The sequence below is a fragment of the Puma concolor genome, chromosome D2 (assembly GCF_028749965.1).
Source record: "Puma concolor isolate L17-30 chromosome D2, mPumCon1.1.hap2, whole genome shotgun sequence".
NCBI lineage: Eukaryota > Metazoa > Chordata > Mammalia > Carnivora > Felidae > Puma > Puma concolor.
Genome location: NC_141677.1, coordinates 23997942 through 24057853, shown reverse-complemented (window position 1 = coordinate 24057853; position 59912 = coordinate 23997942). Strand labels below are relative to the sequence as shown.

At 37.0% G+C, this 59912-nt stretch overlaps 1 protein-coding gene across 2 annotated transcripts; it reads left to right on the top strand.

The window, feature by feature from the left end:
* The first annotated feature begins 4209 nt into the window (after positions 1 to 4209).
* Positions 4210 to 52575, top strand: TMEM26 (transmembrane protein 26). 2 transcript variants are annotated; one of them, XM_086679797.1, is made up of 6 exons: positions 4210 to 5013; positions 20509 to 20587; positions 26324 to 26437; positions 28353 to 28573; positions 45664 to 45740; positions 48486 to 52575. In XM_086679797.1, exons 1-6 carry the CDS (start codon positions 4823 to 4825, stop codon positions 48788 to 48790), a joined length of 987 nt encoding a protein of 328 aa, XP_086535923.1. In that variant the 5' UTR covers positions 4210 to 4822; the 3' UTR covers positions 48791 to 52575. The 2 variants fall into 2 exon arrangements, with proteins under 2 accessions (XP_086535923.1, XP_025774148.1); XM_025918363.2 differs by having other exon boundaries at positions 4225 to 5013; positions 48481 to 52575.
* Positions 52576 to 59912: the final 7337 nt, after the last annotated feature.

Below are 59912 nucleotides of genomic sequence, written 5' to 3'. Positions count from 1 at the left end.
ATAGATGTTCTCGAAGTTCTGAGGAAAACATACATTGCATATGAAAATTACATTGAATGCTAACTACATATTTTAAATATTTTGTGCTGATTTTCAGTTTTTAAGACCAATGCAATATATTTAATTATACCTAGGGAGCAGTATGTTGTTTTCATAGACAACATCATCTCTAACAAAATTTGGGAAGTAGAGGTGGAGTGAAGAAGAAAGAAGATATTGTGGGAGTATCAGACTCCCCAGCTTTCAAATTTTGTGAGTTGGTAAATTAAGAAACAGAGAAATATAAGGTATACTTTAAAAGATATCATTGTAACTGCCAAGAAAAATGCAAATGGAAGGTGTTAATTGTGAACAATTTCTCTGGGGAGTGGAAGTGTACTTTCCTACAGTGTATGATTTTTACCATGCATCATGTCATATACATACATACATATATACATACGTATGTATGTATGTGTGTATGTATATGAATGATGTCTAAAGACCAAAATGGAGTCAAGGGAGGAATGAACATTAATAGGAAGCTGTGGCTTTTGAGACCCAACTGCAGCTTTGGTGGCTTCTGGAGGCAGATGTGATTTTGGATTGCATCGCTGTTTGGAGGCCATAATTGTGCCTACAATGTTTAAATAGTATCAGACAGGGTCATCTCTAACACTGTAGAAATAGGATGTGTACATATCAGCCAAGGGACGGATGGTCCTAGATGCATCAGTCAATATGCCTGCTGTGGCCCTTCCTCCTCTGCTCAAACTGTCCTACCCAGAATCCCATGGTGAAGGATGATGAAAGCAGCATCAACACCGGGCTTTGCATTGGAATGGCCAGTGATTGAATTACAGTCCATCAATAGCCTACTCACTGGTGCAATGTGTGGCCTGGTAACTAGAATTGAAAAAATTCAGTGAATTCCTTTTCTCAGGAGTTTGAACTCAGAATGTGGAGAGATTGCTTGTAAGTGGACAGTGGCAGAGAGTTGCTGTGAAAAGGTCTATAAACTGCAACTAGGAAATCCCAGAGCCCCTTCAGTCCACAGCTATCCTACAATTCCAGTTGCTCAAGCCTCTATTGTACTTTGTGCTTGATTTCCAAGGGGTTTCATCTCCTTGTTAGACCTGGTTAGACCTGGTTAGACCTTCCAGTAACTACTCCTTTTACTTGAGTTAGCATGAAAGAGACTCTTCCATACGAGCAAAATCACTCTAATTGGCAGAGAAGCCTGACAACGGTTTCACTTTGCATTCAGAAGGCAAGAGAAGTGTGGCGACTGCTGTCCCCTGGGACAATAGGGTGAGCTGGTTCCACTACATGCAATCCAACTCTATATCACAAGAACTGGGTGTATGAGGCTAAGATTGCTTTTTCAAGAAGAGACATTTTGGGCGTGCTGGGTGGCTCAGTCGGTTAAGTGTCCAACTTCGGCTCAGGTCATGATCTCACAGTTTGTGGGTTCCAGTCCCACGCTGGGCTCTGTGCTAATAGCTCAGAGCCTGGAACCTGCTTCGGATTCTGTCTCCTTATCTCTCTGCCCCTCCCCTGCTGGCACTCTGTCTCTTTCTCAAAAAGAAATAAAAACCTTAAAACAATTTTTTTAAAAAAGCATCAGACTCTTGACTTCTGCTTAGGTCCTGATCTCATGTTTTGTGGGATCGAACCCCTCATCAGGCTCTGTGCTGACAGTGTTGAGCCTGCTTGGGGTTTTCTCTCTCTTCTCTCTCTGCCTCTCCCCTGCTCATGCTCTTTCTCTCTCAAATAAATAAGTACACTTTTTTTTTTAATAAAAAGAAAGAAGAGTAGGATTTTTTTAAATTGCTTAATTTTTTTCTTTTTAAAAGATGTGTGATCTATTTGGATTGGAGATCTCAAGATAGTTCTCAAAGCCTCCAGTCTTCTAAAATGAGCCTAGGAACAATATTTTTTTAAATAACCTTAAAGTTATATTTAATGACAATTTTGTTTTTCAGACCCCCAGGTAATGGAACTTAGACTGAATCTAAACCTTCAAATCAAGAAGCAATATAGATGTTTGGAAGCTAGCAGAGCAACTCCCTTCCTTGTTAAACCCTTCTCCTGGAGCCCTTCCCAGGAGGCTTGAGAAAGAGGAGAGAGGCAGCCAGGCCCTTCCATCCTCCCGTGAAGACAAAAATTTCACAGAACATGAACATCAAGCAGGGCCACTCTGTGAGGCTGATGGAGTGAGACAGAAGTAGGATCACTGGGCAATTTTGTCTGAACTCAGACAAAATATGAACATTGCCCAAACCATGGAACTGACCTAACTGACCCCTAACTAAATAAGCTTTATTAAGACACCCCATCATAGAATTAACCCCACTTCCTGGGAGCAACCAAATAGAGTAGTGCCCCACTTTCTTAGCTGTCCTCAAATCACTGAACAGAAGTTCAAGCGCTTCTTAGTGAGTCCTTTCTAATGCCTTCTTCCTGAGATGCCCTCAGTTCTCCCCAGACTGTGCTCTCTTTCCTTCAAAGAGCAGTAAACCTCATTTGTTCAGCAACAGATGTGTTCCTGGTGGCATTCGGCCGGGATTTGACAGGCCTTGCGAGGGTCACATTCGTTGCTCCACTCTGAGTATTAATTGTCTCAGATCGTCAAAGAGCAACTCCCAGAACTAACTTTCTTGGTCCAGGCAAGAATCATCAGTGATTACCAAGCACGTCTTAGCTGCCAGGTTCTTTATATGGATTGACTCATTTGATCCCCACAATGGCCCTATGAATTGATGAGTTTAGTACCCCATATACAGATGAGGAAACTGAGGTACAAAGTTTATAGCACTACTAAGTGACCGAGCCAGGAGTCTAAGACAGCCTGCTGGCCTGGCTGTAGGGCACCGGGGTCCACACCCTGCCCCCCACTGCCCTAGTGCACAGTGCTCTTGTGTGCCACTGAAGAGTGTGAGGTCACTGGTCACTGTGCTATCCGCCTACAATGAAAAGCACTATAATAAGCGATCCCAGAGATTTCACTGCTGGGTTCCCTGGAAGATATGGAAGAATGCACATCCACAGGATGAAGAAAATCTTCCTAATAACAGTTAATCAGAAATAACTGAGCTTCTAAGCAACTGGATTTTTTTTTCACCTAATGAACACATGGATCATAGAATTCAGAATTTGCAACCTAATTTTAAGAAAAGTATGGGATGATTCTAAGTTGAATAAACCTAACCAAGAAAAATATTCCTTTTGTGTTTTTCTCTCAATTTTACTAATGCAGTTGAGAGAACATTCCTGCTTGGTAGTAACATGACTACCATTTATTTCTCTCCCCAGAAAGAGGGGTGCTGAGGTACAAGAGCCTTAGAAGGCAGTGGTTAATACTTAGTGAGATTTCAATAACTTAGTTTCATTTTATTTTAGTTTTGTAATTACCTTCCATCTATGGCCTACTATACTGTTTTTTTTTCCATTTATGAGTGATATAAAGTTTCATTTAAAATTATTTCAGTATAAATTTGAGTTCATATAAATAAAAATGTAAAATAAATAGTGATACAGGTGGTAGGAAACCAAACAGGAAAACAAAAATCATGGGGCACCTGGGTGGCTCAATCCCTTAAGCATCTGACTCTTGATTTCTACTCAGGTCATGTTTCCTGGGATCCAGCCCTGTGTTGGGCTCTGTGCTGGCAGTGTGGGGCCTGCGTGGGATTCTCTGTCTCTGTCTCTGTCTTTCTCTCTGCCCCTCCCCTGCTCACACTGTCTGTTTTTCTCAAAATAAATACATAAATAAATAAATAAACTAACAAACTTAAAAAACTTTTTTTTTTTTTTTTTAAATCATGAAGGTGTTTTGGGAAACCCTGACTTCAGTGTGCTCTTCGCCTTGGATGCTGGAACACCAGAGTTTAATTCATTGGTCATTGATCTCCAGGGCGCAGTTCCCAGCTGCATGAATTTCTCCCTCCAGTCCAACTCCTGTCTTTATCTTCTACCTCCTCCCTCACTTTCCCCTCTGTCTTCCTGTCTTACTACCCTCCCTCTTTCAGATGAAATTAGTGGAGGCGGGGGGGGGGAGGGGGGGAGAGTAGGGACGACTTAATAAAGAACATCCCTTTGCTTTGGTAACACCGTGCCCAAAGACTGCAAGTGACCTGGACCACCTGCCCCCTAAATGCGGTGCGGGGAGCTCTCAGAAAGCCCCGGCGGATTCCCTCCCGTCCCGTGAAGTTTTCATTCTCCAAGCGGCGCAGGAAGAGCGTTTCTAAAACTGCTTGGACAGCGGATTCTTTGGCCCCCCTGGGTTCCATCTCAGAGTCACTGTGAGAGCGTGTTCCTGTAAGAAGAGTGAGTGAATTAAACCACTTCGGCGGAAGAGCCAGGGAGCAGATGCCGCAGATGTGGCCCCCTTCCCTTTCCAGACTCCGTAGCACCTGGACCTTCACTCCCCTCCAGCCCTCGGAGAGTTTGGGGGAAGCCCCTGCGGGTGGGATGGGCTTGAGGGCCGGGATGGGCTTGAGGGCCGGGATGGAGCCTGACTCCCGGCATTGGGAGGGCAGTGGGCAGCGCTGGGGAATAACGCCCCGGAGCCCCGGCGGCACAGCCCCAGACTTCCTGGAAAGCCCAACAGTCTAGACGTGCTGGGTTTAGATTCTCCCCTCTCCGAGAGTTCTCAGGAAGTTTGGGGGAGGGGCGAGCCGCTGTCTCCCCTTCGGGCGCGGGAGGCTGAGCCGGGACTGCGGCAGCGGCGGGTCTCCAGCTGTCACGTCCCCGCCCACGGGCGGGCTCCGGGGCTCCCGAGAGGGGCGGCCGGGCGCGGGCGCGGGCGGGGGGCGGCGGCGGGCAGAGCGCGCGGGCCGGCATGGAGGGACTGGTCCTGCTCAACGCCCTGGCCACCCGGCTGCTGTTCCTGCTGCACTCGCTGGTTGGGGTCTGGCGAGTGACCGAGGTGAAGAAGGAGCCGCTGTACTGGCTGCTCGCGCTGCTCAACCTCTTGCTCTTTCTGGAGACTGGGCTCACCCTCAAGTTCAAGCGCGGCAGAGGCTACAAATGGTGAGCGCACCCCGGGAAAGGGCGGGCGCGCGGAGTCCCTGGGCGCTGTGCCCTACAGCTCGCGGGCAGCCCAAGAACCCATCTCCCCGCAGCCCGCCGATTCCTTACTCGGGTACGGACCCTCTTTGTCCTCGCCCGGAGCTTCCAAAGAGCGCGAGACCTTGCGCATCTCTGGGACCCGCCGGAGTACCTCGCGGTCCCAGGGCTACACAGGGAAGGCTCAGTCGCTGCCCGGTGTCACCCAGTCCCAGGTTTGGTAACTTGGAAGATATGAAAAAAGAAAGGAGGCGCTTGCCTGCTCTACAGAAGGTGCTCCAGAGAGGGGGAGTCGTGCGGCAAGGGGGTGTCCATGTGCTCTGCTCCCTGGGGTGTGTGAGTGTGCATTCGCCTGCAGGTGTGGGGATGGCTCCAGAGAGGGGGAGGTGTGGGGCAAGAGGGTGTCCACGGGCCCTGCTCCCTGGGCTGTGTGCGTGTTCACTGGGGAGTCGTGGGGCAAGGGGGTGTCCATGGGCCCTGCTCCCTGGGGTGTGTGCGTGTGCATTCGCATGCAGGTGTGGGGATACGTTTCGCTGGGCACCAGCGACTTTTGTGAGAGCTTGTGTGCATAGAACAATCTCCCAGGGTGAGAAGTCCCTAGAAGCACTTCTGTGCCTCTTTGCTTCCTTTAGCCGGGGGCCCTGGCATGGCACCCTCTTCAGGTGTCCTGGTTCCTTCGGAGCTTGGTTAATGGTAAGTTCATCTTGTCAAAGAAGGGTTGCTATGCAACCTCAACCTGCAAGAACTGCCTGACGTTTTATTTGCTCCCTGAAGATTTGAATGGCAATAGAAGAATTGAGAAAAAGATTATTTTGCCATTTACAAAGAGTTTCCACCTCCATCCCTCCACTCCCAGGAGGTTTTCATCCCAAAGTTCTCCAAGTTAGGCCTCTTCCTATATTAATTTTTAAAAACTAAAATTATGGTCACATAAAAATTCAGTAAAATGTTTGCTATACATTAGTAAAAACAAAACAAAAACAAAACAAAACAACAAAAACCACCAGTAAGTCTGTGTTTTCATATGTCGATACTTTTAAAAATACCTAATCTACAAGAAAATATTATTAGTCAATTCAAATGTTACATACACGATGGCATTATAGTTAGCCACCAAATTAAGGGGGAAGAAAACCCCTCTCTATAGTTTTATAGATTAAGCTGCAAAAGGCTGTGTATTTCGTGACAGTTCAAGGATGAGATCCTGTTGTCTCTTAAGATGATGTGAATCTTGCTTAAATTTTCCACTGTTGAAAAATTTCTGGAATTATCAATGAGAAAATTATTCAAGTAGAATCCTAATATAACAAAATAAGGATTGGAATGTTACTATCCCTCCCTCTCACTATGAACAGCTTATTAAGCAGGAGAGATTTGAGGTACTTTCCGATGTACCTTTTAAGAACCTCAAAAAAAAAATGGCATTAGCTTCCCCCAATAAGCCTTAGGGTTAAAGAAACAGAAGTGGAGAAAAGTGTTCACACAGCAGGTCATGTGAGATTTATTTAGTTTTTTACTCATCAGTTTTAAGATGCTAGGGTAGAAAATACCTTCTGTAACAAGAGCATGAGGTCTGAGGCTGAAAAGTGTTCCATGAAAGATAATCTTGTCACCAACTATCACAGCTTCTGGGAGAAATGTCAACCTTAGAGGAAGGACCAACTCAACCAGCCCTAAAATATCCTCCCTCAATATACTCCCTCCAAATATACTCCCTCCAAGAGTAAACCAGAAGCCTTAGCTCATGTGAAGTCAAAATTCCTCTTCAGTTGTATAGAAATACTGTAGCCAGTTGAAACTTTACCTCCATGTCTATACCATCATTGGCAGCTGATTCAGACTGGTATGTAACTTACCACTAAGAGAGGAAAGAGATTGGGGCAAAAATGGGTGATCAATGTGTAGAGTTAAATAGGGAACTGGGGACGTAGTCATGTGTGGTCTCAAGATCAGAAGAAAAATGGAGTAATCTGGGCTTTCCCACTTACTTGCTTTGAGGCGTTGAGCAAGTTACTTAACCTCTCTCACCCTTAGTTTCCTCATCTATAAATACATGTAGGTTGTTATAAATCAAATGAAATAATATATTTGATAGTCAATGAATAAAAAAGGAGTGTTTTTTTCTAGATCCTAGGGTTTTTCTTCTTTTTCTTCTTATTATTAAAAAACACTTTGTGTCAACTGGACACATTTTCTGTCTGTACAAGTCCAACAACTTTACTTGAGGGACTGGCCAACAAACCATTGATTCAGAATCAAAAAGTAAAAAAAAAAACATTCTCACCTTTATTTCAGAACAGTCCAATGATGTATACTGTGTATTATAGCACTAATTCAGAAAAATTGTGCTGGCTCCATATCCAGACTAATATTTTAAAATAAGCAAAGAAAACAGTAGATTTGGCTTATAAAATTTCAGGAACAAATGAGTCCTTATAAATAATGTAAATAGAAATGTGATTGATAATGCTTTGTTCTACTGATCTTACCAAATGCTTTGTTCTATGAGTCTGCAAATGTGGTCATTTTTTGTGATGGACAAAGTTCACACACTATTCTGTCAAAAGGAAAAAAAGTCAGAAGATGGGATGCTTAAAAAATATAGAAAAATATAGAAAATTATCCCTGATATAACATGGTAACAATGAAAAAGGATTTGATTTGGGACATATTTCTTTTCTGGGCTGAAGTTTTCTGAGTAAGGCAAGGCATAGTTTTTGTTATATTTGATTGTTAAAAACAGTTTCAATCAGAAAATCAAGACTGATGAAATAAAAAAAGAGATAAGTACATGTTATGACAGTGTCTATATCTGTATACAGGAAGATGCAGATCTATCCATCTATCCATCTATCTACATGCAGATCTATATGTTATATGCTTTTTGATTCATTGGCCTTACATTTTAGAATCTACCCTATAGATCCAAAAGTACTCATATGTAAAGGCATATGTACAAAATATTAATTTCCATTTTGTACGTAGAAAATAAAGCTAAAAACAACCGATTATCTATCATGACTGTTTGAAAAATTGTAATATACTCACACTATATATAGTTTACTGGTATTAAAAATAATGAGCTAGAGTTTAGCTATTGACCTAGATGGATGTCTATGGTATGTTGTCAGGAGAATAAAGTTACAGAATTATGTGTATTATAGGCTAAATTTTTAAAAAACTTGTTAAAGAATTATCCTTTGTATCAATTGAATACATTATCCATTTATAAGTCAAGAAGAAGAATAAGAAGATGAATCCTTCCCATACTTAAACTCAATCAACCAATAAAATAATGCCTGAATGGTAGATTAAGGTCTGTATACACAAGAGGTGAATGATTCTTTTCTGGAACATCGGATCCATGAACCTCCATTAGACTACTCAGAGCTACTTTGAACATTGTTCTTTTTACTAAAATCTGCACGTGGCCCCAAGTAAATCAAACTTACAGAAATCATGGAATGATACATTGAGCTATAGAGGAAAATGTGAACAAAGTTTCCTAAAACATAGCAAACATATTACACTTGTCCAAAGAATGTTTCTTTAGCTATCCTTTGGAAAGGAAACATGGCACTAGCACTGCTGAGCTCAGCTGTCGGGGGACAGCAACATTACATCAACACTAATAACTTACAGTTGGACAAGTTTAATGTGTTGGAATCCTATAGAATAGAGAGGGCAAGCCAACGGACACATCCCCTGTTAAGCTCAATAAATGTGTGCTAGTAGAATTCGCTCCTTTTCACCTGGTATTTATTGATTTCATGTGCATGTTCACTTATATTTCTTTAAGACGGAGACTAGTATCACTTGCTGTATTGTTTCTTGATTTTATTCTCTATGGTCCAGTTAACAATTCAATAGATCCATGAATTACCATTTAGGTAAAGTCAAGCACAAGACGATGTTTCTGTTGATTTTTTGCCACTACCGATCAGGTATTTTTCAAGGGTTAGAGAAATGACCAAGACTGTGACAAGTTTGAAGCCTGTTCACATGAAAGCAGGAGGTATCTAAGAATAAATAGAAATCTAAGTTGAATTTATTGGTAAAAGTACAGAATTTTAAGCACTGAGCTTTCTTCCTCAGAATCCTAAGCATATAAGGTAAATATAATTGAGTTAATAAAATACCTCACTTATTTGGTCACCTTTCTTCATTATCTCTCTTTCCTTTTTCCTTTACTGAGTTTAATCAGATGTCTGTTTGTTGAATCACCTAATAAGTACATGCAATACTATGCTAGACACTGTGTGAATAGGCAAAAGAAACAGAAAACAAACACACTTGAGATTTTAAAATAAAGGGTAGTATTTTGATTAAGTGCTCAAATGTGTGGGAATAAGAATAATTATGAATATTTAGCATTTGTTGACGTGCAGGCTCTTTTAAGTGTCTTACACAGATTAGCCCACATGACCCTAACAGCAACTGCAACGATTTTCTGTTTCTCTGTCTTCCCCCATTTTTAGATGAGGAGACTGAGGCACAGAGCTGTGAAATCAACTGAAGGAGCAGAGGTATTAAGAGTCCAACAGTTTAGAGGAGAAAAGATGTGACGAAGTGTACTGGGGATGGGGTGGGTAGAGACAAGCGATGTCATGGCATTTGAGCTGGATCAGGAAAAATGGGTAAGAGACAGGAGTGCAAAGGCTGTGTAGGTAAAGGATATCCTGAGGGAGGTGAGTGTAGGGAGACTTGAGCAGATTTCTCCGGAGGAAGCACACAGCCTTATCATTCTCGATTCAACAAAAATATCTGAAACAGCCAATATGTGTTAGACATTGAGTGTCAGGAATATGGAAGTGAATAAAATGGGTGAAATCCTGCCTGGAGGGAACTCACATTTGGTCAGGGGACTCAGAAAATAAAGAAGTAAATAATAAACAAGTGAGCTAGTAAGTAACAAATGAGTGATCAGAACTCTGGAGGCTTGAGTGGCAGGGTTCCAGATGGATGAAGCAGAAGGGGAAGATTCCAGTGGGTGGTCAGAGCCTCACTGGGGAGGCAGCATCTGAGCTGAGTCTGTTAGGAGGAAAAGCCAGTGTGGGAAGAGCCAGGGAAACACAAAAGAGAGAGGGAAGAGTTAAGTGTGCCCTGGGACATTTCTGACACACCCCCAGAAGACAAATAAAACTGGCTTTCTTTTCTACTCTTCCTTATCTCTACTCTTCCCCATGTCCTTTGCCAACACAGAAAAATTCCTTCTGGATTTTATACTGTTACCATATCTTATTTGAAGCATCATGTGTTAGCAAATATCTGGGTATCTCCGAACTCAAAATAGGAAAGACGAATTAAGAATCAGAAGGGATTCTATCCTAAACTGATTTCAAATTCAAACCCATTTTGTAAAAAACAAAAACAAAAAACAAAAAAACAAGAGCTGAATGAAATCTGTTTTGAATACTCAATTGTATTTGGAAGGTTCAACAGCAGAGATGGAAACCAAGACTTGACAGATGCCACATGAAGCCTGATCTTGAAGGAGTCTTGGGTAGTGTAGGAGAAATTCTTTGTCTGATGTAATTATGTAGTGTTCGACAAATTGTTTACAAAAATGCCAGCGAGAAAGTTGGGAAATAAAAGCATTCTTCTCCTGCTCATCGTTTTGGCTATCAGAGAGGATGAAATAAAAGGGTTTAGAAGCAGACCCTGTGATTTCCATATGGCCAACTTGCACACTGGACATTCTCCCTGCAGATAGACTATTTCTTTTATTGTTTGCACTTGCTGTCCCGATTTCCTGAAACCTCTCTTTAGCTTTTCAGTTATTCTAGTAACACTTCTGACAGTGCACTGGGTTTATCAGCCCTGTCCGCAGTGTGTGTACAGTTTTATAATACTTGTCTTCACATGTGTTTGTGTGTATGTGTTTTATATCCTGAACCTTGAGCCCAATGCACGAGGATGACTTAAATTTGCATGTTTTTGGAGGCACACATTGAATGTTACCAGCAAATGACTTTGTTTTTAGTGATCTGAGTCATAGCTTAAGAAGAGTCTTACCCTCACTTGAATTAGTACTCTGCTTCACTCCCAAGAAAAAGTCGTATTTTCTTCTTTTATTTCACAATGGACTTGGGATGAAAGCAATAATTGTGTCTGCATAATTAATAATAATTCTAAAAGAATGGGACCCCCAGGAAACTGAACCATTAAGTGATGTCCATGCTTTTTCCATGAGTATGTTCAACTGAGACATTTAGAACTGAAAATTACGGTTATCATGTTTTGTAACTTCGTGTACTTGACAGGAAGAGAAGCAAAGTGCAAATTGGTGTGGGCAGCTCTCGTGAGTCAGTATAAATATATCTTTACTTCTAAATTCCATGCACTTCCCTTTCTCATGGTAGTGCCATTATTTGCATTCAGCATCAGGACCAATCTGAATAGTTTAATTTCTTTTCCAACAGTGGAACATTCACTTTTCCATCAAGGTTTATCCGCCTCACGTGCACATCCCTCACTACTCCAGAAGGTCCTCTGAAGGACTGTTATCAGAAGAGTTAGATCTAGGGTATCTACATTATTCTGTTAAAAAAATCAGTGTTTTGTTTTGAAATAAAATAGGGTTTTTATATGCAAGTATCAAAAAGTGTTCTTTGAAAGTCACATGGAAATAATATTAAGGACATACAGATTGTTGGTATAAAATGCTAATGTGGGGACTGATTTTATAAATTTTTTTAAATGTTTATTTATTTTTGAGAGGCAGAAACGAGCGGGAGAGGGGCAGAAAGAGAGAGGGAGACACAAAATCCCAAGCAGGCTCCAGGCTCTGAGCTGTCAGCACAGATCCTCATACGAGGCTCGAACTCATGGACTGTGAGATCATGACCTGAGCTGAAGTCTGATGCGTAACGGACAAAAGCCACTCAGGCGCCGCCTGATTTTGTTTCTTTTCTCTGAGTATGAATCCACAGTAGTTGTTTAGGAAGGGGTATTATATTTTATCCTCGATTTGTCTGACCTTACAGAGCCAGCTGGCATACAGCTAACAATGTTGTGCACTTATCAGAATAACAATTAATATTCCTTAGGGGGGAAAAAGTCCTCTCTACCATCAGTGCAGCTGCCAGCCCTTGTTGGGTCCTTCAGTATTCCTTTGCTTTCTTATTTCCCTGAATTAGCCTCCTATCTCACACACCTGTTTTAATCCACCTCGAATAGCTTCCTGATAAATTGGCTGTGCCATTTTCTGACAGTGCGTTAACAGTAGTGATGAGTATGATGATGAAGGGGACGGTGATGGTGATAATGGGGGTGGAAACAGTTATCAATTACTGAGTACTAACAATACTGCAAGCCTGCTTTACATCCATTATCTCCGGGAATCCTCACAATAACACTATGAGTTAGTTTTTATCTTTTTTTTTCAAGTTTCTTAAGGTTTATTTATTTTTGAGAGGTAGAGAGCGCAAGTGGGACAGAGGCAGAGGGAGGGGGGACAGAGGATCCAAACCGGGCTCTGCGCTGACAGCAGCGAGCCCGATCCTGGTCTTGAACTTATAAACTGTGACATCATGACCTGAGTTGAGGTCCCTCACCATCTGAGCCATCCAGGTGCCCCATGAGTTAGTTTTAATCTTCATTCCCATTTTATGATGAGGATACTGCTGCACAGCAAGACTCCATCACTTATGTAAGGTCGCAACTAGTTATAAAAAAAATCACAAAAACAATTCCTAGCATCCACTGAGTCCTCACATTTACTGAGCCAAGAATTCACATTGTCCACATTACCTGATTTGGTCCTCACCATAACCCCAGAGGTATTATTCTTGCTTCTCCTGGCAAAGGAGGAAGCAAAACCTCAGAGAAGGAGTCTCCATCCCAGCACTGAACTCCATCAGCCTATTTCTTGTGCTCTGCATTCAACATCTGATTGGGTTTTCTCTGTGGAAAATACAACTACATAAATTTTTAGGATCAAGGATTCCCGATAGCAAAGAAAGGGTCAAAGTATTTTTCTATTTTTCAAACTTGGGTTGGCAAAATTCTGGGGGACCTGAAAATGAGCACTGGGATGATTTTGCCTAGTGCAGACTTTGGGAAAGTCCAGACTACACATGGACGTGTCTCAGAGACATACTTGCACAAGCAGACATACTTGTAAAACCAAAATAGGATGTAAAACAAAACAGAAGAGGAGGAAAAATCTCGAGTGCCTTTATTTTGGGTCCCAAAGTAAAGAAACAATCTCTTCTACAGACCAGAAATAAAAACCACTGTCTTTTATAGAATGAAATAAGTTAAAGCATTACATAAATACCATCCATCATGCATTTTATCCTCTCAGAGACCATTAAAATTCCTGTAGTCATTAACATTTAAGTTCACTTAATCATTAAACAATCATTTATTGTACTAAGTGCTATAATGATGTTTTTGAAGGAATATAAAATAGAGGCAGTTCTATGGGAACAGGAGAAAACAACACTCTGAGAACAAAATAATTTCCACGAATTAAGCCCAAGACTGCAGAATGTCTGCAGAATAAAGATACGATCAGTACAGTAGGCTTGTTAGACAAGGAAAATTTCTCAGGTAAGTGATTTATGTACGAGCTTCTGTAGTAGCTGGGGTTTTACAAGAGTGTAGAGAAGAGAGAAGGGCTTTTCAGGTGGAGGCAATATCATGATGGCAGGGTTTTAGTTGGAACCAATTCATTTAAGAAGATGCCATGATTTTCTTTGCCTCGGAAATTTTCCATGAGAAAAATAATACATAGAGCCTAAAATTGATGCAGATTTTGGTTAGTCGTCCTAAAGCACACGGCTGAGTTTTGAACGTGAGCGACTCCAATTTTAATAAAGCTTGTTCTTGCTTTAGGTATCCTTTTGGAAAATTTTAAGTGAAGTATATAGTACTAATTTTGCTGCCAGCTTATATCATAATTTGGGAATATGACTTTATTTAAAAAAAAAAAACAACCGGCAGCAGCAATCAATGAAAATTACAATTAAGAGCCCTAATATTCACCTTTGGAGGTATTCTCTTTGCAAAGTCTAAAAGTGGGCATTTTTTAAAGGGCTTTTGAGGTATGAAGAATGGTTCCACTGCAGGGGGTATTTCCAGCCCTTAATGAAATTCCTCCCAGGCTCTCTGTTCTTGTGCTTAGTCCGCTCTCTCATAAGATCAGACAGACAAACCCATCATCTGATTTTGGCACCTATTAAAACACGCACACTCCTTGTTAAATTTTTCCTTTTAGGAGCAGGTCTCATGAGTAAATGCCCAGTTAGTTTTGGCCTCCTCCCCTCCCTAGTGGGCGGGCACAGGCAAAGGGCTCTGGGAGGGAAGTGATTGTGAGGTTATGGTAAGCTAGTTAAGAAGGCCACCAAAAGGGTGGGGGCTGGAATTGAACTAGTGACTTCCCAAGTGTTCAGAGGTTCAGTGGTCTGCAAGAGCATTGGGCACATTTGGAGGTGTATGCTGAGGCTGTCATATTGGCCACTCTTTCCTGCTCTGTATTGACACAAAGCCCTTGATGAGCAGCCCAGAGGGAAATCGTGGATGTTAAGGCCCACTTGGAGAAAGCAGTCTGCGTGAAAGAGGGCAGACAATCCTTAAACTGTGAGATACCCTTTGGGGGCTTGTGAAAGGGTATCTTGACCCAGTTTCTTGATTTCCATGAAATTAGGCCTATTATTATAAAATGCCCTGGAAATTTTATTGAGGATACTCAAGGCAGTTGAACGTGAGATTGTGAAACTAGTATCCTTACAACTCCAATCCACCTTTGTAGAGTAGGGAATACTGAAGAATGAGATACAAGTAAAATCATGATCCACATTGAAGTAATCTTGGAACATTATTTTGCTTCACTTAAATATTATCTATTTTCTGATTCATGCGTATGATTAGAAGACTAGAATCCTCATTGTTTGCAGAGAGGAAAGCTAAACAGGGTCGTAGGCAATAGGATAGTTAATTTTTCTATTTGCTTATTTATATTGTGATATGCTTCTGAGATGAATGAATCTTACTTTCTCAATAAGGAAGCACTAACTCATTTTTAGAAAAACTAAAATGGAATCCTGATTTTAGACTAATGGTGAACTAAGATAAATAAGATCCCTTTGTAGGGCCAAATTGTTAAATGTCATGAAATAATCATTTTGTGAAAAATACTTTGTTGAAATGACAACTTTTTATGATAAATAATATTTTTGGATGAAACAAACTGAAAAAAAAATGAGGATAGACCTTTAACAGCTCAGGGAAGTGTCTAGCATGTAGGAAATAAACATCTGTACTTGGTAAACAAATGAGTACATAAACAAATATAGGGAAAAAAAAAAACCCTTCAAGATAGGTGATACTCCTGCCATGTACTTTAATGAGAACTGATAGGGTGAATAAACCCTGAAGTTTCAAAACCAAAACTAAAATACCAAACTTCTGTGGAGAGAAAGAATATCTTTAGGAAGATATTAATTTAAAAAATAGCTAATTCAAATAATTTGTCACTAAAGTATTAATGTTGCACACATTCTGTATTCTGACAGAGTAGTAGGAATTGGTATTATAGTAAAGCTGAGTCTCTAAGGGCAGATAGTGGATTAGTAATGGGGTAGTATACATTTTATAAAAATTTCCCACGTGGACATATCTTCTGAATTTGATCATAAGTTTATCAGTTTTTGTCAGCTTGTGAATAAATAGTGTATCTTATATTTAAAAACAAGTATCCAGAAACCTGATTTAAGTTATTTCTGGGTTGGCTAGATCCTTCTATGGTATTAGACTTCGTACAAAATACTTGGCATTGACTTACTTCTGATGCCATTAAGACATAAAGACTGGAGTAAAATTATTTGGTAGCTCCTAAGAAAAGGCACACAATTTGATTAATTACATAGAAAAAGGTGGGGTCGGGTCTAGTTTTTAATTTTTAGAGTTCAGAGTCTCCTTGGTTCCAAAGGTGAATTACACTGACAATGCATGATCAAGAATATAGCAAACCTTCTAACTAATAAGTAGTGGCTAGAGTGTCACCTTGAAATATTAAATCTTTCATAGTAGCAAAACAATATTATATTCATATACGAACAGAATAATTAATTTCTTCAGTAAAACTTCTGATAAGATTCCATTTATGATGATATTTTGTGAGGAAATTTCTAGCTAAACCAGCAACAGATTGTCAAGAAAATAGAAAACAGAAAAATCAACCAAGGCCTTATCAAATCAATAAATATTCATGGGTAACCCACCTTGGGCCAGATACTGTGGGAGGACCTGAGGGTATAATGATGCACTCACACTTTTTGTGCTTATACTACCTACAGTTGCCAGGAGACAACTGATGGGAAACATGCACATACACATGCACACACATACAGTTATAAATTTTGAGGACCTATAAGGTAAAAGTGAAGAGTGCTATAGACAAGCATGACAAGGAAATCTAATTGAGACTGGAGGGACAAGAAAAGTTTTTCTGTAGAGTTCCATATACCTGACATGAGCTATGAAAAGGAGATACACGGGTGAAAAGGGGGTGGAATAAAGAGATATTTCAAGGGAGAGAAACGCATGTGTGAAGGCCTGAGTTAGGAAGACACATAGGTTTTCTCCAGAAATGAATGAAAAGCAATGTTATAGGAGCACAGTGAGGAAAAATGGCAAGCAACAAAGCCCAAGAGTTAGCCCGGGCCCTGACCGTGCAACATTCTGTAGGTCATCATGGGCAAATGGCCCATGCAAACCACAACTGTATAACAGTAATTGCCATAACATCGAATATGGAGTTTGTCCTCAGCAGCGCAAACAATTTCCTTTGATTCAAGATGTCTTAAATAGCTTTAGTTTGGGGAATTATAGTTTGAAAATAGGATTGATTGTGAGTTGGTTGAAGAAACAGTCTTCCGAACTGGTGCCCTCTGGATAGGTACCGTTATGTAGCTGTGAGTTTACTTGTAGAACGGAGCCTAGACAAGGGAGTAGCTCACATGTATTAAGCATGTATGCCATCAGGCCCGTGGCACACACTGCCTCATTTAATCCTCACACCCATCCTAGGAGGTGGGTGTTATGGTCTCCATTTTATAGATGAGGACACTGAGTCACAGGGAAGGTAGTGAATTCCACTACCCTGGAAGAGACAAGATTCAAATTTGGGTCTCCTAGGTTTGTGAAATTTCTACTGCAGTGTAATAATTCCTCAAGGGACACACTCCGGGAGCATACTAAACCTCATGGAATGGGAATAAAAGTCAGGTAGATGCTAGTACCCTTCATTCCCTCCATTTGCTTAGTCCTCCCATTATTCATAAATTCACAGATTAAACATTTAAGGATGTGCTTAGTAAGCATTTATTGAGGACTTAGTAAGACACCTGATACCACTGAGAAGAGGAAAAGATGAATGAGAAGAGGGAAGGGACATAAATATATAGAAGACTCAAAAATCTCCCTTCAAGGAGCCTTTATTAGGAAAGCTAAGGCTTATATACACATAACCATGAAATAGGAGAGAATATGTTGGGTCACGGGAGAAACATAAGCTAAGATTAATTCCTGCTATGCTTCTGAAATACAGGTAGGATGTTGATGGGTAGAGATGTAAGAGGACAGCATTCCATAGCAGGCAGTCATAATTTGGGAGGACATTTGCTCTAAAACCATTTCAGAACCTCTCTTCTCAGATTAATCAAGCTAACGGAGCATGGAACACTTTGTTCTATATATGGCTAAAATGTAATCCTCATATCCAAAATACAATATATTTAGACACATTTTAACACTTCCCTAGATAATTGAGACTTCTATTTTCTCCATAAGTTTTGCTGTTGTTTTAATTTAATTTCAGCTGTACAGTGACCACTGCCTGCTACAGGGAATTAGAAGGAGAGGAAGGAGAGAAGGGACCTCCTGATGCTGCTTTGCTATTATTTACCTTGGGGTGCTGTGCATTTCATCAATAACTCTACCTGGAAGCTTCCTGAAATTCCAGCAAATCCTCTCAGGTGTAGGGTTAAGAGGATGGGACATGTGAGGAAAAGGCTATGGACTGAGTTGAATAGGATAAATTCTTGGGCTTTCGGTGCGATTGCTTCTTTCTACCTCCTTTTCACTTATGTCAAAAAAGTGTGAAGATGAACTGAAGTGAGGGGAACTTTAGAGAAAACATTTTATTTTGTTTTGGGGCTATGACACAGGAAGAGAAAAGGGAAGTGGAAAGACTAGAATATCGAAGCTTTGAATATCAGATTACAGAATTTAGATTTTCTGTGGCAGGCAACATAGAAAATCTTGGATCTTGAAGTTTTTAGTTTTGGTGTTTTGATATAACCAGATTCCTAATTAGAGGAAGTATCTTCAAATGGGATAGTATTTTATTTTTCAATTATAGAAATAAGCCTCATGCATACAAGATGTTAAGAGTTGTTGTTATCTGTTTAACCTTGTTTAAGAGCTATCATATGTTCAGTCCAGAGTTTCCTTAGATATTATTGTAATGGCATTGTTAGGGGAGTCAATCTCAAAATTAATCCCAAGAGAGTCAAGAAAACTGCAGTCCAGTGGACATTTGACATAGCAGAACAAACATTTACATATTCCAAATGTCCTTGCGACTGGAAATCATTTCCTTTCTTAGTCACACAAAGGAAATACTCTCTCCTGATGTTTCCCTTGATATGTAAGGTCAAGGAATTAATTCCCCCCCCCCTTTTTTTAGGCGGATGTTCAACCATGGGGCTTTTGCTCTCTCTCCATCGCCCAGCCATCTGCCAAGATTTCAATAATATCATGACCTATAACCTTTGTTTCAAAATTGGTTCTTTGCAGGAAATCAAAGATGGAGGAATTTCTATATTAAATACTGATTTTTAAAGAATTCGCTTTCTTTTGTCCTTTCTTTCTTCTCCCCAGAAGTTAAAAGGCAATATTAGTGAAAGGGTTAATAGCCTTTCTTTAAAAAGTCCATTCTAGATGTTTTCTTCCACTTAGGTCTGGTCACTTTTCTCTCCTGGGTTATAATAATATGGTTTTAATACTAATTCATCTTGAATAATTGTATTTATTGAGGAATTAGCATTTCTAATTTTTAGGTTATTTTAAACCACCACAAGCATATACTATAAGTATTTTAATAAAATTATATTAGCTTACAATTTTGACTTTGAGATGGTCTATAAAGCAATAGTCCAATCTAAAATGAAGTGCAATTTGAAGAAATAAATTTGGAAAGTATGCTATTTTTCTCTTATTTCAAAGTTCTAAGGACACATTTTCATTGTATAATGTCTTATAAAAATATTAATAGTAATTACCTGTTATGATGTGCCTACCTCTGCTAGGCATTCTTTACAGAAAGTATAATAAAGACCTCTGTGGGATAAATGTGACCACTATGGACTGAATTCTGTTTCCCATAAATTCATATGTTGAAACCCTAACCCCCAATGTGACTCTATTTTGAGATAGAGGTTTTAGGAAATGAGGTCATAAGGGTAAGATCTTAAGCCAATAAGATTGATAGACTTTTAAGAGGAGAAGAGAGATCTCTCTTTCTCTCCTTGTGAAGTGCATGTGCCCCGAGGAAAGGCCATGTGAAGACACAGCAAGAAGGTGTCTTCTAAAAACCAGGAAGAGAGACATCACCAAACCCCAATCATCTTTGAACCCCAATCTTAGACTACCAACCTCCAGAACTGTGAGAAAATAAGTTTCTGTTGTTTAAACTACCCAATCTGTGGTATGTTGGTATGGCAGTCCAAGATGACTAATACAGTGACTGTCCCCATTTTGTGGATTAGGAAGCAAACTGAGAGTCACTGGCAAAACTGATATTTGAAACTGATTATTTTTGATTATAAAGGCCCACTATTTGAACTGCCCTCGGAATTTTGAGCCAGAAATAATGAATGTAGATAGCTTTAAAAAAATACCAAGCACTTCATGTGTTGTTGTTTGTTTGCATTTTTATTTTCACTAGGCTTAGCAGATACAGTCAGTAGATTTTGCTCATTCCTATTCATTATCATCTGATTTTTGTGTTCTAGCAGGATGTTACTATTTGAGCTTTCAGAATTCTAGGTTAATATTAAAAAATGCAGCCAATTTTCCTGAAATTGCAATGCTGAGAAATCCAAGAAGATTTACTGTTGCTGTATTTGCTATCTGTAAAACATATTAAACACAAAATATCCAGTTTTGTGCCTGCAACTAGTTGGCAGTGTCCCATTAAACCATATTAAAATTAACTTCTATTAATTGGATTAGAAATTCAGTGAGAATGACAGCTGCTAGTGCCTTTTGCAGTTACTTTGTTTCTCTATAATCCATATGGCAGAAATCACATAATGCTTTTTTCCCCATTGAAATGAACACTTGAGATAAAGAGGATTGACTGGATGTGATCAGGGTATGTGCATTTGTTTTGTTTTCTTTAAATTTTTTTTTGCAAAAACTAAACTATCTTTTTCTCTTCTTCCACAGGTTTTCACCAGCCATATTTATATATCTGATTAGCATTGTTCCATCATTATGGCTTCTTGAAATGCACCATGAGACCCAGGTATGGCCTTTTGGAAAGTAGGAAAGTGGAAAATTCATCAATAAACTACTTTCATACTATAATCCAATTTGTTTCAGAAATGCATGTCTCAGAGGAATTGGAGTTATCAAGAATTGAATAAGTAAGAGGCCATTAGCAAAAGAAAGTGAATTCACAATCTGTCAAAACCAATAAAAATGTTACATTTGTTTAAGATTTAAAATTACATAATTAATTAACAATTTATGTTAGAGATCTTGTTCCTAAGCATCCCCTGACCTCCGAATATGCTAGAGTCTATATGGGGGGCAGGCTGTGTGTAAAAATTTGGCTTTAAACTTTACAGATTTAATGAGTTTCTATATTGTACCAAGAATGGGCAGGGCTCAATAATCCAGCATCCTCTGAAATATTTTTAAAAATAGCAAAAACAAAATAGAAACCCATTGTCTATACCCTGCTATGTAAATACAGTCAAACTTGGAGGGTCTATTTGAAATAGTCTATCTTAAAATTTAGGCCTTACAGATTACAAAAGATTCCCTTTTGAGAGTCCTAAAGTCCTATGATCTGTTTTAGTGAAATAGGAATTCTATTCTGGAGCCAGACACTCAGGGTAAAGGAGAGGAGTATGGCACCCACCATTGGGAAAGGTGGGCTATATGTATGAGGACCACACTGATTTAAAAAATAAACAGTGGTTTCCAATAAGAGTCCCTAATCTATATATAAAGAAAGAGCTGCTAAGCGAGTTGCTTCTCACATGGGCAACCCTAAGTCTCAGGCTCTGGAATGGTCTCACAATCTGTTGTTATTAAGGCTCCATCCATACTGTGGATGGCAGATCCCATCAGATTCCAGACCACACTTCACATCTTCAGAGCGTGGATAAAGGAACTAGGTTACAGATGAACTTTAGCTATGGTATAATTTTAGTACCTTTACTGATAAAATGCTTTAGTCAAGATAAGACTTTGCCCCTATACAGATTTCTTTCCTACAGTCAATCATTTTATAGTAAAGTTAAGCCTCTTGTGTATGTTTCAGATATTCAAACTGCATCTGGAAAATGTTCCAAATTTTAGGTACACACAGGGGAATTTAACTCTATGGACTATTTTTGAAGAATTCCACAAGCACATACCAATAAAACAGGCATAAAGAAAACATTTATCTGCCTTAAATCTCCTATTTAAAAAGTATTAAAGTCATAGGCTATCTCTATGTCTGTGGCAAAAATATTTTTGTAACAATAAATAGACTGGTTCAAGTTATCATGGTTTTTAAAACTGTACCATGAGGAGTTAGGGGACTGTTTCAATTTCCTTACTACTTACAACTTTCAGGGTTATGGAAATAAGCTCTGGTGATTTGAATCATTTCTTTCCTTCACATCCAATTCTATAACATGACTATCATCCACAATAACAATTCATTTCCCCAAACGCTTTTATAATATAAATGCATTGCACAGTTAATTGATATACAGGTCAAATCCCATTACAACAAATAGCATGCAACCAAAAGCTCTCTTTTTAATAAAAAAAAGATTTTTGAGCCCCAGGCAGTACCTCTCTAATTTTCATACTACAAAAGAAATTGGACCTTTAGTAGTAATGGATTTGACTCATTTTGACACTAAAAATTAAAATGAATGCCCAAAGATTGAATTGGGCAGGGTGGGCAGAGATGGAAGTAGAAAAAAGTAAGAGAAAGAGAGACAAAACAGTAGTGGAATTGCATCTAAGGAAAATAAATGGCAGAAAAAAGGGAGGCACAGCAATTCTCTTAGTCCATTCATTTAAAAATGTTTGGTTGTGATAATAACCACTTTTCTTTATATCATCCTTTTTTTCTGAAAGTATTTTCAAATACATTTTCTCCTTTATGAACTCAGGAACTCCATAAGTTAGGCATGGTATATATATATATATATATATATATATATATATATATATATCTACTTTATAAAAGAGGATGGCTAAGACTCAGAAAGATTAAGTAATTTTCTCAAGGCCTGCTCAGCTAATCAGTAAGAATTCTGGGGCTTAGCACCTAGGCCTTGATCCCTGCTCAGTTAACCCACACTGCCTTTCTCAGTTACATGTTCTATGTTTTACAGGAGTTTTGCATCAAAATCATCTGACTTTTTTTTCATGACAGGAAAGAATAGTTTCTTTTCACATTTTCCATGTATTCTACATCCTAAAAGTTCTAACCGGTGTTTTGGCATTCGTAAAACATCTTGACCTATTTCATGAAGAGATTCCAAATCTTAAATGATCAATTCTGTGCCTTCATTTCTGAATCTGGCTAAGTCTACATAGCTGAAAACAACTATGACTGTAACTCTCAAGTCTATTTACGAAGTAGCAAAATTAAAGCAATGAAAAGTTTCTAGTCTTGAAGGTGTTTTAGTCTGGTTTGACCCAAAGGAATATTTTTGAAGCTAATAAGAGTTTTTAAGACATAGCCCATGAAAAAGTGGTTTGTTGGTACCCAGAACATCTACATGACTCACCTATACAACGCGAAATGTAAATAATATTACCATAAAAACAGTACAAGTTGGGTTAGGTTATAGGCATCAAACCAGTTGGTTTTTGCTGTCCAAATGCAGTTGCCACTTAAAGGAAAATTTCATCATTTTGTAGTAAGTAGAATGACAAGAATGGAATGGGACTCAGATAGGTTGTAATATCTTAATATGGACTACAAAGCTATTTGCTACTGCAGTGCAGATGACTTTATTTAAATAATATGTCTATGGATTTTTGGTGATAAGGATGTAAAAAAACATATGAAGGTCACCATTTTTAATATACACTGTGCTTTCATGCCTGCAAATAAAGTGGTCGAAATTTGTTTCCTATTGCCTATTTGATTCTCACAAAGCTACTATGCAATGAGGATTTGTTGCTTGGTTCAAAGATTGAATTTTTTATCTTCATTATCTTTTCTTGGAGCCTTAGCTGTACAGAAAAAAATAGTGTGCAAACAGCTGGATTTTTGCTTTTAGAGATATGGCACATGGCCATTTTTCCTAATTATTCTTGTCATTTCACTCATAACACTAGTTGTTTTGGGAGAGACTAGGAAAAAAATAGCTTCTTGACATTTCTTTTTACTTTTTCAAATGGTTTATTTAATGATCGATGCAGTATCCAAAATAATTAAGAAAAATATACTTCTCACAGCGTTAGCATTTGAAAAAAAATAGTTTCTCTAAACCCAAATACATGAGTGTGGATATGTGGTGCTGGTGGTGGTGATGGCAGTGCATCTGTTTGTGTATGTTTCAAAAGTATGCTAGCCCTGCAGGTGTTTAAAACAAAATCTTCAATCTTTTTTTTTTAAACAGTGTGTGCAATAATCAGTGGCTACCACTACATTTTCAAGTGCCACCCCTTTTCTCTCTTATAAATCTTTTCTCTACCTCAGATTCCCAGCATCTGGATAAAAATCATGCACAGTCCACCTGCAGAAATTTACACACAAAATGAAAGAGTGAGGGGGGAAAACATTTAGTTTAGGTCTTTGTCAAATTTTTCGTAAACCGAAGTTGACTTTCAAACTGCCACTAAAATGTATATTTTGATGGGTGAACATGATAATTCTTTTGATTGTTACAGTGCTTAACAGGCAAGATTGAATGTAATTGGATTACCGACCTAAGCAAATGGTATTTTAAATAAAGAGCCTTCTGGACAAGAAATAAACTCTTAGAATCAACACTTTGGCCAAGATCATACATGTTTTAATGCTGTCATTGGTTGTTGATTTGTTTTGCAATTGTTCCAGGATTCAAGAAAGGAAACCCAACTATGACTCCATAAATTGTACAGCTCTCAAATACCAACAGCAGTTTTCACAGAACTAGAACAAACAATCCTAAAATTTGTCTGGATCCACCTAAGACCTCAAATAGCCAAAGCAATCTTAAAAATAGAAAAGCAAAGCTGGAGGCATCACAATTCCAGAGTTCAAGTTGCATTACAAAGTTGTAGTGATCAAGACAGTATGGTACTGGCACAAAAACAGACACGTAGATCAATAGAACAGAATAGAAAGCCCAGAAAAGAACCCACAACTATATGGTCAACTAATCTTTGACAAAGCAAGAAAGAATATTCAATGGGAAAAAGACTGTCTCTTCAACAAATGGTGTTGGGAAAACTGGACAGCAACATGCAGAAAAATGAACTTGGACCACTTTCTTACACCACACACAAACATAAATTCAAAATGGATTAAAGACCTAAATGTGACACCTGAAACCATAAAAATCCTGGAAGAGGACACAGGCACTAACATCTTTGACATTGGGTGTAGCAATTTTTTTCTGGGATTTGTCTCCTGAGGCAAGGGAAACAAAAGCAAAAATAAACTACTGGGACTACATCAAAATAAAAAGCTCAGCACAGTGAAGGAAACAACAAAACTAAAAGGCAACCTATTGAATGGGAGAAGATGTTTGGAAATGACATATCTGAGAAGGGGTTAATATCCAATATATATATATATATATATATATATATATATATATATATATATATATAAAACTTCTAAAACTCAACACCCAAAAACCAAATAATCCAATTAAAAATGGGCAGAAGTCATGAACAGATATTTCTCCAAAGAAGACATACAGATGGCCAAAAGACACATGAAAAGATGCACATCACCACTTATCAGGGAAATGCAAATCAGAGCTATAATGAGATATCACCTCACACGTGTCAGAATGGCTAAAATCAACAACACAAGAAAGAACAGTGCTGGCAAGGATGTGGAGAAAAACGAACCCTTGTGCACTGTTGATGGGAATGCAAACTGGTGCAGCCAATGTGGAAAACAGTATGAAGGTTCCTCAGAAAGTTAAAGCTAGAACTACCTTAGGATCCAGCAATTGTACTATGAGGTATTTACCCGATTAATACAAAACACTAATTCAAAGGGATATATTCACCCCTATTTTTATGGCAGCATATTTATAATAGCCCAATTATGGAAGCAGCCCAAGTGTCCATCGATAAATGAATGGATAAAGAAGAGGTGGTATATATATTCAACGGAATATTATTCAGCCATATAAAAGACTGAAATCTTGCCATTTGCAATGACATGGATAAAGCTAGAGAGTATAATGCTAAGTGAAATAAGCCAGTCAGAGAAAGACAAATACCATATAATTTCACTCATATGTGGAATATAAGAAAAAAACAAATGATCAAAGGGGGGAAAAAAAGAGAGACAAAACAAACAAACAAAAAAACCGGACAATTATAGAGAACAAACTGATGGTTACCAGAGAGGAGCTGGGGTGGGGGTGGGGGTGAGTTAAATAGGTGATCAGGATTAAGGAGTGCACTTGAGATGAGCACTGGGTGATGTATGAAATTGTTAAATCACTATATTGTACACCTGAAACTAATATAACACTGTATGTGTATTAATTGGAATTAAAATTAAAACTTAAAACATTCTACAGCTCTGCACAATGAACTTGGAGCTTCTACATCCTCATAGACTTGTGGGAAAATAAAACATGTATAGTTGAGTCTGCTCTCATATTAATTGAAAAGTGGTTTTCTATCTCAAGACTATAATCTGATTTTTGGAAATGTTTATGCATGCTGTGTAAACTCCGCATATCTACTCATAATTGCTTAAATAATTGAAGCCACTTGGAACTCTACCTATTGTATGTTTTTTTTTTTTTTTTTTTTACATATTGCCTTTTTACAAAATTCTTAGCATTGCAGTAGCCAATCTGAAGGGATGTCACAAAATACCAGCAGCAAAGAAAACTTCAATCAAACTTTGATGTCAAGTGAACAAGCCAATGGAGCAGATGATCTCATTAAGACGGTGAGAGCTTTTTCCACTGTATTTTAAAGTATCTGGCAAATCACCTTTTCATTTGGTGAGAATAACATGCTCTACACCTTGCAGCTCATTCTTTCCTAAGGAAATTTGCCAATCATTTAATCGTTTGCTCAGGATTTTGCAAAACAATTGTATTTTTATATTTATTAAACACATTTAACATGCATAATAGTCATATATATCTAATATACCTGTATATTAATAGGTATATTTAACTTGCAGCATTAAGTAACCTATAACACTTAGGTCAGACAATGTTTGCACAAAGGGAGATACATATTTTTGGTAAAGGAATGATATAGTTAAAAGATTGGGATCTGTCCTGTATATATTTTAGGAGTTTACATGAATAAAATAGGGAAGATTTTCAGCCAAAATAGAATTACTTCTTTGTTCTTCACATGCCTGATATTTGTCAAACTAACCATGGCCTATTAGGAAATGATATATGGGAGAGACTCGAGGCCCAGGCCTGTACCAATGAGCCATGGTTTCAACAATAAGATAGATTATTGATTCTAAGAGATTTAATTCAGTCTAATTCATGGATTCTAAATCAAGCTCCCGTCACAGCTGACTGACATCACTTTGAAAAAATCACTTAATCTCTCTGTATCTCAGTTTTTCATCTGACAGTTGAAAGTATTAATATCTACCCCACTAGTATGCTTCCTCTAAGAATTAAGTAGGATGTATGGGGCACTTGGGTGGCTCAGTCAGTTAAGTGTCTGACTTTGGCTCAGGTCATGATCTCGCGGTTCATGAGTTCAAGCCCTGCGTCAGGCTCTGTGCTGCCAGCTCAGAGCCTGGAGCCTGCTTCAGATTCTGTGTCTCCCTCTCTCTCTGCCCCTCTCCCACTCACACTCTGTCCCTCTCTCTCTCAAAAATAAATAAACATAAAAAAAAGAATTGAGTAAGATGTATATGAAGTCTCATAGAAGAAATATGAAATAGTGTGTAAAGGCAAGATCACTGATCTTCATGCGTGGCTTCAATCAGGTTAGCATCCTGCCTTGTCTTATCCTGCCTTTACCTGTACATCAGTAAGTAATTGAGAGGAGTAAATAGATTTGCACAAACATAGTCAAGTTACTTGTATAAATCAGAATCAACTATCCAATCCACCGGAGACCAACATTCCTGGTCTTTAAAAGATTATAGCCTCTGAGGGCCAGTGATATAATTTAAAACTGATTTAGAAGTTAAACGGGCAAGAGATATCATTCAGAAAACAAGAAAGGGGTGTAAATTTTTCTCAGAGTCCAAGATTAAAGGCAGAATAAAATTTGGTTGCTAGCTTATAGATTTTTCAATTATGTTAAATGTTCAAAATAAAAATAGTAACTATAGTTAGTCTCTTTCTTTACATTTACGTAACTAATAAACATTATTATGCATTCTCTCATTTGATGTAGCAGTGTTTTAGAGCAATAAAAAACAAGAGATTTGTACCATGTTAAAATATTCCCAGATTACTAAATTCAGACTTGAAATCTCTGAAAGAAAAATACAAGGATTTTTTTGTGATTTTAATATGGTATTTAAAAAGTTTTGCTATGTGTTGTGTCATACTTTGTTACAGAGAAAGTAAAATGAGAAGTGATCTTTAAAACGTCATCAGATTGGCTCTTTAAATACCAAATGTTACAATCCTACTAGCAAGTGTGAGGTTTAAATTACTTCTTATAAGGCTGCCCCATTTTAAGAACCATGTTAGCTTTTTTTCTCCAGAGTCTTCAGTTGAAAGGAGCTTTATTTTCTTTAGTAAGTGAAGAATCATTTTTATGAAAATGACCTTCCACAAAAACTGTGGATTGAAAGCCATGGTGAAGATGGCATCACTTTCCAAGGTGGCAGCTCATGGTCCTTCTCTCTGTATGACATTTCTGTTACACAGGCCAAAGTTTTTGTAAATAACTTATCTACAGTATGTGAAAAAGTTTGGACTTTGGGACTCCATCAGACATTCTTGCTAATGCTCATAATTGGAAGATGGCTTCTACCCATTGGAGGCGGGATCACTAGGGACCAACTCTCTCAACTTCTCCTTATGTTTGTGGGAACAGCTGCTGACATACTGGAATTCACAAGTGAGACCCTGGAGGAACAAAATGTGAGGTAAGTAGGCCTGCAAGGTCAGGCCCTCATATGTGTCTATTCTTTTATTTACAGAAGAAATATAAGGATTTCCAGTCTATCATATGACCAGTGATACAATCATAGAATTTCCTGATGTTCAGGTCTAAGTACGAGCCCAGTTTATATATACATGAACTTCCTGCTAAGGAAAATGGGCAAATAATATTTCCTTTGGGTGAGAACAGAAAGGCTCTACATGTCTGCATGACCATAACTAACCTATGGGGCTGTGGTGATCAGAAAACCTAGAGGTAGAGTCACCATCCATAGCTCCTCTCTCATATTCTCAAATGGCAGGAATGCCCCCAATCATAAAATTCTCTTCTAGAGCAAAGCATAGCTACCGTTCCAGGAAATCACCTAGAAAAGACATAAGGAAATCTCTTCTCTACCCAGGTGAGAATTTATATTCCCTCATGTGAGTGGAGAATGGGGCAGATTAGGTTGGGGTTTTTTTTGTTTTGTTTTGTTTTTTTTCACTAAATTTTATTTTTAGTCAGTTTTGTTCAAAGTGCCCAAAGGCTTTCTGGTGGAGATGCCTATAAATTAAAACTTATTGAGTTGGTACTTTTATTTTTGCCACAAGCAAATAAACTCAGAATCCATGATCACATCTGTTTATGGAACTACTTTCTTACCTTTAGGGATTTAAGTCTGAGTGCCTGTATGTACTTTCAGCTTGGGTTGTTTTGCACTATGCTATAAAAATAAATTGCAATGAAGCTGGCTTTTAATGCTACACTTTACTTTATGCTGTGTTTCTCAAATAACGAAACATAAAGCTGAGCAAAATGCACTAACTTACTGAGTAAACTTAATATCCCAATTATAGCACAAAGTATATCTGTAACCATAGGTTACCTGTATATAATCATTTCCTATTCCATTTGTACTGATTTTTCTTATACTTTATTAAGTACACATAGAGTTTTAAAAAGAATTCAATTTAAATTGATCCATTGTCCTCAAAATGTTGATTTCAGTTTTGTATCTTTAATACCTTACATTTAGCCAGTGCTTTACATTGTATAACAAATTTTCAGATACTTTAGGACACTTATGACACAATGGGATTACAAGAAAAACATGAAAAAATCATGACCAAGCACATAAAAACAAAAAGTAACTATATAGGCACAGTGACAGGGCCATAAAAATACAAATATGACTAGCCAAACTGTATAGAAATAAACACATACATGCTAAATATCTAGGGAGATGGGAGGGATATAGGGTAGGAAATGGAGTATTCAGGAGGAATATGTTTTGTAGGGCTGATAATAAAAATGCGAGAAATGGGCACCTGGGTGGCTCAGTCAGTTAAGTGTCTGAATCTTAATTTGGCTCAAGTCATGATCTCATGGGTTTGTGAGACCAAGCCCTGCATCTGGCTCCATGCTATCAGTCTGGAGCCTGCTTGGGGTTCTCTCTCTCTCCCTCTCTCTGTCCCTCTTCTGCTTGCATGTGTGCTCTCTCTCCCTCTCAAAACAAAGAAATAAATATTTTTTAAAATAAAATAAAAACGTAAGAAATGACTAACTCGGCTATCTTAATGGTCTGTTTATTAGGTCCATCCAAAAATGACACCAAGGTGCATTTAACAGATCAGTGTTTGCCAATAGATGTTAAATATTCAATAGGTTAGTCATTAAAATCTTAATTCCCCCAAAAAACTTTGAAAATCATGAGGTACTCATTCATTCATCAACTGTAGATTGATTATCTAGTGTGTACCAGGCAATGTGCTAGGTGGTTACTGAAGAGCAAATGGTGAGTAAGTAGTGAGAGAAATTCTGGACACACAGTCGTATCCCAATCCAGGTAATTTCAATTCAGCAAATTCTCCTGCCACCTACAAATTAATGTGAACATTTCAAAAACCTTTTTTTTTTCCTTATTTTAAACTTGTATTATGTCATGAGAAGGGATCAAATAAAGTATGCCCTGGTTATTGTTTTAAATTTTTAATTTTTTTAATGTTTATTTATTTTTGACAGAGAGAGAGAGACAGAGCATGAGCAGGGGAGGGGCAGAGAGAGAGAGGGAGACACAGAATCCGAAGCAGGCTCCAGGCTCTGAGCTGTCAGCACAGAGCCCAACACGGGGCTTCAACTCACAGATCGCAAGATCATGACCTGAGCCGAAGTCAGACACAACCGACTGAACCACCCAGGCACCCCTGTTTTAAAATTTCTTTTAGGTTTCATGGTTTCAGACTGAAGTTTTTTTTATTTTTATTTATTTACCTTTTAAAATGTTTATTTATTTTGAAAGAAAGAGAGAGAGTACATGAGCAAGAGAAGGGCAGAAAGAGAGGGAGGGAGAGAATTCTAAGCAGGCTCTGCACTGGGCTCCATCCCATAAACTGTGAGAACATGACCTGAGCCGCAATCAAGAGTTGGATGCTTAACCGACTGAACCATCCAAGCTCCTCTCATTTTATTTTTGATATAACTACATGGTGTCAGTGACCTTCTGTAGTCTCCTCCCACGCGACTCCATCACTACTCAGACTCAGAAAGAATTTAGAATTTTTTCTCCCTCTTAAAACCCACCTTCTGAGTTTTGATTTTGTCACCAGTATCTTCTGTACTGCAAGGGTAGACACTGCAAATGTCATCTCTTCAGAGGAGAGACTTAAACCTCTTCCACTGGGGTATAGCCTTCCCCTTTGACCTTAAAAAAGACGATCATGAAAAATAAATTTAATGTGCCTATGAAAGATGTTCACGTGCAATAGTAAAGGAGGCTACTTCATTATAACCCACTTACCATTACCTATTTTTATAACATTTTATTTTCTATTTTTATTTAATTCCATAATTTGGGCTGACAGATTTAGGAGAAAACCTTAATAATGTGTACACCACGATGATATCTAGCTCTCTTTCCTGCATCCTGGCTAAATATCTCAAATTCAATTTTTTAAACTTAAATCAATTTCTTTCTGTATGCTCACTTTAAGTTCATTTGCCTAATAGTTATGAATTTACATGGACTTGTGAGATGCTGCAAATTTTTCTTAAGAGCTTAACTTTACACACCATAAAATTCAACTATTCTAATTCTGTGGTTCGATATTTAGTAAATTTATTAATGTGTAACCATAATCAGAATCTAGATTCCTTATAGCTGTTTGGAGTCAATTCTCACTCATTCCTACAGCGAACCCTAGGCAACCTCTGATATGCTTTCTTTCTGCACAGTGTCCTTTTCTAGAAATTTCATGTAAAAGGTATCATAAAATATGTAGTGTTTTGTGTGTAGCTTTTTCACCTAGAATGTTTCTAGGGTTCATTCACACTGTTTCATGTATTGGTAGTTAGCCGCTTTTTAATTGCTAAATAATATTCCATGCATATACCACATTTTATTTATTCATTTAATAGTTGATATATGTGTGTACTGCTATTATCTTGCTATTAAGAATGAGATGGCTATGAACATACACTAAAATCCTTTGTATAGATCTTTTTTTTATTTCTCTTGGGTATATACCTAGGAGTAGAATGACTGGGTTTATGTTAAGTACATGTTTAATTGTTTAAGAAACTACCAAACTGTTTTCTAAAGTTGCTGTATATTTTTGTATTCCATTTCTTCTCATTTTCACCATTTTTTCAGTATTTTGATTATAAACATTCTGTTATGTTCTTGTGGTATCATATTACAGGGTTTTATTTATTTACTTTTTAGTTTCATTTTTAAATATAATTTATTGTCAAGTTAGCTAACATGCAGCGTATACAGTGTGCTCTTGGCTTTGGGAGTAGATTTCCATGATTCATCACTTACATGAAGCACCCAGTGCTCATCCCAACAAGTGCCTTCCTCAATGCCCATCACCCATTTTCTTCACCCCTTCCATCCTCAGTTTGTTGTCTGTATTTAAAGGTCTCTTATGGTTTGTTTCCCTCTCTGATTGTAACTATTTTTTTTCCTTCCCCCACAGTGCTCTGCTAAGTTTCTCAACTTCCACATATGAGTGAAAACATATGATATCTGTCTTTCTCTAACTGACTTATTTCACTTAGGATAATACCCTCCAGTTCCATCCATGTCATTGCAAATGGCAAGATTTCATTCTTTTTCATTGCCAAGTAGTATTGCATTTTATAAATATCCCACTTATTATTTATCCATTCACCAGTTGATGGACATTTGGGCTCTTCCCATAATTTTGCTATTGTTGATAGTGCTGCTATAAATATTCAGGTACATGTTCTCCCATGAATCAACACTCTATATTCTTTGGATAAATTCCTAGTAGTGCTATTGCTGGGTAGAAGGGCAGTTGTATCTTTAATTTTTTGAGGAACTTCCATACTGTTTTCCAGAGTGGCTGCACCAGTTTGCATTCCCACCAACAGTGCAAAAGAGTTCCCCTTTCTCCATCCTCACCAACATCTATTCTTTCCTGAATTGATAATTTTAGCCACTCTGACCAGTGTGAGGTGATATCTCAATGTAGTTTTGATTTGTATTTCCCTGATGATGAGCCAATGTTGAGCATCTGGATGTCTTCTTTGGAAAGTGTCTATTCATGCCTTTTGCTTATTTCTTCATTGGATTATTGGTTTTTTGGGTGTTGAGTTTCGTAAGTGCTTTATAGATTTTGGATACTAACCCTCTACCCAATATGTCATTTGCAAATATCTTCTTCCATTCCGTTGGTTGTCTTTTAGTTTTGTTGATTGTTTTTTTGCTGTGCAGAAGCTTCTTATCTTGATGAGGTCCCAATAGTTAATTTTTAATTTTGTTTCTTTTGCCTTCAGAGACGTGTCAAGTAAGAATTTGCTATGCCTGAGGTAAAAGAGGTTGTTGCCTGCTTTCTCTTCTAGGATTTTGATGCTTTCCTGTCTCACATTTAGGCCTTTCATCCATTTTGAATTTATTTTTGTGTATGGTATAATAACGTGGTCCAGTTTCATTCTTCTGCATGTTGCTGTCCAGTTCTCCTGGCACCATTTGCTAGAGACTGTTTCTTTTTTCCATTGTATACTCTTTCCTGCTTTGTTGAAGATTAGTTGGTCATACATTTGTGGGTCCATTTCTTTTTCTCTATTCTACTCCACTGTTCTATGTGTCTGTTTTTGTGCCAATACCATACTGTCTTTATGATTACAGTCTGTACTGGAGTACAGGCTAAAGTCCAGGATTGTGATGCCTCCAGCTTTGATTTTCTTTTTCAACATTACTTCGGCTATTTGGGGTCTTTTGTGGTTCCATGCAACATGTTGTAGGTTTCTAAAATTTATTTATTTATTTATTTATTTATTTATTTATTTATTTATTTAGAGAGCAGGGGCAGGGCAGAGAGAAAGGGAGAGAGAGAACCCCAAGCAGGCTCCACACTGACAGCATGGAGGGCTCCATCTCACATACCATGAGATTGTGACCTGAGCTGAAATCAAGATTCAGAGGGTTAACAGACTGAGCCACCCAGATGCCCCCATATTATAGTTTTAATTTCTGTTTCCCTAATGACTAAACACGTTGAGCATCTGTCTATGTGCTAATTAGCTAATCCTATATTTTCCTTCAGTGAGGTGTCTGTTCAAATTTTCATCCATTTTTTGTTCAATTAATTTTTTATTGTTGATTTGTAAGAGTTCTTTATATTATTTATATTTGGACACAAGTTCTTCTTTAGGTACATAAATGTAATTCCCCCCCCCTCCGCAAGTATACAGCTTTCTTTTCATTTTTTGTCATTCAAAGACTATTTTTAAACATTTTGATAATGTATCATATCAATTTTTTTATTTTAAGTAGTGCTTTGGGTGCCATATCTAGGAAATATTTTCCTCATCAAAACTGGAACTATTTCCATGTATAATAATCTGACTTAACTTTTTTGTGGTGTAACATAAGGATCTAAGTTTGTGTTCTGTCTTTTTGTTGTTGTTGTTTTTTGGCACTGTACCAGAACATTATTTTGTCCTAGCTGAGACCAATTATGTCAGCACCATTTGTGGAAAAGACTTTCCCTACTAAATTGCCTTGATATCTTTGTCAAAAATCAACTGACCACATCTGTAAGAGTTTTCTTATATTTTCTATTGTGTTCTATTGCTCTATATTATCTATCCTTATGCCAATAACATACTATTGTGATACTGGAATTTTATGATAAGTTTGAAACTTGATGCTATAAGTCTTCTAACATTGTCCTTTTATAAAAAGTTTTTGGGTATTCTAGGTCCTCTGTATTTCCATTTAAGTTTGATGATCAGTTTGTCAAATTTTATAAAGTAATCCTGCTGGAGTCTTGATAAGGATTGTATTAAATCTAAGCATCAATTTGTGAAGAAAGGACATCTTAATATTAAGTCTTTTAATATGTAAACATGAATCATCTCATCATTTACTTAGATGTTCCTTAACTTTTCTTATCAATGTTTTGAAGTTTTCGATATATGGGTCTTATTATGCTTTTCCTTAAGCTTATTCTTAAGTATTTTATTCTTTTTGACAAAATTATTTTCTTAATTTCTTAATTTTTTTTAAATTTCTTAATTTCTTAATATGTAATATTGCTACTACATAAAAATACAATTGACTTTTTTTATTATGATCTTGTACCCAGCAACCATGAACTTGTTTATTAGTTTTGTAAATTCCTCAGGATTTTCTACATGTAAGTTAATGCTATTTGTAATTAAGATAGTTTTCATTCTTTCTAATCTGCATGACATTAATTTCTTTTTCTTGCTTTATTGCAGTGGCTAGAATTTCTAGTACAATGTTGAATAGAAGTATAAGAGTAGGCATTTCAATCACAAAGGATAAGCATTCTGTCTTTCACTATTAAGGATGTTGTTAGGTATAGGTTTTTCACAGATACACTTTATAGATGCCCTTGATCAGTTGGAGGGAATTCTTATTTATATCTAGGGTATTGAGAGTTTCTTGCTTGCTTGCTTGCTTTTTGTTCTTTCTTTCTTATGGACATTGAGTTTTGTTTATTGATTTTTCTATTTTTATTAAGAATATTATGTGATGGTGTTTTGCATTCTATAAATATGGTATATTACATTAACTAGTTTTCAGAAGATAAAACAACCTTGACGTCCTGAGTCAAGATAAGTCTCACTTGATTATAGTATATAATGGTTTCTAAGTATTGCTATTATTTGTTTGCTAACATTTTGTTAATAATTTTTACAACTATGCCCATGAGCATATTGATATATAGTAATATTTTCTAATGATATATTTTTCTTGCTTTAGTATTAGGATAATACTGCACTCAGTGAATACCTCAGGAAGCATCCCTTCTTTCTTTATTTTCTGAAAGATTTTATAAAGGATTGGTATTAATTTTTCTTTAAATATTTTAAAGGTTTTTCTATTGGGAAGATATTTTATTTCTAATAGGTTTTTCTATTGGGAAGATATTTTATTTCTAATATGTTTTTCTATTGGGAAGATATTTTATTTCTAATAGGTTTTTCTATTGAGAAGATATTTTATTGCTAATTCGACATAATTATTTATAAGCCTATTCAGTTATTCTATTTATTCCTGAGTTAGTTTTGATTGCATTTTTTTCTTTCTAGGAATTTTCCCATTTAAATAAATTATCTAGTCTTTTATATAAAGTTGTCCATAAAATGATTTTCTTATACTTGTGTCCATTTCTATAGGGTCACTTATTATGCCCCCTTTTACATTCTGAATTGGTCATTTGTGTCTTCTGTGTTTTTACTTAGTCATATTTATCAATTTTGTTCATGTTCTAAAATAACCAACTTTTGGCTTCATTGATTTTTCTCTATTGTTATTTTGTTCTCCATTTCATTGATTTGTGCTGTGATGTTAAATTTCCCTTCCTTCTGCTTGCTTTGGATTTAATTTGCTTTTTTTTTCTAGTTTCTTAAGATGGAAGCTTATATTATTGATTTGAGATCTTTTTGCTTTTCTAACATGACATTCAAAGCTACAGAATTCCCTCAAACCACTGCTTTATGTGTATCCCATAAACTTTGATATCTTATCTTTTTATTTAATATGGTTCAAAATATTTTCCAATATCTCCTTCAATTTATCATTTGACCTATGGATTATTTAGAATGCAAGCTATTTAATTTCCATATGGAGATTGCCCAAATTTCCTTCTGTTGTTTTCTATTAATTCTGTTGTAGTCTTTAAATTATTTTGATCCTTTAAATTGATTGAGGCTTATTTTATGGCCTAGCATATAGCTTATCCTGGAGAACGTGCTATACGTATTTGAAACGAATGTATATTTACAGGTTGTTTGCTTGAGTTTTCTGTAAATGTCAGTTGTGTCAAGTTGGTTATTAGGTTATTTAATTCTTCTATATCCTTACTGATTTTCTGTCCAGTTGTTCTATAAATTATTGAGAATGGGACATTGAAATCCTCAGCTCTAATTACTGAATTGTCTATTTCCTTTTTCAATACTTTTTCATATCATCTCTTATGATATGGGATGTCTTTTCCCATCCGTGTACTTTCAAACTCTTTGTATCTTTATAGCTACACGGTGTCCCTTATAGACTAAATATAATTGGATTTGCATCTTTTGTCCCAGTCAATCTTTGTCTTTTTTTTAAAGTTTATTTATTTTTGAGAGTGAGAGAGTGAGAGAGCACAAGCTGGGGAGGGACAGAGAGAGAGGGAGACACAGAATCAGAAGCAGACTCCAAAGCTGTCAGCACAGAGCCCCACATAGGGCTCAACCAATGAACGACGAGATCATGATCTGAGCAGAAATCAGACACCTAACCGACTGAGCCACCTAGGCGTCCCATTCTTTGTCTTTTAATTGGAGTGTATATTAGTTTCCCAGGGCTGCCATAACAAAATACCACTAACTGAAAGTCTTAAAACAACATAATTTATTTTCTTACAGTCCTCAAGGCAGAAAGTCCAAATCAAACTGTTGGCAAGGTTGGTTTCTACTGGAGGCTCTGAGGGAGAATCTGTTTGGTGCCTCTTTCCTGGATTCTGGTGGTTGCTGGCAATTCTTGGTGTCCCTTGGCTTGTAGACAATATCACTCCAATCTCTGCCTCTGTCTTCACATGGCATTCTCCCCAGTGTTTCTTTCAGTGTTTCCACATATTCCCCTCCTTACATGGACACCAGTCATTGGGTTAAGACTCACATTAATTTAATATGACCTCATCTTGACTTGATTATATCTGCAAAGACTATTTCCAAATAAGATTACATTCTGAAGTTTGTATACATGAAATTTGGGTAGACATCATTCAACTTATTACAGTGTGTTTTTTCCATTCATATGCAATGTAATGATTGATTTGGTTGATTTTTGTCTGCCATTTTGCTATTTGTTTTTTCTTTCCTAGGTCTTTTTTATTCCTGTGTTTATTCCTATGTTACTCATTTACTAGTTAAAAATTTTTAATAAACAATTTTAATTGATTTTTTGTATTATTACTGGTTACTTTAGAGATTACAATATATGTTTTAAATCTTCACATTCTATTATAAGTCAACAGCTCCATTTATTCCCCCTATTTTTTACTATTATTGTCATATATATTACATCTTTGTATGTTATAAACCAAATCATACAGTTTTATAATTATTATTTTATAGACTTTAATTTTTTTAAAGAAATTAGAAGAAAAGATATCCACACATTTATGTGTTCTCTTATATTTGCTTACAATTTGAAGATGCTCTTTATTCCTTCTTGTGGATGTGAGTTACTGTCTGGTATCATTTACTTTCAACCTGAAAGACTTCCTTTATTGTTTCTTCTAAGGCAAATCTGCTACCAACAAATTCTCCCAATCTTTGTCCAGAAATGTGTTTATTTTGCCTTCATGTTTCAAAAATAGTTTTGTTGTATAGAGAATTCATGGTTGTCAATTTTTACTTCAGCATTTTATTTATTTATGTATTTATTTAAAATTTTTAATGTTTATTTTTGGGAGTGAGAGAGAGAATGAGTGGGGAGGGGAAGAGAGAGAGGAAGACAGAGGTTCTGAAGCAGGCTCTGCACTAACGGCAGAGGGCCCAATGCACGACTCGAACTCATAAACTGCGAGATCATGACCTGAACTGAAGTTGGACACTTAACCCAAAGAGTCACCCAGGTGCCCATCAGCATTTTAAATATACCATTCCACTGTTTCTTCATTATTTCTGATGAGATGTTAACCATTGCTTTGGTGTTACCCAGTACAACTTGCTGTTTTCAAGATTTTCTCTTTCTCTTTGACTTTCATTCATTTTACTGTGATGTATGTAGGTATGGTTCTCTTTGTCTTTATTACTACAACATTTTTTATTTTGGATCTGTAAATTAATTTTTTTTCCTCAAATTTAGGAACTTTCAGCCATCATCTTTCAAACATGTTTTGTTTCATTCTCTCTTCCTCCTTCTGAGACTCCTATCACAAATAAGTATGTTTAAGTGTGGTCCATAGGTTTCTGAGACTGTTATTTTTTCCCATCTGTTTTACTCTCTTTTTTTCAAATTGGATAGTTTTCATTGATTTATCTTCCACATCACTGGTTCTTTCTTTCATCATCTTAAATCTATATGTACAGTCAAATTATATAGTTTACCTAGTGAATTTTTCATTTTGGGCCCCCTAGTTTGAACTATAGAATTTCTATTTAATTCTTTTTACAGCTTATACTCCTTTATTTATCTGTTGAATCACTGTCACCACACTGTCTTTAATTCATGGAACATAGTTTTATTTTATTCTTTGAACATATTTATAATAGTTACTTTGATGCCTTTGTCTGATAATTCCAACACCTAGACCCCAATTTCTTTTTTTTTTTTTTTTTGATGTTCATTTACTTATTTTCAGGGTGAAAGGGTGGGTGTGGGGAGAGAGGGAGAGAGAATCCCAAGCAGGCTCTGTGTTGTTAGCACAGAGCCTGACACGGGGCTCAATCCCATAAACAGTGAGATCATGACCTGAGACAAATCCCATAAACAGTGAGATCAGACCTGAGTCTGCATGCTTAACAGACTGAGCCACCCAGGCACCCTTCTAGACTTCAATTTCTACTGATTTTTTTTTTTTGAGTATAGATTACACATTACTGTTTCTTTGCATGTTTTACATTTTTGGTGGTAACTGGACATTTTAAATTATATTCTGTACCAAATCTTATCCCGACTCTTCCCTTTTAACTCAGGCTTCTTATTTTTTGTTGTCTGAATAAATTGCCTGAACTTAATCTAAGGACTCTCTCTTCCATTGGATTGTAGCCACTGATGTCTCTGCTCTTTTTTGTTTTTTAACTCCTTCTTCTATTTATCTGTCTTTAGCATGGCTTATTAGGGTTATACCTACTCTAATCAGCCAATGATTTGGACAGGATCTGTGATCAAACACTTCAAGCCATTATGACCTCCACCCTCTGCCAATGGATATGTATGTGTGTTGGATAGCACATTTAAATTCAGAAAGTTTTCATATATATTCAGCTTTTAATTCCCCTGGGTTTTCTTGGATCTTCCTGGCACATGTCTGGCATACAGAGACCTCATCTAGCCCTTCTAAGGCTCTTATTTTCAAAATTTCTCCATTAAAATTCAAGTTAGTCTGCCAGTCACCCCAACTGAGATTGCAACCTCAGAGTAGCAAGGCTGTAGGTTTTCTCATTCATTTCCAACTAAGTTCATTACTCTTACTGACCACACCTCTAAGCATAAGATTTCACAAATCACTCCAAGCCAAGTCAGCACACTGTGACCATGAGGGACCTCTGGTTTTCATTGTCAAGACCTCTCTGGTAAAACTACTATTCTGACTGACCAAGACACCATTGACATTCCCCTCCTTTTGACTAAACTTTAAAAAGGTCTGTTGTTGAGTATATACTTCTGGCCTTCCTTTCCTTACAGCATTTACTTTAGAAAACTTGCAATTATCAATTCTTTCTCTGCTCCTTTGAGATTAAGTCTTCTCCTAGCCTCTTTCGTGTTTTACTATCCAGGAATATCTTTGTAATGGATGTAGAAGATGTCCCTTTGAAATGTGATCATCAAAAAAGATAGCACCCCTATCTCTTGGTCTCTTTGGGGTGTTAGAAGCCTAACTTGGTTAGAAGTTAGAAATCAGTTTTGTTAGTAGCCAATTAGCAAACACAAATAGTCTAATAATGTTGACCAATCTCCCCTTCTAATGTCCTCTAGTACTTTTGCACTAATGCGCGTCAGTGCTTAAAATCTCTCTTGCCTTTTGTTTCAGTAGGGGTGAACTCAATATTTCTCTCTTATTTCAACAGAGTTGAATAAAGTCTTCCTCGCCTGTTTAACTCTGTCTAGTGCAATTTTTCATTGATATAGCCAAGCTGGAGGGGTGTGAAAATCCATGGACAAGAATACCTCAAACTCCCACTATTCTTAACCAAAGCTCCACCAGTTTTTCATAAATAAATGCTACTCAATTTCTTGTTTGCCTTTGGTTGATTTCCAGAGATCTGAAGTGGTTGTTTTTGACAATTTTTCTAGTATGTATGTTTGTTGTAGAGAGGTTTTGCTGACCTTTTCATTCTGCTATAGCCATCCTCCAACATTTTTAACAATTCTGAATTTCAATATCATTGCCAGGAAGAGTTAACTGGTTATTCACACATTTAGAAGTAATCTTTAATGTACAGTCTTTTTTTGAACACAGATCATTTTTAAAGAGAAAAACTCTATTCTCATAACGTTATAGTTATTTCACTATATTTGACCACACAAAGGAGAATTTTCCTATTTTTGCACTGTGTTTTCTGTCCATTTAGCTCCTTTTGCTTGGTAAAATATTTTTTCTGGGCTAGGTTAATACTTAATTTTCTCACTTTATTTTTCTCTCTCTCCTTTATTTTTTTTTTCTTTTTCTGAAGAGGTTTGTTGGATGCTTTTCCAAAAACTAGGTGAATTCTATCCATTGATCTCTTATCTACAGGAACATTTACACTTCCAAAAAGAAATCGTTAAGCAAATTAGCAATGTATGACTCTGTTTTTACTTTTCATCCAGTAGATCTGGTGCACTGATCTACCAAATTCCAGTCTTTTATCCCCCTAACTTTCCAGGTGGAGAAGTGATACTCACATCTATAATTATATTTGTCAAGATCTTTTGTCTCTTCATGAATAGAGTTCAGTGTCTGCTTACAAGCTTCTCAGTTGACATTTATGAAGACATTACACATGAGAAAATGAGGTGAGACAATTAGGGGAGACAGTTAGACAATGGAGATGATGTTGGATAAATTCACTCCAAAATTCCTTTACAAATTTTGAGTGATTGCCATTTAAACTCAATGATTTATTTACTTTCCTTTTAACCTTTCTGAGTAACTTTTACTATCTGACTTAATACAAATTTATCTGCTTCAAAATTTTTCTGGCCATTTTTTCCAAAGTTATTTTTGATAAATTTACTAATATGTTTCTCAACACTCACATTTCCCCATATTTTGTGTATACTCAGATACTTGTATATGCAAGATATATGTTTATTATTGTAAGGTTAGAATTTGGCTTACATAGGGTGACGATTTATTTATTATTTATCCCTAGTTTGTGAAATGATAGAATTAAAATACAGAGTTTAAGAAATATGTTCAACATAATAAAAATACTACTGCTACCATTGCTGTTACTGCTGTTGATACTACTGCTACTACTACTGCTAGTACTACTATTACTACTACTGCTGCTACTGCTACTACTACTGCTAGTACTACTACTACTACGGCTACTATTACTGCTAGTACTACTGCTACTACCGCTACTGCTACTACTGCTGCTACTGCTACTACTACTGCTAGTATTACTACTACTACTACTACTACTATTAGATAATGTTTATTTATCTCTTGCTGTGATCCAAGTACTGTTTTAAGGGTTTTAATTGTGATAAGTTAGTCTTTACAATAGACTATGAGGGGGATACTATCATTATCACCATTTATAAGCTGAACTGTGGCAGGCAAGAGAAGTTGAGAAAGTCTCAAGGTTATAAGATAATAAAAAATAAAAAAATAATACCTGCATAATTAGTCTGTTTCAAGTGCTGTTCTAAGAGCTTTACATGTTTAACATATTTTAACAACATACTTAATGAAATTATGCTGTAAAATCCAGTAGTTATTATTATTGTTATCTTCATATTGAAGACAGGTAAACTAAAGCATATAGATGTGAAATTACTTTTTCATGTTCATGTAGTCAGTAAATATTCTGGGATTGGAGGCCCACATCCTATCTCTCTAGTGAGGGCTGGAGCTGGTGTTTGAACTCCAGCAACCCAACACCAGACCTCATGCTTCATCATTGCTTTCTGCTGTCTGGCAGACAAATTGCACATGAGTTTTTGGTAGAATTATTGAAGTTCGGGATTAGAAGAAACTTCAAAAGTCGTCGTCTATTGAACAATCTATTTTACATCTATTGCAAAATCCTCTCCAGAATTTTTTCTCAACAAGTTTTTGTCCAGACTTTCTTTGAAAATCTTCACTAATAGAGAATATACTAACCCCAGGCCATCTCATTCCATTTTGACTTGATATTATTAGAAAGTACTTTTCTCTATTGTGATAAAATTTGGATTCTTATAGGTGCCACTAAAATCCTTTGAATCTGAATTGGCCCTCTGAAGTCACAAGAAATGTTTAATTCCTTTTCCGCATGATAGCCTTTAAGTATATGAAATAAAGTTTTTAGGGACTCTTGTCTTGTTTTTCATTTCTTGAACTATCCCACATAGAACATGGCTCTAAGATCTCTCACCATCCTAGTCTCTCTCCTTTGGACCAAAAACTTTATAAACTTTCCTCCTAAACCATGAAGCACAATACCTAATATTTCAGATATATTCTGAACATTATAGAATATAGCAGGCTAAAACTTTCTGTTTCCTTTATGTAAATAAGTTTAGCACAATGGTTAAAAGGGTGGATGCTGAAACCAGCTGTCTAGTTTTGATTTCTGCTTCCAACACTTATAACCACATTACTTTGGACAAGTTTCAACAATTCTGTGCCTCAGTTTCCTCACTGGTCTAATAGGGATAAGTGTAACTATTTTGTAGAATTGATATGAGTGTGACCCTTAGAAACCCTTAGAAAGCTTCCTGAAATAGTATGAGCTTCAGAAACTGTGGGCAAAATTATTTAAAACTTCAGGAACTTATTGGAGGTCTCTTATATATAGACATTGACATTGCAAAGATGGAAAAGTTATAGACTCCATTCCCTAGGTATCTCCACTTAAAATTCTAGACTTTATACTTCTTATGAAGAGACCTATGATTGCATTTGATCTTGGAAAATCATCAATAATGTCACACTGTGGACTTATAATTAGATAATAGTAAGGGAAAATCCTTGAGCTTTCTTTATGGTGGCTGCTGTGAAATGGTATCTCTTCTATCCTATTCTAGGTCATCCAGTTACAACTTGACAAGATCTTTTAGGATCCTGATCGTGTCTTCTGGGGAAATGGTTTCCCATCCAACCTCCATGTTTTATGTGTATATGAGAAGCCTTCCATCAATGTGCAACCAAGTCATTGGTGAAATGTGAAGTAGAACAGAATCAAAGACAGAGCCTGCAGCAACTCTCAGAGAGCTCCCTTTGGGGAGTCATTTACAGAGTTAGAAATCCACCTAATTGTGCTCACACCCAGAACATTTCTTAATCTTGTTAATAAGAACACTGTGGGAGGCTTTTTTTACAAGCCTTATTTAAACCCAAATGTCTGATATTAATTTATTTATCATTACTTCTTTGGTAATCCTAACTCTATTGAAGAGAGAAAGAGAGAGAATGATCTTAGTATTTACTGAGTGCAATTGTTCTCAAGGAAGCTGTGCTAATTCCTAGTAATTACTGTCTTCCATAAGGGCTTTCAGAAATCTTCTAAATAATCACTTAGATAACCTAACTAGGGATTAATAGTAAATGTGCCTTTTGTATTTTAAGATACACTTCTGCTTCATTTTGAAAATTAAGACTTTATTATTTTTTTTGTCTCCACCCTTGTCTCTGCCATTAACTGCCAAGATAATGATGGCTCATAGTTTTTGAGATCTAATTTTTCAGGGCCTCAATACTTGAAGCATTTAAAGATATCTTTTACAATCACCTCATTTCTTTTGGTTTCAACTACTCTTCCCTGATGCCTTTCTATTCCTCTCCAACATTAAAATCCCTCCTGACAGAGAAGTTGGCAATCAAATCTGCTATAATACCACTAATCTCAAATTGATAACTTCCTTTGTATTTTCACTAAAAAAAATCGACTTTGACATTTCTATAGTATCCTTTGTATTTTTATAACATCTATTCTTTCTGACTTCAGTATTCAAGACCATTCTTTTAGGTCGATGACATTTGTATATTTGCCAAGTATGGATCCTTCTTCTGTACATTCAACAATTCCTTCCACAAATATTTGTTGAGAGTCTATTATTTTCCAGTCACTGTTCTAGGCCCTGGGGATACAATAGTGAAAGAAACTCTCATATTCCTTGACTTACATATTCTAGTGTAAATTTTTGATTATTGGATTTATCTTTCCACTTTTTTCTGACCTGAAGATACTTTTCTTTTATATGCTGAGCTTTTCATTGTTGAGCATCATCCAGTCCTTTTGAGATATATTTTTAAGTTAGAGTCTCATGATCTTACCAAAAAAGTTCTCACTTTTTCTTGAGAATTCTTGAAATCAGCCCTCTGAATTTGTGAGTCAATGTCTAACATTATTCTTAGCATTTATCTCCAATAATGTTTCCATGATTTTGTAAAACTAAAGACAACAATATGGGACAAAGAGGCTTTGCCATAATTTACACAGATGTTGGCACATGTGGGAGTTGGATTTTAAGTGTCAGTTTTGCTTTGTGTGTTTTATTTTTTTTTTTACTTCCTCATTATTCCATTATAATCATGCATGGAGTTTCATGGGTTTCTTATATCACCAAGATGTTTTGACAAGTCTCAAGAGGTTTATTAGTGCATACTCAAATATGAAAAAAAAGATAAATTATTTCTTAAAAAATGATCATATTTTTATTACTAATTTAAAATTATGTCTGCATTTTAGGAATAGCCCTGCCCTAGTCTATGCCATCCTTGTTATATGGACCTGGAGCATGCTGCAGTTTCCACTTGACCTGGCAGGTGAATGTCTTGATGTTTGCTCAAAGAAACAGAAAATGATTAACTCTTGATTAAAAACTGTAATAAAGCTAAGGAGGCATTTGAGAGGATTATCATTTTAATCATTTTGATATCCCAATGTTAATTCCAGTTCAGTTTAGAAGAAAAGTCAACTGAAACTCAGGAAATACACTAGTGGATCCACCCTGTTATGTGGTGAGCGGGAGATAACTGAACGTTAGCAGAGCACAGGTTTACATTCTCTTCAAAAGTGGTTCTATCATGTATGAGTTGGAAAATCTCCCTCAAGTTAGTTAAGACATCTGTGCCTCAGTTTCTCACCGATGAAATGGGGCTGATAATCATAGTAGCTAGGATTGAAGGTTCTTGTGATGACTAAATAAGGTATGGTTTGTAAAATGCTTAGCGCATTTGCTGGAATATAAATATTCCTTCTTGATATTTTAGGAGCTCATTTTTCTCCCTTTGTCAGAACATCACAAGGGAGTAAGAGCAGTTCTGGGGTCTCGTGGAAAATTAAAATTCTTCTTAGAAGTAGTCCTTGGAATTCCATTGGCCTTATTTTAATAAATACATAAACTCCTGAGACTTTGCAAGAAGAAACTGTTTTCTAAGCATATCATACTAACCTAGAGTTGCATTGTCCAATATGGTACCTGCTAGCTACATGTGGCTATTGAAATTTAAATGAAAATTAATTAAAATTAAACAAAATCCAAAGTTCGGTTCCTCAGTCACACTAGCCTCATTTCAAGTGCTCCACTGCCACATGTGGCTGCTGTGGTAGGCAGTGGATTAGGCAGAACATTTTTACCATCACAGAAGTTTCAACTGGACAGCATTGATCTGGAGTCATCCCTTAACTTCTAGGAAGGATCCCTGGAATTCTGACTTGAGATTTCTCCAGGATGCCACTTTACTCTGAAGAAATTCTAGGATTTAGTAATTACATTTTCCTTAAACCTAACTTCTTTTTTATGGCACCCTACCCACTGGCATCAGGATTAGAATTAATCTAGAATAGGGATTTTTAATCTTCTCTGCATCTTTTTTTGGCTTATGTTAATAGGCCCAGAACTTTCAGAGGTAATTTTAGAATTTAGCAACCACTTTATGAAACAAAATTGTCACCAGAGTAGATGGAAAGAATGACTGTGGCTTTTTAAAACTACCCCAAATCTCATTACTAATTAATAATTACAAACAAATTTTTGCCAGTAACACACATCTCTCTCACACACACACACACATTTTGTCATAATGTGCCAGTCTATACTTATTGATCAGGTGGTGTCTCCCAACAGAATATAAGGTACCATCACTTTAGATGTTGAATAACAGTCTTAGGAGGTCCCTTCAGAACCATTTCCTGACCCTAACTTCTTAGGAGAGGCCACTATTGATCTTATGTTGGTTTTTCTTTTGTCATTCACTCTGCTGATCCTCACCCTCCCCTATCTTGTGGTTTATAGACTTGCTAAGAAAATTTTTATTTGGGAAAGAAATTCTGTAAACTTTCGGGGGTGATAATGTTATGCAGCTGTTTGAAAAACAAAGACCAAATGTTACTTCTGACTAAATCACTATTGTATTTTCCAACAAACAGTACATTATGTTCACCCATATCAAAGCAGCTTCATAATATTTGCAGGCTCCAGTAGACGAAGGCATTCTTTGTTTGAAAATTCCAAATGGAGGGCTTCATTATTATAAAGGATTATATTATGCCCTTGACCTTGAATTAAATTAGCATTTTAGAAATTAAAACAAAAAGGTTCATCTGTTGATTGGGCCTCCTTTTGTTCAACTGGAAAATCAGTAATTATATCCAGTGTTTCTTGTAAACTGTGAAACAAAACCATAAGGCATTAGACAAAATGAAATAACAATGGCATTTATTTTGGGCTTTTGTCCCCCCACCATTAGAAAAATATGTTCAACATGAATTGAGTTTCAATTTGAATTATAAACACTCGAATTTCCACAACATAATTTATACATATGCCTGACTAAGTCAACCAGGAAACAGGTAGATCCCAAAGGGAGGATACAGAAGGATCTGGGCCTTGCATCTATACTCTGTTCTGTCTCCCAAACTCAGCAGTCAGATAAGTCATTCATTATCCAAAGGAAAAGAGAGAAGTGAGAAATCAGAGAGGAGCTAGTGGAAACAAAAAGAACTGGTGAATAGGGGCCCCTCTCCTCACAGACATCATTGTTACCTCAGTTTTCAAAGGAAGAAGTGGGCCCAGGAAGGTTAAGTAACTTGGCCAGAATCTTGCTAAAAAAAACGAGGCAGCCAGTGTATCTGGCTTGAGGCCTAGAGTGCCCGGCTGTGCTGTCTCCTTACGCAGTAGACCCCAAGGACAGACCCAGCAGTTTGTCTTGTTCTATATTCTTGCTAGCCTAATTGTGCTTTCCCCAGGATTCAGACTAAAAGGTGATCTAAAATTTGTTACATGGATAGAAACATGATGACTGGCTTTCTTTGGTGTTTTATTGAAATTGTAACAGATTCTTGATTTTAAAGATAAAATTACTAAGGATATTAAATAGTTAAGGGGTGACTAAGGGTGGTGTTAAATGTAAAGGGTGGTATCACCTTTCCCCTCCAGAATTAAATTATAGAATCACTCCCAATTGTTAACTAGCACAGCACCCATTGTTAATGACTCTTCCCCATTTCATTCTGCCTTATACATTTCAGGGATGTGCTAATTGTTCTGTCTTGTGTTCTCAGTACAGCATGTCGTCTGCCCCTTGTCTGTGGCAATGAGGGGGTTCCCCAGTCTGTTTTTTTGCCAGTACAGTGCCGATCTGTGGAACATTGGAATCAGCATCTTCATACAAGATGGTCCCTTCCTTGTCGTGCGTCTCATATTGATGACCTATTTCAAAGTGATAAACCAGATGCTGGTGTTCTTTGCCGCAAAGAATTTCCTTGTGGTGGTGTTGCAACTCTATCGCTTGGTGGTGCTGGGGCTGGATGTCCGTGCTTCCTTGCGAAATCGGCCAGGAAGACTGAAAGCAGAGCACAGCTGCCCGTGTGAGCCAGCTGTGAGTGGGATCTCACCTGGAGATTGGGCGAGTGGCTCTAATGGGGGCTTGGGTACCCCCTTGCAGGCCTTGCCTGTCACCCCTGAGCACTCTCACCCCACACCGTAGTTCCTTACTGACAGCAGCATGCAGCTAGAACGTTCGACTTTCTGGTTCCTCTTACAGACAGAATCTACCCCCCCCTTCTTTTTTAACTTTGGCATGTAATAATTTTCAAAGGAACAACATAAAAAGCGATCTTAATCCAAAGCCGAGGAATTTTCTTTTCTCGACTGAATGGAAAGAACTTTGATTAGTGGCTATCGCTACAACTTCTGTGTGATGGTATCAGATGTTATAGTTGTTCAACGACTAAGTGATTTGTTTGTCTTGAACTGTTTGAAAAGCTATGGACAGGGTTACAGTGACATGCCCTCAAAAAGATTTAGTGCAGACAAACTGTCACGGCTGTTACCTGAAAATAGAGAAGCTTTGAACTTTGGCTCCATTGTCAGACTATCTCATCTGATCTTTTCTGCAATGTCCCTGACATCAAAAAATGTACATTCAGTGAATGCAGAACAAATGAAGGGAAAAGTGCTTTTAAAATTACCTCACTGTGAGCTGGAAGCAGTGAAAATCTCTGCCCAGCTTCCATGGCATTGAGAGCCCTCTTCATCGCTGCACAGACCTTCCCAGGAAAATCATTTTTCTGGGCTGATGTGGTATTCTGTCATGGCGCATATGCTCTTACAGAAATTTTATTGCTTTTGGCTTGGGCACTGCGAAATTCACAGCAAGCCATTTCGGTTGTGAGGCAGGAAATACTGGTAATGCTAGCAAAGTCACAATTTCCACCCTGAAACATGATTTGTGGTATTCGTCAGTATTTTTCTTAACTCTACTTTACCGTTTTCTCCATTGCCAAGTCGAATTATGTGGGTTGAAGCAAGGAAGCACTGAAGCAGTGAATAAAGGTGTTTCAGTCCCTTTAAGTGTTACCATAGTTTCTGGAGTCCGCCAGTGGTAGGCAGAACTCCTCTGAGCTGCCACTATGGAGCCGAGCCTGCCTTTGGTCTCAGGGAAGGTACTGGGGCTGGAGGCTGGCATCAGCCCTACACACAGCCAACAGCCGTTGATTAGTGACAGGGCTCAGAAGATGCCACCGCATTGTGGATGTCAGAAAATTCGCTTTTCTTGCCTGCATTAACGACTTCACTTCCCCAGTGTTGAAATAGCCATACGTTACCCTTTATACACATCTGTACTTTCTAGATGGAGGTCATTCAGAACCTTTTGAAATGATTTTTGCTTTTAAGATGCAGTGTGGAAAGCTACCTGACTATATAGCAGTAATTACATGTGGGGCAAGCAGTTCCAAAACTCTTCTTTTAGGTTTCAAGGCACAATTCCTGCTTGTTAGTATGCTGAGGAATTCAAAAGGACATGAAAGATAAGACACAGTATGACCTTAAGTTGGGTGTGGCTGTGTGACAACCAATCAGAACAATTTTATCTATAAATCTGTGTGAATGATATCTGCTCAAAGCATTGGGTAAAAAGTTTCCTAGGCAAATTCTGTTTTTATACAGAGAAATTGGTATTTTCCACTTCATGGCTTTGGTGCCTCATAACGCCTTTCTGTTTCTTCCTTTTCTTCCTTGTGTTTCTAATTTTAACAAGGTGATGATTATAAAACTTACATGTGAAACTAACGGAGTACATTTGTAATTTTCATAATAATTTTGTGAACCTTAAGATCAGGAAATTATATTTATATAAAGTAAAGAACTTGACAACTTTTAAGGGCGTGTTATTTAAAATGCTTAGCAATTGGAAGCAAAATAATAACTGCTACTATTTATAAGAGTGCCTCGCGGAATCTGTTTTTATGTTGACTGTTTTATGTTGAATGTTTTCCTCCACAACATGTATGTGCTGCTTATTACTGCAGAGTTGCTCATGGCATACTTTTCATGTTTTAATTTTTTTTCTCCCAGCAAAACAAACATTGAACATCTAAAAATAGATAAACTATAAAGTAGTACGAGCTGTTGCAAGGATATTTTTAAATGCTTTCAAAAATGAGACTTGGCTGGGCCTCGTGAATGAATTCCTAGTGTTTAAGTAAAGTATTTTGTAATTAGCACTCCTCCAAAGGCCTGGGAAATGGGAAGTCCAGAGTCTTGCTTTCCTTAGAGTGCCAGGATGGCAGAGAGCACAGAGGACCGACTCGGCAATGAATAGTGGCAAAAATAGACACACGCTGTACAAGGTTTTCCAGGAAAATCTGCTAAGGGCAGCATTTGTTAACCTAACTGCCAGTACGCTCACTCTTTTCGACTGTTTTTATAGCAGAAAAAAACCTATATTCATTTTGTTTATTTAAAAACAAAACCTAAATCCAGGTTGTATCCCTAGGACCCCTGATGGCAAGAGTTAGAACTGTATTCATTTAATTGTATACTTTTATTGTAGATTGCTAAACGTTGGAGTGTTTGAAAACATCCCAGCCTTTGCTATGTCAAGTGGCTAGATCAGTAGTTACCTCCATATATTGATTGACAGCCTGGGACTTGCTTCCATTTTATTTCTAATCAGATAACGATTTAGACCATCTGTACAATGTGTTGTAAGCCATCCCTCTCTACAGCCTTGCACAAGACACGTGACACGCTAATCCCCGGCCACCTAAGAGAGTGGCTTGTTTGTGTGCTGTGGTTATTGTTGTGGTAGTTGTTCCTGAATGGCTTGATTGAAGCCCTATCAAATGTCCTCCATAAAAACATTTTCTCCTTGTGAGAAAACAGCATACGTGTTTCAACGACGCTGCATGCAAACAAACCTTATAACCATCTCGTGGATTTACTTTTCACCTTAGTAAGATAGGTCTCAAAGGACGTGACTTCATAGTGCAAAATGTCTAGCTGTCTTTGTCTTTCATCATTCTGTTAATTTTTATTTACAGATAACATAAACTGGAACTAACATAAAAAAATAAAAATTCATATCGGCCAATAACATCCTCTCTAATCTTCCAAAATGAAAAATCTTGCACAGATCTATCAGTTGGCTCTGCAGTGCTTCCATTCACATGCGGCAGCATTTCAGGCCTTGTAAGATCAGAAAGAGCCAAGAAGTACCAGGATTCACTATTGTAATACTAATTGTGAATTTTTTATTTATTGGAAAGTTTCCAAAGCCCAGGAAAGGCATGCATTGTCTGTTCACATGGTTTAGGGTTTCCTCCCAAGTTTCAGAGTTCAACATTGACTTCTTTCTATTCTCTTTGGCATTTAATTTCAATGATTCGGAATCCATTCTCCTGTTAAAAGAGAGATAGAGAGGCAAAAGGCCAAGCCTCTGTCCACCTTCACTCTACTTCAGCTCTACGAAAGTGGAATGTTGAAATATACTGCAGGGCCTTAAAGATGCACATAAAAAAAAAAAAATCTTGAATTATAAGAGACTGTTCCTTTTGTTGTTGTTGTTTTTTCTAACTTCTTTTTACTTACTGGACATTCTTATCCACTCTTGCTAATATCTGATACAAGGCAGCTGGAGAACATTTATAGCCTTGAGGCTTCAAATAACTTTCCCTATGATGGGAGGAACTTTAAACAATGTTCGAATAATCAACTGTTGCAACCTTATATTTTACACATGTCCCTCCTCTAAATCCTTCTTTCTAGAATATTTTGTGAGAATATTTTCTCTGAATTATTTATATTTATACTATTTTGCTATGAATGACCTTTGTATTTTATTATACACATTAAATAGTTTGTGTAGACCCTTATCTTGATGTCTGTTATCTGTCTGTATTTCTTGTCTTTGTTGTCTACTGTCATTAGTTTCATTTAGTTTTTAAACTTGGATTTAAAAAAAAAAAACATCTATTTAGAATGTGACTAAAGTGGCATTTCAAACTAGCGAGGAAAGACTGACCAATTTTATAAATGATGTTGGGAAATTTTGTGAACCATCTGGAAAAAATAAAGTGAGATTTTTATCTCACGCAATATATAGAAATAAATTCCAGATGGATTAAAGAACTAAATGTAAAAGTGAAAACTATAAAATATTAGAAGAAAATATGGAATGTGTCTTTAGCATTGGGGAATGGGAAGGTCTTTCAAAGCAAGACATGAAACCCAGAAGCTATGAGAGAAAAGATTGACAGATCAATAAAGGTTTAAAATTTCTGAATGGCCAAAGGTGTCAGAAATACATCACTATCATTTTCTGGGGAATGGTGTCAGTGCAGTTATACAAGAGAAATGAGAGATATAGAAATTAGAAAGAAGTCAAGTTTACTATTTAATTCTAGAAGATTGAGTCTTGAACATCCAAGAAAAACATGCAAAAACCTACGGCAGTATTAAAAATAATAATCTAACATCATGCAAAACTCAATGCTTTTCTCTATATAAACATACATCACATAAAATATGTATTTGAATGAGAGATTTCCATTACAATATAAACTAGAACCATAAAGTACATAGGAATAAACTTGGTAAACTTGGTACAAGATTTTTGTAAAGAAAACTTCAAAAATGATTTTGAAGACCTCAGTGGATAATAGCATCATAAGTTACATTTCTATTGGAGAACAGTTAGATGCCTTGATATTTTAAAGAATTTCTCCTAAATTGATCTATAAATTTAACACAACCACCATAATGACAGCAATAAGATTTTACTTTTTAATGATTACCCAAGCTAATTCTAAAGACTTTTTGATAAAGTAAGGATGAAAGAAAGTCTGGAAAATACTGAAAGTAAGAAAAAAAATGAGAAAGAGCTTTCAGTATATTTAAATATATTATACAGCTACAATAACCAAGAGAATTCAGTTCTGTCAGGCAGAAAAAAAGGAACAGAATAAGGTCAAGAAATAGGTTGAAATACATAAGGGTTTTGATATATGATAAATCATGAGTAGAGGGGTGACAAAGTATCGTATGTGGTTTAAGGTTTTTAAAATATCAAATTGAATACCTATCTCAACCCTTATGTCCAAAATATTTCCAGATGTATCAAAGAGTTAAACATTACAAATTTTAAAAATATATTATAATTGCAATTGTGAGAATGTTTTCTAAGTTATACGTAAAACTAGAAACCATAGGCAAATAATAAATTTCCACTTGTAAAATTAAAAATTTTAGCATCATAGGGGCACCTGGGTTGTTCAGTCACTTAAGCCTCTGACTTCAGCTCAGATCATGATCTCACAGTTCATGGGCTCGAGCCCTGCGATGGGACTCTGTGCTGACAGCTTGGAGCCTGGAGCCTGCTTCAGATTCTGTTTCCCTCTCTCTCTGACCCTCCCCCACTCATTCTCTCTCTCTCTCTCTCTCTCTCTCAAAAAAAAAAAATTAAAAAAATTTAGCATCATGAAAAAACCGTAAGTGAATTCAAAAATTGAATAATGAACTAGGTAAATACTCTTGCAACAAATGTAACAAATTGTTATTTTTCTCATAATGAGCAAACAGCTCTTACAAATAAGAGAAACAAATCCTTTGGAAAAATAAGCAAAAGATATATGATTCAATGCAAAAGGAATAGTTAAGGAAATGCAAATCAAACCACAATGAAATACCATTTTTCAAATTCAGACAAAACCACAAGATACCATTTTTCAATTATCAGGTTGGCAAAGATTCAAAAATGTTTTAGGATGTTGTATTAGAAGGACTCAAGAGAAATAGGCGTTCTTACTCATTGCAAGTGAGGATATAAATTGGTATAACTTCTTTGGAAGATGATTTGGCAATATTAGTCAGAGTTAAAAATACATTTGTTATCTGACCCAGCAACTCAGCTTTCCAAGGAAGTATCCTACAGATAATGTGCACAAAAATGTAGGTATAAAGCCATTCAAAGCAGTATTTTCTATAGCAGCAGCATAGTGTCCATCCATAGGATTATTATTAAATTATGAAATAGCTATATTACATAATACTGTGTAGCTTTTTAAAGGAATAAAGCAGATGCATAAGTGCTGCTAAGGAACAATCACTTCGATATTTTGCTAGGTCAAACTAAGGGAGCAAACCATGAGGTTAGTATGTCACTCTTTTTATAAATGTTATTCATCTTTACAAGTGACTGGTAAACCTACAAAATGATCCCCAAGTTTCTGATGATCATAGATGTTCCCACCTTTTCTATTCTTTTTTTTTTTTTGTGGCTGCTTTACTTTTTACAATTTGAAAGTCTTAAGTATTCATTATTTTAGTGATTTTATTTTTTTAAACAACACTTGCACATACGTGAGCTTTTTTTAAATATTTATTTTTGAAGGAGAGAGAGACAGAGTATGAACATGGGAGGCTCAGAGAGAGAGGGAGACATGGAATCCGAAGCAGGCTCCAGGCTCCAAGCTGTCAGCACAGAGCCTGATATGGGGCTCGAACCCACGAGCTGTGAGATCATGACCTGAGCCGAAGTCAGACGCTTAACTGAGCCAATCAGGCGACCCTATTTTAGTGATTTTAAAAACAATTATTAATAAAAAACAAACCTCACCAGCTTACAGAGCCTTCTGCCACGTGTAGACACTCCAATATCATTCTGCAAATAAAGCAAAAGCACATCAATCATTTTCACTCAAGAAAATATAGACTTTGCCATTATAACTAAGAATGATCTTTAGACGCTTTAGATGAATCAAAGGTTTAAACCATGTGAAATTCTGCTTGCCTTATGAAGCTTGAAACCTTGGGAAATTAAATAATGAATAGATCTATAAGACCACAGAAAAATCAAACCAACCAAAACAATTCAGTGGCTCTTGATGCATACCATGGAGAAACTTTGAAATGGCCAGTCTGACACTTTCACACCTCCTGACATTTATGAAGCCACCAAAACAAACCACAGAGTTATTTCACATTGAATTACAGAGTCAAACTGATTTCCCCAGGAGAGATAGAGAACTGAAGAGCCCTGAAAGAAAACTCGGAAAGAATCTTTGCATCTGTTTCCAAGTCCATATTCATAGTCCATCTAACTTGTGTATGTAAGCTGTTTAGGGTTTTGTCAAATATTTACTCAGCTTAAAATTGATTGTGCTGAGTGATCAAATGGATCATATGTAAGTCTGATCATATTATTGAGGAAAACGAAAATTCCTAAACCAACCATATGTCAGATATCATATAGTCTTTGTATCCAAACTAAGAATTTCGGGCAAGGAAACTTGAATCTACAAGACAAAATATGTTTTCTCTGTGGATGCTGATTTTCAGCGTCTGCCAAGTGCATAGCTGGAGAATTCAGATGGTTGTGGTTCTGGGATCTTGGGGATTGTTTCTACCTTCTGGCAAAGAATGTTCTTCCCTATTATTCAAATGTTCCCAAATGACCTGAGTGACAGCTAACAGCTGGGTCAAAAGCTGTAATTATTTCATCAGGTCTCTTGGTTTCAACTAACTTCTATAACTTGTGGGGATTTGGGGTATCTAATTTCAATCTCTTTCCTGGATTCCATGCCTGGATTTGCACCTCCCCTGGCCACTCTGCAAGCCTCTCACACTCAGTATATATAGAACGCTTATCTGACCATACCCCAGTCCCAATAGACTCCCCTCCATGTGTTCCATATAATGGCTAGCAGTCTTTGCCGGCTACACAGGCACCTACATGAAAACTGGAGATATCCTTGACCCATGGCTCTTCTTTCTGATCCTTCCTACCCAAGTAATACTCACATTCTTTCAGTTATGCTGTTCATAATTTTCTTTAAATCTTTAACCTACTCTTTCTGTTTCACCTGCTAATGCCCTCATTTAATGTCTCATCATTTCTTGCATCAGGGACTCTTGTCATTTTTCAACTGGCCCTCCACCCTCCTGGTTTAATCCCCCCTAAGTATTCCAAACTTCATTCAGAACTGTTCTAAAATGCACAGTGGATCATGTCTCTCTTGTATTCAAAATGATGATGCCTCATTGCCAACAAGATCAAGCATAAAGTCCCAGGAAAGTCATTGAAAATATTTTACAAGCTGGCCCTAATTTGACTTTTCAGCTTTGTTTCCCATCACTTTGCATGTGTGGGTGCACACACACACACACACACACACATACATACACACACACATCCCTTCCACCATAACATAGTACTCATGCCTCATGCTCCCCTAAACATGTCATTATCCTTTACACAGCAATGTAAAGTTTGCGTACTTTGCTATTTCTTTTTTTAGCAATGCCTTTAAAGGTAGTCCTTTAGCAATGCTACCGCTCTATTACTGATTCTTTGTCTACTGACCCCTTATCTCTTCTGGGTGGCCCATTTTCCCATCCAGACTTGATGGCTAAAGGAAGGAAGAATGGTCCCATTGGCCAAGATCTTCTGTAGCCTTTAGTAACTCCAGCAGAGTGAGTGCAGGTATTGTCTGAAAGTAGAAAATGCTCCAGTCTCAGGTCTCTGATTTCTAGGGTTTCCCTCAAAGAAACAACGCTAGGTAGAGCTAGGGGATTTATCACTTATCATGGTCCCAGTCTAGAGGCTACAGGAGAAGCAACAGGTCAGTGATTCTCAGAAGCTTTCCTCTCTTCTTCTCAGGTCTTCTCAGCTGACAGTTGTAATTTTTCCTTTATTTATTTATTTATTTATTTATTTATTTATTTATTTATATTTCTGTTTATATTGCCTAAGTGATGCCTTCCCCTGCTCCTTACAAAGATTCCCCCTTCTAGCAATACTGCCCATCAGTGGTCACCAATCTTGGCAAAAAAATAAAACAAAAACAAACAAAAACAAAACAAAAACAACAAACCAAAACCCCCAGAAGCTTCCAAAGGCTCAGCTCAAAGATCACATCTATCTGCTTACGGAACTGAGTGACTCTCCTCCTTTACTGTGTGTTCACAGCACTTTGTTCTTGTCTCTGTCCTCATGTTTATCATAATGTATGTAATGATTTGTTTGTGTGTCAGTCTCTTCCACACCTGTGAGCTGTTTGAGGGCATGGGCCATATCTTATATTCTATTATAATAACCACACAGCTCCAGACATACTGAAATTTTGTCTGCTCCCAGAAAACACCAAGTTTTTTTTTCTGTTTTGGGGACTTTGTTCTTGCTGGTGCTTCCTGAAACCCTCACCCTGGATCCTTTTTATTTGGATTCCAACTTAAATGCAAGGTCCTCAGAGAGCCCATCACTTTTTAATTTCCTCAATAATCTCCACGATATCGATCTTTATTTCTTTTTCCTAGCATTTTTCACTAGTTGAAATCATCTTTACTGTCTATCCTACCTGTCATGAAAATGTAAAGGTCAAGGGTATCTGTCTTGTTCATCTTTTTGTCCCCAGTGGCTAGCACATAGTAGCTGCTTAAAAACTACTGTTGAGTGCATTATTTTTTCTGTTTATTTATGCTGTTAATTCTTTTACAAAACTAAAATCATACTATGGATCTATTTATTCTACTTTGTTCATTTACTGTCATTTCTTGAGCTTTTCCTAAAGTTAACTATTCTTTGAGAACATAATGCTTACCTACTCCTATGTGTGAACATAGGGAAAACCTAATCACCAAACACAACAGACATTCCCAGCCATCTTCCTCCTTAACACTCTGCCTTGGGTGCTGTGGAATGCCTCTTCCTTGTGGTCCCCTCTACTCCTGTGGTGCTGTGAGACCCTCACTTTCAGTTCCCATATTCCCTCATTGTTGGTTCCTTCTCCATCCATGGGTCTGTTGACTCTTGCACTCTCTAAATTACAAATTCTATCTTGTCCATCTGGGCTCATCTATCCCTTTGCAATTTCACTCCTACCAATGATCTCTTCTGTCTGTACTGCAAGCTTTCCCCCAAGCTTCTCTTCCACGTCTCCATGCAGATGCCCTTCTGGCACTTCCAGGTCAACACGTCCACACTTGGATTCAAAACATGCCCTCTCTTAAATCAGTTCCTTTTCTTGAACCTTTTATTTCTGTTAACACAACCACCATCATTCCAGCCATTTTGGCTCAAGCTAGGTTGTCATCTTTGATTGACTTTCCTCATTCATACATTTGCTGAATCCTCTTTCTTGTTTTGTGTAATGATGTAATTATATTGCTTTTCTGTGATTATATAAGTCTTATATGTTCCATGTAATGATTTCAAACATACAGAAAACAAAAAGGAAGAGGGTAAAAATCACAGAGAACCCCAATCCCCTAACTAATTAATAATTTGGAAGCCATTCATTTGTGAATATTTTATTTTGGGTAGAAATATGATAGATAGATGATATCTGGATAAACATAAAATCATATTAATTAAATCTTTAAAGATTCAAAACATCAGAAGAGTTCCAAAATTGTGACTTAATTTATTTTTTTTAATTTTTAATACTAATTTATTTTTGAGAGAGAGAGAGAGTGAGCAAGGATGGGGCTGAGAGAGAGGGAGACACAGAATCCCAAGCAGGCTCCAGGCTCTGAGATGTCAGCACAGAGCCTGACACTGGGCTCCACCCACAAACAGAGATCATGACCTGAGCCAAAGTTGATACTTAACTAGCTGAGCCACCCAGGCACCCCATATTGTGGCTTGATTTAAATTTGTATGATGAACAACTTCAGGTCTCAATCTTGTCAGTATTACCTCTATGAAGGCATGTATAACCTCATGTGCAAAATTGAAAAATGTCTGTATTTTAGGCCTTTTGTGAATTTGAAGTCTGGACCAAATGGTGCCCCTGTGGCAGACTCTGGAATTGGGACCTTATTTTATTCATCTTTCTGTGCCCCATGGAGACTCTCATGGTACATGTGGACTAATTTTTTGCTCTGTGAATTATCAATGGCATCAACAAATATCTTTTAATATCTTCTATACACAAGCCACTGCTAACCATGTGAGATATACACAAATGAATAAGACATTCCCCTTGCTTTTGAGGAAATATATAGCCATAGTCTTTCCAAAAAAAAATGCCCTATGGCCTCCTTAAACTTTGCTACCTCCCACCTATCTCCATGCCTGTGAAGAGTTCCTTTTGGTTCTCTATAGGTTTTGTGTAGAACCTGAAGTCCCCGGGCCTTGCTCCCAACACACACTTTGAAATATGAGAGGGGATGCAAAAAAGAAAGGAGATCTGAGAAAACTGATTTAAAAGGA

What these genes read in the sequence shown, in the direction of transcription:
- TMEM26 (XM_025918363.2), top strand. Translation starts at nt 4,823, where the DNA reads ATGGAGGGACTGGTCCTGCTCAACGCCCTGGCCACCCGGCTGCTGTTC. An exon ending in CAGATGATCTCATTAAGACG is followed by an intron (nt 26,438 to 28,352) that starts GTGAGAGCTTTT and finishes TCTGTTACACAG; the next exon opens with GCCAAAGTTTTTGTAAATAA. An exon ending in CTGGAGGAACAAAATGTGAG is followed by an intron (nt 28,574 to 45,663) that starts GTAAGTAGGCCT and finishes TCTGCATTTTAG; the next exon opens with GAATAGCCCTGCCCTAGTCT.